Source organism: Protopterus annectens, chromosome 13.part0 (assembly GCF_019279795.1).
Source record: "Protopterus annectens isolate FY-2018-M chromosome 13.part0, PAN1.0, whole genome shotgun sequence".
NCBI lineage: Eukaryota > Metazoa > Chordata > Ceratodontiformes > Protopteridae > Protopterus > Protopterus annectens.
Genome location: NC_056747.1, coordinates 422,948,660 through 423,020,748, shown reverse-complemented (window position 1 = coordinate 423,020,748; position 72,089 = coordinate 422,948,660).

Sequence of the window (72,089 nt, the reverse complement as noted above, 5' to 3'; positions counted from 1 at the left end):
TTTGGAATCAGTTCTGCCAGTGGAGTATTTCACCATGCCATGAAACAAGTACTTTCTGGTTAACCGTGTGCTGTTATAGTAGATAACATTATTGTTGGAGGCAGTGGTGAAGAAGAACATGATAGAAATCTCAGGAAAGTTGTAGACCATGCATGTGAAGTAAATATCAAACTGAAACCTCAGAAATGTAAATTCAAACTGGAAGAAGTTGCTTATGTGGGACATTTGCTTACCAGTTCTGGCTTACAACCAGATGCATCTAAGCAAACAGCAATTGTGGAAATGCAGTTCCAGAGAATATCACATCTTTACATTTTCTAGGTATGGTCAAACATTTAGGAAAGTTCATCCAGAGTTGAGTGATCTTTCTGCACCATTACGCGAGTTGACATGCAAACATATAAACTGGAACACCACCAAAGAGCATTTGATATTCTGAAGAAGAAAATTGACAGTCCAACCACATTGAGATGTTATGATGTTCACAAGCCTGTAACTCTTTCTTGTGATGCTTCAAGGTACGGCCTTGGTGCAGCTTGTCTTCAAGAAGGCAAACCAGTTGCTCATGCATCAAGAATTTAACCCAAACAGACATGCATTATGCACAAGTAGAGAAAGAGCTTGGAAGTAGTGATCGCATGTTCAAAGTTCAGTGATTATATTCATGGCAGATCTATCCAAATTAAGACTGATCACCAACCACTAGTGACAATTTTGAAAAAGCCAATGCATACAGCCCCAGCTTGATTGGAACTTATAATGTTAAAAAATATAATTTCAATACTGATGACAAAAAGGGCAAAAACTTGTACCTTGCGGATGCCTTGTCACACACCCAGACAAATGACAGAACAGAATGAAAATGAAACAGCAGACTGTGAAATCATGGAAGTCAGACATTTTTCATCATCATGTCTTTATGAACTAAGAAATCACACAGCTTCAGACCCAGTTCTCCAGAAGCTGAAAAATGTTATCAGTCAAGGATGGCCAACATGGCAAACTAGTTTACCACTTGACATTCAGCAGTATTTTCCTTACAGACACGATCTCATCATGATGGAAGATAAAATCATCATGAAAGGTCCAAAAGCGGAAATACCTAAAACTTTACAACAGGGCAAGAGGCATTGTATTTTGGCCTTCTATGAACAAAGATATAGAGAAAGAAACTCTAGCATGTTCAGTTTACAACAGCACCAAACCGCATCAACAAAAAGAACCACTTCATCTATACCAAATTCCTGAATTACCATACTTGGTGGTTGCTACAGATATTCTCAAATGGAATGATCAACATTATTTGGTGTTACACTCTTACTCAAATTGTACTCAAATTGGTTTGAAATTTACCTACTTCCTAATTTGATATCCGTCACAGTCATTACAAAATTGAAGAAACATTTTACTGTCCATGGTATTCCTCAGAAAATCATGTCTGATAGTGGTGCACAGTTTGCTAGTCAGCAATTTGACATTTGCAGAGTCTTGGGACTTTGTTAACATTACCAGTAATCCTGAGTATCCACAAGCCAATTGTTTAGCTGAACATGCAGTTTGGAGTACAAAGCACTTGTTGGAGAAATCCAAAAGAGAAGGTACCGATGTTTTCTTAATTTATTCAATTTCAGAAACATTCCTCAAATCAACTTGCTTGGTTCACCTGCTTGAAGATTGATGTCCAGACAGACACGAACAACTCTTCCAATCAGCAAACAATTGTTAGTACCAAATGCATAGAACAATAGAGTGGTCAAGGTTCAACATTTGAGAAAACATCAGTCACAAAAGTTGTACTATGATAAAACCAGTAAATCCTTTCGACCATTGCTACAAGGAGAAATTGTGAGAATGCAAACATCCAAAGGACATGATCGTGTAAGAATCGTGAAGGACATTTGTGAGGAACCGAGATCTTACATCATACACACTGAAGGAATGGATTACAGAAGGAATCTTAGACATGTGTTACCTGTGTCAGAACCAGTACCACAGCAGATTACCTGTGTCAATGACTCTAATTTATAGAGTGACTCATCAACTGTTTGAATTCAAAGAGACAGTGTACTTTCTTCACACAACTTTGATGTAAACCTAGATGATCCAATATTGAATGAATCCCCAGAGACTGTCCCTGTTGCTAAACCCAGTCAAAATTTGTATGTAATTAGATTGGGCAGAATTTGCAAACCCAATCCTAAATACATAGCGACTTGAACTGGAAGTCAGTTATGTTTTGTTGAAATGTTGAAATAATGTCTAGCTCTTAAATATACCTTTGGTCTTCTATTTTGCAATGTCGAACAAAATTAAAGGAGGAGGATGTAGATCAGTGTGTATATTGAACCTAATCAGCCACTGTAGCTAGACAGCACCTGCATATATGTTACTGAGCACGTGTGAGATCAGTGCCATTTTGCGTAGTTAGTCAGTGTGAAAGTAAGCTTGAATGGAGATGCACATGCAAGTGTGTTAGAAGTAACAAGATAGTCAGTAAGCATATGAAGTATATGTACAAGTTACGGCTTCTGATGTGTGTATGCATAATAAATGACTTGAATGCATACCCAGCCTCAGTGTTTCATTTGAATACATAAGATATGCAATAGTTTTCCAAAATCATTTTTGTTTAATCATCTTTTTTCCCTCCACATACCAAATGATAGATAATGTATTTTCCATTTAGGTCAGCCTCTTAAGGACCCTGCAGACCATTACACCTAGGTATACCAACTGTACGGATCCTGCAGACCATTACACCTAGGTATACCGGCTGTATGGATCCTGCAGACCATTACACCTAGGTATACCAGCTGTACGGATCCTGCAGACCATTACACCTAGGTATACCAGCTGTATGGATCCTGCAGACCATTACACCTAGGTATGCCAGCTGTACGGATCCTGCAGACCATTACACCTAGGTATACCAGCTGTACAGATCCTGCAGACCATTACACCTAGGTATACCAGCTGTACGGACCCTGCAGACCATTACACCTAGGTATACCAGCTGTACGGATCCTGCAGACCATTACACCTAGGTATGCCAGCTGTACGGATCCTGCAGACCATTACACCTAGGTATACCAGCTGTACGGACCCTGCAGACCATTACACCTAGGTATACCAGCTGTACGGATCCTGCAGACCATTACACCTAGGTATGCCAGCTGTACGGATCCTGCAGACCATTACACCTAGGTATACCAGCTGTACGGATCCTGCAGACCATTACACCTAGGTATACCAGCTGTACGGACCCTGCAGACCATTACACCTAGGTATACCAGCTGTACGGACCCTGCAGACCATTACACCTAGGTATACCAGCTGTACGGATCCTGCAGACCATTACACCTAGGTATGCCAGCTGTACGGATCCTGCAGACCATTACACCTAGGTATACCAGCTGTACGGATCCTGCAGACCATTACACCTAGGTATGCCAGCTGTACGGATCCTGCAGACCATTACACCTAGGTATACCAGCTGCACGGATCCTGCAGACCATTACACCTAGGTATGCCAGCTGTACGGATCCTGCAGACCATTACACCTAGGTATGCCAGCTGTACTCATCTCTGTCTCCATCTCTCTCCCTCCTTTTCCTAGCAAACCCTATATAGTTTAACATGTTAACCTAATCCAGTGCTTCTGCTTTTGTTGTACAATTTTTTTCATTCGTTCTTTAAACTCCAAGCCATATTTTACATCCCAATGAAGTATTTTGTCCTTTATTTATTTACAGACTTTTTATCAGGAAATCAAACTGGGCAAAGATGCCCTTTTTCAGCAGAGACCCAGGAAGAAAAGTTCCAAGGCCTCATATTTAATGCAATCAGTATTTTCAATAACAATTTTTATAATGCAGTTTCAGTGAATAACACAGCACAATATAGTCAGTATAATAAAATGTGTGTTGATATTCAGAAACGTTAAATTTACCAGCCTTGTATTGAGACTTTACATACAGAAGACTGGTGTCTGAGATAGGTAGGAGTAATTTAAGAAATACAATAGAGTGAGGTACTACAGAAGATAAGTAAGTCTGAGTGTTAATAGAGAAGTAGTGATGGAATAGTAATTTGGTTGTGTGAATTAGAAGTTGGTATAGTAGTTTAAGAAGTACAATAAAGGGAGATATTAGAAGGGGATAATCAGGTTAAGTGATTTAGTGCTTTAAAGGAATGTATAAGAAGGTGATGAAGGATATTAAGAGAAGCTATGTCCCAGATGAGGAGCAGTGACAAAGCTAGTAGAAAGAGAGGTATTAAAAGATGAAGATTTGTGATAGACCTGATTGATATATGAATTTTATTACAAATTCTAACTACATTATTTGAGTAAAGGCTGCCCCAGCAGCCCTTTGTGGTTTTCAGATGGTAAGCAGTTGTTTAATATTTGACTGAAGGGGACAATTTGAAATGGAGAATTGGAGATGGGGTCTAATTTGCTGGGCATGCAGATGGGGTATGGATGAATTTATGTGTTAAGGTGCACTGTGTATAAAATACATACTTATAACTGTAAATTACTGTGTGTGCTACCAAAGCAGTCTGGGGACTGTGAAATGATCGCTTATTACTTATTATTTCCTTGGCTTGAAGAGGGTCATTGTGTACAGTTATAAGCATTTCTTTTACTAGAAAGTTTATTATTTGCTTTTCTGGAGGTGAAGGAGCAAATAAACTGAAACAAGTAAAGGACTGATAACACTTGAGTTCTAAACAGCATTTGTGAAAACATCACAATTTAACATAATTTGTGGCCATATGGGTGGAGGAGCAGCTGTTGCACACACCTGTAAAACTCTGCAATAAATGTATCAGTCAACTTATGGGCAATGACGGAATGTGGGATGGGCTTTGCAGACAGATCCCACTGCATCCTCTAGGAATAGAGCATCTTCACCCCTGGAAGGGCATAAAAATGGGCTATCTCTAAAATAGTTTTGTCTTATTTATTTTTTTTATTCGTATTTTTTTTTTTTTAAATATTTTGATGTAAATAGATACTCTTCATATTGATCACTACTGTGTTATTCTTAGCTGTATGGGTTATATCCTGCCAAGGATATAACAGTCGGCCAGCTTCCAAAGCTTCAGGGCACCTTCCATCTACCCAAACTGTCATGCAACTTAAGTTGAACTGACTAAAACACAAGTATGGGCTCAAAGCCCTTCAGAGCTTTACTTCTGCAGAACAGTACACTCCTGTGAGGCTTTTGAGGATTGGCAGACAGTTTATGCTTCCCTTTGTTGGGGAGATAAGTTCACTTTGGGGAAAAAACTTCCATTTTTTTTTATTTACTGATGTTTTACTACTTTCCTCTTCAGTAAAGTTATTTTAAAGCTAGAAATGTTGTGTTTTAATGGACTATCTTGGGACTGTAATTACTTTTAAGTGAAGCACTCTTTTTTTCTGTCAGGTTTTAAAGTAGTGCAGAGTAAATGGTAACATATTTTATGTAGACAAATTGTGTTTCATTTTCCATTGTGGGGCTGCAGTAGTGTTTGAAAGTGCTTTTTTCTGTCAAAAAAAGTGACTTCTGTGGACTGGTAGTTTACCAGCATTTGCTGCTTTTCTTCCCTGGGAAAGAGGCAGCATTTTTGGCTTGACCATGGAACAGGTTGTCAGTCCCACAGTTGGTCCTTCTCCCAGCCACAAAAAGAAAACATTAAGCAAATGCCACCACAGCAGGCAAGCAGTTTGCCTCAGCCGCAGGTGGGCGACTCTGCTGTGCCATTTGTTATACCTCAGACTACTCGTCTTTTACCCCGAATCCTTCTGGTGTAGCACCTGCCCACTATGGACTGGGAGTTAGCCACATCCTCTGTGGTTGTTGTACTCCCCTCAGTGGGCAGTGGAGAGACAATCTTGTCTATCCTGGCAGGGGGGCACAGGGAAGGTTTCCTTGTTATGTTAGAATGTTGTGCCCATTTCTAGGGACGCAGCGGCGGCTGTTAGTAACACTGTTTGCCCCATATTTCCTGTCAGAAAAAAAAAACAGAAAAGCAAGTATATATCTACTTCTCCTCAAATTTCTGTATTTTACTGGGACTGGCTCGGGATTTAATTCAGGCTATTGATCCTCCTTGTAGTGTATAGCCCAAACAAAGAACACAACTTCAGGGCAAGGTACCACCTCACAAAAAACTGTGTAAAAAATACCAAAGAAGAGAGGTAGATATGCCACGGCAGTCAAAGTAAGCCAGATAAAAGTCAAAGCATAAAAGAATAATTCCCAAGGTAGAGGTAAAAACAATCCTTTATTCGAATTAGTAAGCGCTTTCACGTCTCTCAGGACGCCTCATCAGACTTGAACTAAAACACCTAAATTCAAAACTGCTTAAATAGCAGTGTTACGCCTATTAAAAGCTACATTCCTAACACATGACAACTAAAAACAATATCATTGGTGCACAAACTAATTTAAAACGAAAAAACTATATATAGCAAATGATGAACCTCACCATGTTAAAAAACGTAGCTCAAGTATCAATATATAAAAAAACATATATTCATATTGCATAAAACATTTCCATATAAAATAGAACAGCTATTACATATATTTATTTCATAGAATTAGCTAACAAACACCATGCATATATAAATAAACAAATAGAACTAATGTCTAAATGGTCTATCTGCTAGAAAAGGCTTAAATGAAAACTTATCATTGAGACCATGTCCTTTATCCGCTGCTAACTTGATGATCCATTTAGCTTCTTCCTTTGCAGTACTATTGCTGATATTCCCTAGTCTCTCAGTGGTATACATATGTCCTAAAACCATAAATCTAAAAGCATGCATTGTGTCATGTTGCAGAACATGATTAGCTAAAGCATTGCCCTCATTCTCTCTATGAATGGCATAAATATGCTCCCTAATCCGTTCTCTCAGTGTTCTATTGGTCTTGCCAACATAAAAGCATTGGCATTTGTTACACAGAGCAAGGTAAACCACATTTCTAGATTTACAATTAGCATAGTGGTTAAACTCATATCTAGCACCAGTATCCGGATGTTCAAAGACATTCAAGTTCATAATAAAACTACACTGATTACAATTATGGCAAGCATAAGTTCCCTTCCTTTGGGTGGTAGTCCTATTCCTCCCTTTATTTTCATAGCAAAGCATCTTTTTAGTGACTTAGTGTTTCTATAACTGATACCAGGGTTAGTACCTACCAAGCCCTTAATGCTTTCATCTAACTGTAAAATTCCCCAATGCTTTTTAATGACACCTACCACTGTACTATTATTATTAGTATAGGGAATAACTATCCTTCTCCTTTCATATCTATTTCTAGTATGTTGATCATATACTGGATTACTCCATTTGATATAGGGTAGTCCTGCTTGATCACGTTCAACTTCATGTAATGTTACAAGGTCTTTCCTATGATAACCTCTATCCATAAACTCCTGTTCCATCCCTACAATAGCATCAGAAAACACAGAATCATCACTTATTAGGCAAGAGTGGCATATAGCCTGATTCTTGACAATGTTCTTATGTATATGCGGTGGATGCATGCTATCTCTATGTAGGAAGGCATTCCTCCTACAAGGTTTCCTATATACCTCTGTAATTAGAGTCTCATTACCCTTATGCAACTTAACATCCAAGAATTCAATCCTTGTCTGTGAACTCGTACTAGTTAATGTCAGAAACGTTGTTGTTCCATTTAACAAATTCTTCCAAACTTTCCAAATCTCCTCCCCAAATCAAAAAAACATAATCTACAAACCGTCTCTAGTATTTGATAAATTTAGAGTATGTCATATGTTCTAATATATATGTGACCTCCCAATATGCTAGTACTAAATTAGCATAAGAGTTGGCACATGAAGTGCCCATCGCTACACCTTTCATCTGAAGATAATAGCCAGTATTGAAAGTAAACACATTATTATTAAGAACGAATTCCAACAGCATGGTAGTCCTCATAATCTGGTTATTGTTCAGACCCTTACGTATCAAATATAACCTCAACAAATCTACACCTACATCAATGGGTTCTATTTTACACAGCTTCTTGTAGTGTAGTTTCTAGTAAAAGAAAGAAGGATGCCTCTTTCCTGAACAAATTAAAAATTCCAAATCTGAACAGGAAGATGCAGAGATGGATTCAGTGTTTTGTCCTCAGATTTCTGATTAAGACTCAGAGGAGAGTTCAGTTCTGATTCTTCCTGTGGGAGCTTCTCTCTCTTAGAGACTATTACTAGAATTTTCCAGTGCTTTCAATGGGAGAACACTGAGGTTTCTCAATCCCTTAGAAAATTATATGAGTTAAACCAGAAGGATGTTCCAAAACCTACACCTATTCAGGTCTTTATTAAATTCTCGAAAGCCAACAATGTCGAATCTGACATTGTCAGCACGAGAATAGTGAAACTGCAGAACATCGAACAACTAAACGTAAATCTCTGCAAGGGTTTACTTCAATGTAGTGCGGTCTCGGAGTTGGTATATTTAAGTAGCGGGGGGGTGTGGGGGCACAGGGGGGCTTGTCCCCCCCACCTACAGCATTTAGTTTTTTTTTTGCTGTTTTTATTTTTTTTCGTGAACATTCGATGTTTTAACAGTTCGATCACTAAAGGTCGACCTTTAGTGATTCAAACTGTTAAATATTCGATGTTTTAATATAGACCCCACCTATTCATCCTGTCCTGTCTGTTTTAGAGGATGTGCGTGTTACTACTTAAAGCTTTGTTGATAGTCAACCAGCTGTCCCTAAGAAGGCAGATAGGATATATAAAGTTCATCAGTTTTTTTTAATGTTTATACACTATTCCCAAACTTGCCCAGCAGCTATGGCCTTAGTTGATTCCACTGCTGCTAAGCACATAGTTAATTCCATTCCTACCCTTTCTAATATGGATGGGAAATTTATTGACAGGTATTGGGAAAAAAGTTTATACTTCTGCAACTTTGATTTTTAGAATTTTAAATTGCCAGGCTCATATGTTAAAGTTTGTTCTGACATGTTGTGAAAGTATGAGGAATGTTTTATCTACAGTTTCTTCATGTGAAGAAAAATTGCTTTAAATAACTTAAATTCTTCTATTGCACAGGTCACTACTCATTATTTAGAGTATGTATATGATTCTGTCGATACTTCTTCCAGGACTATGGCCACTTTGTTCTGATTTAAGGAGGTTTGCTTGGCTTCATTCTCAGATCCTCCCAGCTGACTTAAAAATGAGATTTTAAATTCTCCTTTGGATAGATATTTAGTGTTTGATCCCTCTGCTGCAGACGTGATCAAAAAGTATGAAGAAAGAGGCAAGCTGATCCAGGGACTCTCCCAAGATTTTTCACCCTTCTTTTTCAAATTGTCCAATGGATTTTCTTTCTCTTCATCCAATTTTGACATAAAACAGAATAAACAGTATCAACAGAATTCAGGTAAACAGACATTTAAGAAGTTGCAAGGGGGTTCAGAAAAGAAGTATCAGACCTTCCAAAACCAAGTACGATCCAACAAGTTTGAAAGACTCTTCAAGAAACTTGTGGCCCCCTCACACTCTGGCCCCTATTCTCTTCCAGAAAGTGTGAATCTCCATTTTTCTCTTTGGTAGCAGACTGTTTCAGACAAATGAGTTCTGAAAATCATTCAACAGGGTTAGAGATGGCAGGAGGAGGAAATTCCTCATCCTTGTAGGTCAGATGCTTTTGTTTCCTCTTGTTCTTTATTACATGCTGTCCCAAGGAGTGATAAAACTAGTTTCCTTCCCAGGTGGGGAAGATGTTTTATTCAAGGATATTCTTGGTGCCAAAGAAAGAAAAAAATGCTTGGAGACTAGTTCTGTATCTTTCTTTTCTAAACCTGCTTGTAATACTGCCCAGATTCAAAATTATATCACTTCACAACCTGTTACCTGTTTTTCCTCTTTCAAGCCTACACTAGACTTAAAAGATGCTTATCACCACATCCCTATTCATCCAGACTTCAGGCATTTCTTAAGGTTTTGTGTGTCTAGCCTATTTGTCCCTTATCCTGTTATAAGCAGCCATTTCTTGTTGTACCTAGTCCCTGTCTGTCCCAATATTTTCCTGCTGTCCTTGCTTTCCTTTGTAAGGACTGAAGCAAAGTATTCATTCAGTGCATCTGCATTTTATCATCCTGGCCAGTTGTGTCTTTTCCTTCCTTCCTTATTCTGTGCATATAGAAAATACTTTATTTTTCTTCCTAATGAATTTTGCTAACTTCTTTTCAACTTTAACTTTTACTGCCCTTACCACCTTTGTTTTGCTATCCTGCTTGTACTGTGTCTTCTCCATATCCCCATCCCATCTTTTCCATTTCTTCTAGGCTCTATCTTTTGTCCTAATTGATAGCTAATGTAACCATGCTAGCCTTCTTGTCTTTTTGCCTTGTTTCTAACACACATCCTTGTTGATGGCCCTGACAAAGTCCATCCCTGATCCATTCCTCTAGCTTGTTTACTCCCTTCATTTCCTCACAACATCTTAACTTATCCTACCATCTGTCTCAGCATAACATACTCTAGTCTTCTAAACTCTCACACCATTGTCTTTGCTTTTTATTTTTACCCGTCTACCCTATTCTACACTACACATGGATGTGATCATTGTTGAGTTATTCCTTAATATGGATATCTGTTACACCTTCTGCATTAATTAGTACCAAGTCCAAAATCTATCCTTTTTGATGCAGTCCTGCACCAGTTAGCCAAACCCTTCACGATCCGAGACTGCAGGAAATTCCTACACCCTCTGTGTGCCAGAACACAGAATCTCACAGTTTGTGCCTAGGAGATTGAGATCCTCCGTTAATATTGTGCTTTTCCTTCTACTCCACTATCTCATCCTCTTCTCTTGAGTCTGGTAGATGATACAATGTATTGACCTAATATCCCCCGTCTTCTACATTAACCATCAGGGCACTTATCTGGGTACCAACTGTCTTTGTACCATTGTCCTTTTCCTGGTTTGGTCTTCTTTAAATTCTCTGACATCACATCTGATGTCTTCCTTTATGTAGACTGCTGCTCCATTCCATAGTTTCCTTCTCTTTTCATTCCTGAACAACCTATATGTAGATCAGAGTGTGTGATGTACCTTTAAGAAGCATTCCAACCAGTGGGCATGTCCATATAAGTACTTAGCACATGCAAGAAATTTGCATGTTGCAACATACCAAGGGATTCAAAGTACTGAAGATCCTATTGTGTTGTAAATTGTCTTACAATTTTCTTGGTTTTAATTAAAAAGGGAGAATTGATAGAGATTGTATAAATTAAAATGTTTTCCCCAAAATTATACTGTGTGCAGTAAAAGAAAATATGGCTTGCTTTGCAAGAGCAGTTAAATGACCTTTTATTAAAAAAGATTTCTTGTAGATGTTCAGCTTAGATATTAATAACATATAGCTGTGGGCTTACTGTAAAAGGCATCCTGTCATAGAAAAAAGGAAGTTGACTTTCTGTGAGTTTTCAGATGCAGAAATAAATTAAATAAAATACAGACACTTCAAGTGACGCAAAGATGATGTGGAGAGACTTTTTGTGAAGTCTTCAGATACAGTAAGAAAGAAAATAACCAAAGAAGGACATAAGAAACTGTCCAGGCTAGAAATAACCATGGATTTTTCATGACTCAAACAGAAACCAGGAGAACAAGTCACAAGGACATTAAAAATAACATTGGTTGAAAAGAGTAAATAAACTGGACAGTATGTTTCACTCTTTAGTGATGTCTTTGGACTAAGTGTGCATTAGTCTGTCTAGCTGTGTTATAATAGAATTGAAATAACTCTGGCAGTATTAACTGTTTGGAAAGAATTTGTACTAATAAAAATCAATGTTAATGGATACAGTACTATGGTGTCAGCCTAGCTCATTGATAATATTTTACAGTGCTAATAATATTTTATAGTTGTTAATCTTCATTCATTCATGACTGATGGGTATTGGTTCCATCCTAGGAACCGAGTCAGCAGTTATAACAAGCACACATCAGCCAAAAAACTCTCAAGCTAAGCTTACCCATAGTGCTTGTCTCTCTATCACTTCAGATCTCGTTTGCCACGTAGAATATCAAGAAGCGTCAGGCCAGCTCTCAAGCTAAGTGGTTTAGATTTTATATTTCAATTTTAATAATTCTTTACCATTGAGATTTTTCCCCTTTAGTAGTAGTCATTGATAGTTTGCTCACCCTTCCTATCTGTTTGAGTTACTCTTTCCTGCTTCCTTACCAGAATTTTGGTATTTCTTTGTACCATTGGTTGTACAGGCCACCCTTACCTATGTGGTAATCTTTAATACCATTGCTGGTATTTACACCCTCCCTCTCTTTTTCCTTCCCTTTACCTATTGGGTATTATTTATTACCATTGTTGGTAACCAAAAAAAAAAATCAGTCTTTCCCTTCTTGACTGTGTGTGTGTGCCTCTGCTTCATCTACTGTTGTTTTGATAGGACCTTTCCCTCATTACTGTTGTGATTTGCTACTTGAATTATAGATCATTTGTCATAATGGCTGATAAGAAGGGGACAACAGGCTTTAAACAATGCGATACGTGTGGGAAGAAAATGCTGAATTCCGACAGACATTTATCGTACGTTTACTATCTTGGTGTTCTGCACTTGAAAGTTCAACCTCCATCTGACCTATGTAAGGGCTTTAGTGCCCGCACTTTGACTGAGAAAAAGAACAAATTGATACTGAAAGGTCTCTTTAAAATGCCTTTCTCGGAGGTTTTATCTGAGGTGGAGGGCTAAACCACTCCTAAAAAGGAACACAAGAAGAGAAGTCAGTCTGTACCTTCCTTTCCTCATACCAGTGAGCCTGAATCTGTTAAGTCCACCATGGAACCAAAACCAAAACATCCAAAATTTAATTCTGCAGTCTCGGCACCAGAGCCTCAAACTCCTTCTGTGGTGCCCTCCATTACGGAACCGACCATAACTTCAACACCTTTGGTACCAATCACTGCTATGGTACCAATGCCCCTCTTGGCACCAAAAATAGTCTCCCCAATTCTGGGTCACTACCCCCCCCCTTCAACACAACCTACTGGTCCTTTGACCACGGTGCCGAGGGGAGAAATCTTATCATGAACCCGATAGTCCCTGTTGGTAGATCCCTTTTTTGGACAATAATTGAGCCCATTTCTTGAATGGCTTGATTCTCCATCAGGGATGTCAACATGCTCCTCCAGGAACCTTTCGGAACTTGACATAGTGAGACTATTAGATCAGCTCCTGGTGGCCAGAGGAATTCTGACTCCTCCTAAATCCTCCCTCCCGCCCAGAGCCAAGGAATTTTCTCCACAGACTCCAACATATATTCCTCCTTCAACCTCCTAGCAGGTATTGGAGCCCTCAACGCTGACAACTATCCCAGTTCCAGGTTCCTCAGTTACATTGGTAGATCTTACCATGGCTGTGGAGCCTACCTTATGGTCCTCGATTCAGTAGGAGCTGACCCATCCTCAGGATTATGACTGGTTTGTTGGCACTGTGACCCCTAGTATGGTGCCTATTTTTTCTATGGTGCTTTCTACTATGGTTCCAGTTGTTCTGTTGGCACTGCATCCTCCCGTGGCTCCTTTCCTTGGTGTGGCCTCGTTGGAGAGGGGTGTGACTCTGGTCCCAAGGTTGTCTTTCTTGGTTCCGGGCTCCCATCCCTCTTTGGGCAGGCCTACTTTCCAGGTGATGGAGAGGGCACTTGCCTCAGCAGCCTTGCAGCTGGTTCCTTCAGCAACAGAGTGCCACATATACATGTCCTCTGAACCGCAGCTGACACAGTCCACTACTCAGGGACATTGAGCACGGGAACCTCAAGATACCCTACAACAGGGCACTCTCTCTCTTTGGAGTGCTCTTCAGATGTCCCTGCTGATGAAGCACCCCATAAGAGATTGTGCAAGAGGAAGCATGTGGAATCCCCTAAAGAATCCCTTACCAAAGATACAGACTATGATGAGGGTGAAGTGACCCACGGTCACCCCCTGAGGATATCTCCTTTGGGGACATATTAGAAATCTTACAGCAGTTGGGTGACTGGAAGCCCTCCAACTCTTCCTCTGAGGAGTTTGTATTCTTGCAGGCTTTTCATGATCGACTCTCTACTTCCCGGGTGACCCCGCCTGCAGATGAGCTAGTTCAGTTCATCGTACAGCTCGCCTAAAAGAGTCCTGACACCATTGAGCCTATCCCCCAGAGAAAATTCCCTCCCCCTCCAGAGGATCACCCCCATTGGTCCAAAGGCATAGCAGTAGATGCTATGGTGGTGGTGGTGGCCACTAGGAAAGAACTCGCCAAGGAGAGTCCTACTGTCCATCCTCCAAACAGGGAGTCTCAGACGATGGACAGATTAGGGAAGCGGGTGTATGCTTCATCAACCTTTGCCATTCTGTCCTTGAATTACTTGGCACATTTTACCCATCTCCAGAGAGACCTGATCATGGAACTCTTGGGAACCTAACAGGAGCAGTATCTGATGAGGTACATGACAAAGTTGCCTCACAGCTTGCCATCCTGGAATACATATCTAATTCATCCATGCAGTTGATTTCTTACACTACCGAAGGGGCGGCTAGAGCAGCGGGTGCAGGCATTGTCATGAGACGTCAAGCCTGGATGCGCCTATGTGATTTTGTGGACCCTTTTAAGTCTTCCTTTTTGGCCCAAAGGTAAAAGACACATTCCCCAATGATCCTATTGTAGGAATCAGAGGAGTGGAAAGATGTGGTACAGGAAAGCCCAGAGTCCTTTCCGCGACACATGTGGAGAGTCCACCCCCGGGGCAGAACGGGAAACTCATCAGGAAGATGCCCCTCCTGAAGTAGAGGGGGTCCACGTAATTAGGGATCTAGAGACTCTTTCTCTAGGCAGCCCTATCAGCACTCCTGAAGGGCGGCCTGATATCTTACCTCTGGAAGCAGTTGGGGACAATTTTCTCTGCACCACCTTGCCTGGCAATCCATAATAACAGATTCTTGGGTGCAGATGATAATTACCATAGGTTATCACATCCCTTTCGATTCTTTCTTGAAGCTACAAAGGCAAATTCCTGACATCCCACACAGTCAATGGGATGCAGCAGCTCAGGAAATACAAAAGCTGCTTCTAAAAAGAGTCATCCAAACAGTCCCACCAGACCATATAGAATACAGATTTCACTCAAGGTTCTTTTTAGTGCCAAAAAAGATAGGGGACTGGAGACCAATTTTGGACCTCAGCATCCTAAACAAGTTTGTCAGACATACAAAATTCCAGATGGTCACAGTTGAGACTATCCTTCCGTTCCTGGAGAAAGATGATTGGATGTGCTTAATAGATCTACAGGATGCGTATTATCACATAAAAATGGACAAATGCTCCAGGAGATTCCTCTACTTCTGGCTAAGAGCCAGTCACTACCAATTCCGAGTGCTGCCCTTTGGTCTCTCTACAGCCCCCGGAGTATTCACCAAATGCATGGCAGTGATAACAGCTTACTTGAGACTGCAAGGATTCCGGGTGTTTCCATATTTAGACGATTGACTCCTTACCACCCCTACCAAGCATCTGCTGCTTATAGCCTTACATTACACCCTAAAGCTAGCAAGATCCTTAGGGATCTCAGTAAATGAAGAAAAGTCCAAACTGACTCCTACTCAAAATCTGAAATTCATAGGAGCGACTTTCGACACTCAGTCTTGCCTAGTCATCCTCCCGCTTCACAGGCACCAAAGACTAAGGTCTCAACTCTGGGTGATACTCTCTTAGGACAAACCAAGTTCTATGCAGGTGGGGGATGCACAGCCCAAACCAAATATTCAGAAAAAAAGACAGGCCAGCAGAAAAAGCAGGAATGATGCAGAGTCAAAAATACAATAATATAGAGGTTTATTTGTAAACCCAAATAACCACATTTTCTGATACTCTCTTAGGACAAGGTTTCAGCTTGTGCAGTCCTTCAATGACTAGGATCAATAACAGCATTGATTACTACAGTTCCCCCAGCAAGACTACACATGGGACTCCTATAATGGCTCCTAGCATTACAGTGGTCCCCTTTAACTCATCCCTGTGTCCTTTCCGATCTGCATAACAAATCAATGCAAACAAGACTTAATTTGGTGGATGAAGCCAGAAAAAGACCTATGGAGTCATCTCTTCTCACCCTCTCAGCCCAAGGCCATAGTGACCACGGATGCTTCCCTGATGGGGTGGGGAGGCATTTCCAGGGAAGACAGTCCAAGGATCTTGGTCTCCCATGGAGGCCAACCTGCATATCAGTGTTCTAGAACTGAGGCAGTGCTTCTAGCATTGCAAGCATTCCAATCTGTCCTCCCATCAGGGACAATTGCTATCCAGTCAGACAACATGTCTGTAGTGTGGTATATCAACAAACGGGTGGACAAAATCCTAGCTGTTGTGTCAAGAAGCCATGAGAGTTTGGCAATGGGCAATATCTTTCAACTGCTTTCTGATAGCAACTCACATTCCTGGGGATTCCAATGTGATTGCAGAAAAGCTGAGCAGATGCATTCTCCTGCCTCAAGAATGGTTCCTCAAACCTGTCATAGTGGCAAAGATCTTCAGTCACTGGGGTCAGCCTTGCTGCCATCTATTTGCATACCCTGTAAACCACAAATGCAGTAGCTCCTTTACCCTAATCCCTCTTAAGGGCAAGTCTCCGAGAGATGCTGTAATGCACGATTGGTCCATGGGACTTCTTTATGGTTTTCCTCCTCTTCCTCTGATCCTGCAATTCCTAAAGAAAGCTCTTTGGTTGAGAAGCAGAGTAATCCTCATTGCACCCTATTGGCCCCAACAAGTTTGGTTCCCCTTCCTTTTGCCTCATCTAGTCCACCAACTGTGGATTCTGGATCCAACTCCAGAATTGCTGTTGCACCCACAAGGGTTGATCCATCCAAACATAATGAGTCTCAAGCTGACAGCTTGGTTCCTCCACTTCCAGTAATTACCAGGCAGAATAATCTATCCTCCGCTCTGCGAAACATTCTTCTGGCTTCCCACAAACCATCCACCAGGAAACTTTATCTGAGCAAATGGAAAATATTCATAATTTGGTCTTGAGAGGAAAAGACTCAACCCCTTTTTGGCTTTGGTAAGTTCTGTACTGGACTATTTATCAAATCTCCTCTATTCAGGAGTGGCAGCTTCCAGTATTCAAGTACACCTGGCGGCTATCTCAGACTTCCACAAAGGCTTCCAGGACTCCTGTTTGATATCTCACCATCTCTGTAAGACGTTCTTGAAAGGTATCACACATATTAGACCACCCTTCAAAGAACCAATCGGACCTTGGAATTTTACACTAGTCCTACAACCCTTGGCTCATCCTCCCTTTGAGCCTGCAGCCACTTGCGATATGAAATTTTTATCCTGGAAAATTCTATTCTTGGTAACAATTACCTCAGCAAGGCAAATATCTCAGCTGCAAGCTTTGTGCATACAATGCCCTTACATGATTTTCCATAAAGACAGAGTATCACTCCAGATAATCTCTCCTTCTTACCCAAAGTTATTTCGGATTTGACTATTAATCAAACAACTGACCTGCCAGTCTTCTTCCCCAGTTTTTCTAATATAGGAGAATATTGTCTGCACTTGCTGGATGTGCATAGGCAATTATGTTTCTACTTGGACAGGACTAAATCACTACAAAAATCTGACCAATTATTCATATCCTTCTCAGGACCAAAATTGGGAAAACCTGTTTCCTAAAGTAACGTTAGCTAAATGGCTAAGTGATTGTATTTCCTTTGCCTACCAACAAAACAAAGTCCTTCTATCAACTAAGGTCAAAGCGCATACAACCAGATCAGTTGCAACATCTGTTGCATTCCATTCAAGAGCTTCTATGGATGACATTTGTGTAGCAGCAACATGGGCTACTCCTCATACATTTATCACTCATTGCAAATTGGACTTGGTCTCCAGGGGGAGAGCATCCTTTGGCTCAGTGGTGCTCAGGAATATCCTTCCATAGGGCCTCCCAGGACATAAAGCAGCTAGGGACTCTGTCCCATCAGTTATGAATGAATGAAGATTAACAATATCAAATAAAGAAGTTCTGTTCTTACCATAACGTTCCATCTGTGTTGTTGATCTTCATTCATTCATGACATCCCACCCTCCTTCCTCCTCCAAAAGACTCTTGGAGGTTTGGATCTGGTCCTAGCTTCATGATAGGGAATTTGCTCAGACAAAGACTCCACTTTCTTTCTTATGGGCAAACTCAATCTGAGGTGATAGAGATAAGGGCACTATGGGTAAGCTTATCTTGAGAGTTTTTTTGGTTGGTGCAAGCTTGTTATAATGGCCAACTTGGTTCCGAATGAATTCTGAATGAATGAAGATCAACAACACAAATGAATGTTATGGTAAGAACATAATTTCTTTTTTGTTGGCATGGCAGAAGAATTTCGCAGACCAAATCCTTTTGTGTTTGATAACAATATTGCAAAAAATTGGAAAGTGTTTGAGCAAGAGTACTATATTTTCATACAGGCTGCTTTTTCTGACAAAGACGCATGTACAAAAGCATTTGTTCTGTTTAATTTAGCTGGTTCAGAAGCCATTGAAAGAGAGCGTTCATTTGTTTACGCACCCACTGTGTTTGCAGGGAAGGGGGAAGACCATAATATATTGTGGTACCGGTTGAAACGCAGGAAGACCCCGAGTGCTTAAAACATAAATTTAGAGAAATGTGCAACCCCCAAATGAATATTACAATGAAAAGACACTTACTTTATACAAGAGATCAAAACCCTGATGAAACATTTGCAGCATATACAACCGACTTGAGAAATAAGGCTAAAACATACAGATTTGGTGATCTAAGAGATGAGCTGATAAAAGACAGGCTTGTGTGTGTGTGGTGATCTAAGAGATGCGTTGATAAAAAACAGGCTTGTGAGTGATGTTAATAATGATGCTGTGAGAAAGATCTTGCTTTGAGACAGTGATTTAAATGTTAAACAAGGCTATTGAGATCTGTCATATATATAAGCTTACAGAAAAGCATGAAGATATGCTTACAAATGAGAATAGCACTGGAAGACGCTGCAAGTATGCAAATGTAGATTGTATGCAGCATGAGGTTAAAAGATACAGGCCTAAGGGCATGGCACCTTCATTAAAACTGAAGTATAAATCAAAAGGGTTCATGGTTGCCTCCAACTCCAATACCAACTATAAACCAACAAATTCAGCTGCAGTACCCAACTTCATTATTAATTGTCATAATTGTGGTGGAAACCACAAACCCAAATGAGAAAAGTGCTTAGCTTTTGGTCAGCATTGCCACAAATGCAAAAAGTGGTATCATTTCAAAAGACTTTGTAAATTAAGAGTCTCATTCTTCTGTTAAAAAGGGGCATTCAAAGAGCCAAGTTGATCAATTTGAAAGCTGTAACCCTACTTTGTATGTTGACGGTGTGTCTGTGCTTGGTGAAATGGTCAATGCAGTAGATTTATGAGCAAAAAAGTGAAATCTTTTGTACTGTTCGGATTAACGGGAAGCCCATAGAGTGAGCTCAAAGTAGATAGTGGTTCAAAGTGCAATGTTATGTCAGCAGTAACGTTTACTAGAGTAAAAGCTGTAGAACAACTTGATTTGGCAAAGTGTGAGAAGCTTGTTGCTTATGGTGGTGAAAAAATTCAGACCGAAGGCTCACTAGTGCGTTCATGTTATTCTGCTGGGAGCAGCTATGACTTGCAGTTTTATGCAGTTAAGAGACATGTGCAGTGATTATTAGGCCTTAAAGACAGTTTGAAAATGGGACTGGTTTCATTTAACAAAGAAGTCCACCATGTAAGCTTGAATGAGAAGAGCTCAAATTTTGCCCAAAGCATTTTTTCTGATTATACTGATATTTTTGAAGACAAACTAGGCAAATTCCCAGTCGTGTATTCCATGAAGTTAGACAACTAGGTCAGCCCAGTTATTAGACCAGCACAGAAAGTTCCAGTAGCTATGCAGAATAGAGTCAAAGCTGAGCTAGACAGAATGGTGCAGCTAGGAGTAATTTGTCCAGTAGAAGTGCCAACTGAATGGGTATCTTCCATGGTAGTAGCTTATAAGAAAAGCTCAGATGATATCAGAATATGTATCATTCCAAGAGATTTGAACAAAGCACTAAAAAGACCTCATCATCCTATGCACACAGTCAAGGAAGTTGCTGGCCTCATGCCAAATGCCACTGTCTTTTCTGTCTTAGATGCAAAAAGTTCATTTTGGCAAATTTTGCTTGATAGAAAGTCTTCCTTGCTATCCACATTCAGTACACCATTTGGAAGGTACAGATTTTTGAGAATGCTACTTGGGATAAATTCTGCCAGTGAAGTCTTTCAATGTGCCATGGAACAAGTTTTTTTCCTGGCTATCCATCTATTATAGTAGGTGATATTCTTGTAGGAGGCAATGGTGAAGTTGAACATGATAGAAACCTCAAGAAAGTTATGGAAAGAGCTTGTGATTGAATCTTAAGCTGAATTCTCAGAAATGTAAATTCAGACTAAGAAAAGTTACTTATGTGGGTCATTTGTTTACCACTTCAGCCTTATGACCAGATCCTTCCAAGCAAACAGCTATTTTTGAGATGCCAGCTCAAGAAAAGGTCCAAGCCTTACAACATTTTCTTGGCATGGTCAACTATTTAGGTAAGTTCATCCCAGATTTGAGTCAACTTTCAACAAACCTAAGAGAGCTGACATGCAAAGATGTAACCTGGTCCTGGTCAGAGCAATACCAAAGAGCATTTGATGTCCTGAAACAGAAAATTGCCAGTCCACCTACTTTAAGATGGTATGATGTTCACAAACCAATAACTCTTTCCTGTGATGCTTCTAAGTTTGGTCTTGGTGCAGTCATTCTTCAAGAGGGTAGACCAGTAGCCTGTGCATAGAGAACTCTTACCAAAACTGAGATGCAGTATGCCCAGATTGAGAAAGAACTCTTGGCAATTGTGTTTGCATGTTCGAAATTCCATGATTATATTTATGGCTGACCTATTTAAATAGAAACTGATTGACCTTTGGTCACTATTTTGAGAAAGCCAATGCACACAGCTCCTGCGAGATTGCAATGTCTAATGCTCAAATTGCAAAAGTATAATTTCAACCTTGTTTGCACAAAAGGAAAACTTCTTTATCTTGCTGATACTTTATTCTGGTCACCAAGAAAAAAACACTGAATAGCATGAGAATGAGAAATCTAATTTTGAAGACATGGAAGTGAAAAATGTTTCTTCCACATATCTTGATGAGCTTAGAACTCACACAGTTTCAGATCCAATTCTTCAGAAGCTCAAATACTTTATCAGTCGAGGATGGCCTTCAGAGCAATCTTGTTTACCAGTAAATGTGCAGCAGTATTTTCCTTACAGAGACAAGATTTTGTCAGACAATGGTATTATCATGAAAGGTCCAAAAGTGATTGTTCCAAAATCCTTGCAACAAGAGTATATTAAAGTTTTGCATCATGGCCAACCAGGAACTGATTCTACCAAAAGAAGGGTGAGAGAAATAGTATTTTGCCCTTCTATGTCAAAAGATATTGAGAAGGAAATGTCATCTTGTTCTGTTTGTAATACTACTAAACTGCATCAACCAAAAGAACCACTTTATTTAAGCCAGATTCCTGAACTATCTTGGTTGACAGTAGCCATAGATATCTTCAAATGGAACAGTCAGCATTACTTGGTGTTAGTAGACTGTTATTCAAATTGGTGTGAGATTGACCTACTTTCTAATGTAACATCCAATACTGTCGTTACTAAGTTGGAGACATTTTTCATTGTCCATGGTAGTCCACACAAAGTCTTTTCTGACAATGGTTTACAGTTTACAAGTTAGCAGTTCAAATGATTTGCTGAAACTTGGGACTTTGTTCATATTACGAGTAGTCCTGGGTACCCGCAATCAAATGACTTGGCTTAATGTGCAGTTCAAAGTGCAAACCAGCTGTTAGAGAAATGCAGACGTGAATGCCAACGGTTTTCTAAACTTTCTTAGTCTCAGAAACATTCCTCGTGGTAATTTACTTGGTTCACCTGCTCAGAGACTTATGTTGAGACAAACCAGAACCACATTACCAGACAGTAGCAATTTGTTGGTTCCATGTACTAAAAGCAACAAAGGCAGTAAAACCTCAACTCCTGAAAAAGTGTTTGTCCCAGAAGTCCTACTATGATAAGACCAGCTAACTTCTAAATCCATTAAAAGAAGGGGAGATAGTGAGGATGCAGACAACAAAAGGTTTTGGTCAGATTGGATTTGTGAAAGGTTTCTCAAGAACCGAGATCGCACATTGTGGAATCACAGGGAATGAAATTTAGTTGGAATCAGAAGCATTTACTAATGGTGTCTGAGTCAGTGTTACAGCATCTTGCCTGTCTGTAATGGAGAGACTAATTCTCAGAGTGACTTATCCAATGTTCCTGTTCTAGAGGACATTCCGTCAGCTATCCCTTTTCCTGAGAATACCCCTGAAAGTCCTGAAGTAGAACATTCCCCAGTACCTGTCCCTGTTGCTAAACCCAGTCCTAACTATTACATTACAAGATCAGGTCACATTTCTAGGCCTAGTTCTAGATGCACTTCAACCTGGACATGATTTTTGTTTTGTTTATTATTGTGGGTATAATTTTCATGCCTATTCAAATGTCATTGTCAATGTGAGACAGCTCAGTAAAGAGGGAGGATGTAGATCAGAGTGTATGATATACCTTTAAGAAGCATTCCAGCCAGTGGGCACATGCATATAAATACTCAGTACGTTCAAGTAAGAGTGCCATTTTGAGTGAGTAGCCAGTGTGAAAGCAAGTATGTGTGTAGTAGTCAGTTGTTTAGTTTAAGTTTAATGTTCCAGTCATCCATCTTGATGTATTTGTGTGTAATAAACTACTTAAACGAACACCCAAGCCTCATCATCTTATTGAGATGCACAAGATAAGTGACACTATATCCCAGTTCCTCCATGTCCCATGCTTCTTTGCTACCAGCAATTTGTATCTTCCCCTCCTGTAGTTCTTGCAGTTCCCAATCTTCCATTGCCATGTCAGAATATCCAGCCATGGTCCAAGATACTCTTATTTCTTCCACTAATATTTTCTGCATCTCTGTTTTCTGTCTACTGTGTAAACACATACCTACTGTTGTTTCTGTTGCCCTTCCTCTCCTTCCATGTTAGTTTAAAGGTATAGTCATTGAGATGTGCTTTTACAACCCAGCCCTGAGCGCATCTGCCTCTTTTGGACTAGAGCTGGTCTGTCTCTGGTTCTTTTTATTGTCTTATTGTTCCTAAGCGTTCCTTTCTTGTCCATGTCACAGCTAGTCACTGTACTCCCTAATCTTTCCTTTTCTGTGTATGCTGATGGCTGAGTACAGGTAGCACTTCACAGAATGCTACTTCTGACCACTTCTCCTGACACCTTTTCACCACCTCCCTAGCCCTGATTGCTGTCACGTCAGCTGCCTCCTTTGATAGGTCATTGGTGCCTCCATGTATCATAACTTACCCTTCTCTATTGTTGATCACTGCATCTGCTCTCATATAATCATAGGCAGTTACTAGGCTAATGGCCCTGAGGGCCTTACAAGCCTAGTCTTGATTGTTCCCTCTTTTAGTGGTGCTATTAGTAGACTTGATCCAACATCTGCTGCCTCTGTCCAGAAGGGATGCAGGTGAAACCCCTGGGGTGAATTTGCGATTTCCCATCCAATTATCCAGATTACACTTTAAGAGGGCCAGTAATGGGCTCTGTTATATTAGGACTGGAAGCTTGTTCCAAAGTATTGGTAGCCTATGGGAGATGAACCTGTCTGTCTAGCATATCCTGTTAATATCGCATCTCATGTTGAGATCGCTAGAGGGAGTACCATTTGTCTTGCTAATGTGTAGCATTTCTATCGGGACAGCATCTGCGGTTGCCATATAGGCCAGGCAGATCACCCCTGAGTAGTCTAAACTACAAAGATTATAGTGACAGGGATTTTAATCTATCAGCATAGGGCAGGTGTTGGACCCCTTGTATTTTATTTATGAGATACCTGTGAGGTCTCTCTAATTGTTGGTGGTGCTTGGCGAGGTACATATCAAAAGGTGCATTGTACTCTATAATTGGTCTAATAAGGAAGGTGTACAGCGTGTTATAACCTCCTTGTTTTTCTGGAGGCAACACCCTTATTGATGAAATGGGCAATGTAGATGGCTTTCTTTATCACTGTAGAAACATGATGATCAAAGGAAAGCTGCTGTCAACCTTAGTGCCCAGATTTCTTACCATGGATTGGGTACTTAAAGTATTGTTGTTATATGTGGTACTCTGCAGGGATGTCACCCTTGTCGAAGGGAATGATGATGCACTTTTTAACGTTTAACTTGAGCCCACGACTCTGGCACCAATCATTAGTATGAAGAAGACCTTCCTTGAGAATGTAATTGTCACTAGGGGATTCAATTATCACGCCCAGTTTGCAATCATCTGCAAACTTTGATAGCCACATGCCCTTTTTTTTTTTTGGCTTGTACTTCTGAAAAGTAAATTCCAAACAATAGGTGCCCCAGCACCGAGCCTTGTGGTACACCACCGGTTACTGGTCTGAAAGTGGATGAAGAGTCTCTGATTTTACCTATGTTTGTTCTGTTGGTGAGCCAGTTTGCAACCCACCTGACTATATACTGGTTAACGTTCAGTTGGGTAAGTTTATCAATGATACTTGAGTGGGGAATGGTGTCAAAGGCCTTCACTAGATCTAAATAGGTAGTATGCACAGTTTTCCCTTCATCCAGGGCTTTGGTGACTGTCTCAAAGAAGTTCACCAGGTTTAGTAGGCATGATCTCCCTTTGACAAAACCAAACTGGGATTGGTCTAGTGATTTAAGGTCTCCTAATCCCTTGTTGATAAGATCCATGATGATTCTCTTCATGGCCTTGCATATGAGACTGGTCAGACTTATGGGTCTGTAATTCCCGGGGTCAGCTGAGGAATCCCCTTTGTGGAGGGGGATGACAGTGGCAGTTTTCCAATCTACAGGAACATACTGAGTGCTTAGACTGTGGTTAAAGAGGGTACTCAGAGGTACTGCTAGCTCCTGCTTCAAGCAATTTAGGACGCAGCCAGGGATGTTGTCTGGTCCCATGGAGGCTGTGTTTTTAGCCTTGGAAAGGGTATTAAGGACCTGTTCCTTAGTGATTTCTGGGGCGGGTACTTGTACGAGGAGATGACCTGTGGTATACTGGGCATCGATGGGGGGGGGGGGAGTTCTCAATTAACCTGTCTGCCAGCAGGTTAGCAGTATCACCAGGATCAGTATATGTTTTGCCATTTACAACAAGTTCCGTTCAAATCTGGGATTTCCCGTTGAGGTTGCGGACATAGCCAAAGAATGCCTTATAGTTACCCTTGGCCAGGGTGGCCAATTTAGATTCATAGTTGGCTATGGATTTTTTTCACTAGATGGTCTTATTTGCCTTTTTAGGCCAAGGAGGGAGTTCTTTGAGATTGGTGACCATCTCCTACTGCTTTTAGACAGCAGTTTCTTTCTCTTGTTATACAGCCTGTTTATGGTGGATAACTACCAAGCAGGTTTGTTCTTACTTGAGGAACGTTCATCCTGTCGCGTACAGCTTAGTCAATGCAGCTGCAAAGGTGTTTATGTAAGACTTTGGTGTAAACCTCAGCATAGGTATCCTTGCCATCAGTAGGGGTAGGGGTTATGAAACTAGTAATATCATCTCGTAAGACATTATAGTTTGCTTTGGAGAAACTTTTTAATCTAGTTCCAGCTGGGGGAGGGTCAGATGCTATTGTTATTTCTAGTGTGACTGACCTGTGGTCAGATCTCACTAGTGATGACTGTACACTTGGGGGGGGGTCCAGTGATCACTCATGTTCGTAAATACTAAATCCAGAATGTTTGAACCAATGGTGGGGGTGTCCACAAACTGGTTCAGAGCATTAGAATTTACAAAGTTCAAGAATCTCTGGGTGTAGTTAGACCAATTTATTGATGGGTAGTTGAAGTCACCCAAAACCAGGGTATTTGCTGGTATATTAAGGGACTTCAGGAGGTCCAGGTCAGCATTGTGAGTATCCTGGTTCATGGAGGGGTCCTATAACTGGTGATAATTTGGACAGGAGTTTTTCCTACACAGAGAGGAGTATTTGTCTTTAATTAAAATTGATACTCCTCCTCCCTTAAATTTCCCGCTCACATTTGATGGTTTGAGCGAGTGGAAGGCATTGTATCCTGGTATGGCCAGTGTGCTTTCTGCAACCTTGAACCAGGTTTCTGTGACAGCATAGATGTTAGCATCCTCCAAGGTGAGGGCAGCTTCCAACCAGTGCAGTTTTAGGTTTAGACACCTAGCATTTAGCAGCATGACCCTGATGTTGGTTTTTGAGGAACAAATTACATTGGAAATTCTGTACTTGTGACAGTGCCTAAAAAAGGCACTGGGGGAGGCAAAAGCATTTGCCAGAAGCTGAAATCCTAGGGGTGACAAGTGAAGGCCATCTCTGGCAAAACATTGAGGTCTATCAACCATATCATCCCGGGCTGACAGGAACTGGATCCCCTTAGAATGACACCAGAAACTAAGTCAGTTGTTGAAGTCAATTGTCTTTTGCTTGTACTGTGGCATCATCCTAGGTGAGGGTAGTATGCTGCTTAAGGCTAGGGACATAGCTGCCTGGGACACATAATCAGAGAGCTCCATCATGTCTCTCTTCATATAGTCCAGAGAAGTACATATCAAGTTCACACTAACATGTACCATGACATATCAGTACTTGATGCTGAAAGACTTGAGTGCATGTGTGATGTTCCAGATCCTGGCACCAGAGAGCTAACCGTGACCTTCTCCACATCAGTGTGTGTCATGATAGAATCAGCGATGACTAGTACATTTGTTTTTGTATTACACCTTAATGGCTTACTTGGTGAGACACTGGTATGTGTGTTTTATGTGTACTGTGTTTATCTGCAAGTGAACTATGTGTGATGTGCTTGTATTTGGGTAGGTTTTTAGAGAGCACCTCTGTATATGTGGGGTAATGTATTGGTTGCGTGGTAGGTGAGGGTGGTGAGATGTGAGTGCTGACAACCTGCTAAGGTCAGGTATACTGACTGGTGAGCGAGGGAGCTTTGATTTTTATTTTTTATGTTGATGCACCTCTCACATGTTGTGTTGGAGTATTGTAAAAGAAGTGGGTTGTCAGTGCACATGAGGCAATTGCTACCTGGCCTCAGGAGGCCTAATTCAACCAGGTAGGCAGGAGGAATGTGGGATATTGTCTTTCCATAGTGCTAGGTAAAAGGTGTGGTCAGTAGCAAGGACTGAACAGAAGTGATCAGTTGGGGAACCTGTGTGCATATGCATATTCCTGGAGCTAAACTGATGCTAGGTATCCTATTCACTTGAAGATTTGGATTATTGCAGACTTGTTTGGGGACCCTTCACCGTATGACAACTGTTATGCTCTGCAGCTGGTAGACTTCTCTGAGTAAGATCTCCAGCTTACCCCTTCTGAGTTGTACTGACCACGTCTTAAAATGAAACTGCAGTTCAACAACCACTGTAATTTATCACATCACCATTCCATAGCAGCCTCCTGTATAACAGTTTTATAATTTTAGGTAAATGTGCTTTTAAAATAATTAGGTAAGTAGTCTGAGACTCCCCTGGAGCTTTACAGTCTACAAAACTCTGTTTCACAGCATACTGAGTTTATTAAGATGTCAAATGAAATGGAAGATGAGATTGCTGAACTTATTGATTTGTGATAGCAAGATAAAGTCATGTAATAATCATGATGTAATGTATGCAGTATACTTTTTAACAGAGGTCCTCCATCCAAGGAGCCAAAGCTTTAGGTTGAAGAGTAATTTCAGTAACTGCAGGTTTACATTAGGACTGAATCCATTTTTTACTGTTCCATTTATGCTGTGTCTAATGTCTAATGTCCAGTTGCAAATGGGATAGTCCTGTTGAGGTTTAATGCATCTCTGTGTTCACTGCACTTATCTGGCTTTTGGATCGTACTACACAGCTGGGAACAGTCTGTGAGCTGCTGAGAGGTTGAACCCATATCTTGTTCAAATTCAACATGGAAAGGAAAAGAAAACCATATGAGGTACCATGGAGTAGAATCACATCGCCTGAGGTTAAGAAATTTGTTAGAACACGAGAGTCATTCAGTCTCTTTTGTGATCTTCTCTAACTAGAGCAGTTGCTTGGGAAGAAGTAAATTAAAACAATATGAAAAGAACCATCTCCTCTTCCTTTTAATGCAGTGCAGTTAAATAAGAGCAACAGATGACAGCGCTGCTATGGGATTCATGTATACAAGTTTACTGATAAGCATAACCACCCCCCAGTGACTACAGTGCCTTCCAAACATATACAAATACTATCAAGATAGGTTCCACCATCTCACATTCTGTTTCCACAGATAACACTTTATCTTGTAGTTGCCCAGTGCTCTTGCCTTCATATTTGCCACCCTTTTAACTTATTTGCTCTGGAAGTTGTATCCCATCTTGTAGTTCACCACCTTCTATGCTACACTGTACCTCTTGTTTACTACTCTTTCTGTGAAGCACTTTTTCCATATATCCCTCCTAAATATTTCTCTACCATTCCTTTTTTTTTTTTTATTAATGATGGCTTATGGACTGATTCTGTATTGCATATAAAGCAGAAATAATCAGATGTATCTTTCAGAGTGTACTACATATACACCACCAGTATTTGTGACAGATTATGAACACATCAAGATAAATACAGTGGGTTATTGTACATGCTGAGATGTGAAGTTTCTGCACACATCAAAGGTCAAACCTTACCAGTGTGTTCATTTTGGGGAGTCTGTCATTCTGCCATGGTTTAAGAATGGGGTCCTCCTCATTAAACACTTGAACAAATGGAGACACACATTCATAAAAAAAATCAGTAATGCACTTTATAGCATCAGTCACTCAGTGATTACTGCATCCAGCATAGCTGGCCTTAGGAATAGGCCAACTAGGTGGCCGCCTAAGGCGCTCCTCTAGCAGGGGTGCTTTTTCAATAAACTGGATAGTGTAAATAGACCAGGATGGGGGAAAAAGGTGGTGTGGGGGGGGGGGCACTGTGGAACCCTTTTGCCTAGGGCACCACTTGACCTAAAGCCGACCCTGGCCTCCAGTGAGCATATTTGAGGCCAAGTTAATTGACATAAAAATGTCAAATGTATATATGTGTGTGTGTGTGCGATATCAAACTGAACATAATGCTCCAATGATTATGCTAACACCAGGGATTTATCTTTCATATGGCAGTTAACTTCTTAGCTGCTATGATTTAGGAATAGCACTTTGATTCTTACCATCAGAGTTAAGACTTGCTTATCCTAGAGTTACTGAGTTTGGACAAAATTATATATATATATGGTTCCCTATCAGAAGCCTGAAACACTATAAGCCTGAAAATCAAAATCCTGAAAACTATAGACTGAAAGTTCAAAATCCTGAAAGCCCAAAATCCTGAAACTCAAAATCCTGAAAACACAAATAATGCTAATATGTCACTATAAAGACACTAATATCTACCAACTGACCCTGACCCTAACCCTAAGGTCTGTCACTATCGCACACTCACCTGACCCGCGCCCTAACCCTAACTCACTTAAACCGCCCCTAACCCCAATATTTGTCACTATTGCATACATGCCTAACCTGCGCCCTAACCCTAACTCACTTAAACCGCCCCTAACCCTAACATAAAACCAACCGCACACTTACCTGAACCCAACGCATGACCCAACACCACAGGGCTAACAATAGCAAAGCCACAATGACGTCAGTATGCCCATTTTGTGTTTTCAGGATTTTGAGTTTCAGGATTTTGGGCTTTCAGGATTTTGAACTTTCAGTCTATAGTTTTCAGGATTTTGATTTTCAGGCTTATAGTGTTTCAGGCTTCTGATAGGGAACCATATATATATATATATATATATATACGGGTACAAACAATATTGAATAAACAAACTAATCCCATAGAAGTATTCATTGCCCCTAACTATATGGTTTATAGTATTCAAAGATCTTTTCTGAAAAATAAGAAAGTGATCCATTTTTGGATCCCCGCCATATGATTTTTAAAGGTCACTGCTACATTTTTAAAGCCTAGAGATAAACAGTGTTAAAAGGACACTGTGTGAGCAAAGTATTTGAGAGTGCTTTGTTAGCCAGTCCATCCATAGTGTGAAGTAACTGTACCGGTGTGCAGGAGGACCAGAATCGAAGAACATAACTTTGGCAATCTTTGTATGAACAGCTGTGTATTTGTGTATGTGTGTGTGTGTGTGTGTGTGTGTGTACGTGCATGTGTGTGTGTGAGGCTTTTCTGTTCTTCACAACAGCTAACAATATTGCTGTTTGCAGATGATAGTAGATGTAAGATGCATTTATCAATAAAATGAACTGGCTGGAAGATGTTAGCTTGTTCTGAGTTACTGCATGGGATGTTTTTATCAGATGGGTAGTATGTGGTATTAAATTCACGTTAGCTTGCGAGCGTGTGTGTGTATCTATCTATGTAATTTTTATATGTAGACAGAGAGAGAGAGAGAGAGAAAAGGACATGTCATATGTGAGACAGGAGCACAGACAAACTCATTTCTCTAAATAAAAACAAATGACTGAGTTGTGTGTAGAAAGAAGATACCCCGTGCAGAGATGGACCACTAGATGGGTAAGAAGAGAGAATGTAGATTGTTTTATAGATGTTCCATGCTGACATAGATGAACATTCAGTAGTCTGTCAAACATTTGAAGAAATGTATCCATTAGAGTCTGTTGACAGATAGCCATGATACACAGTGACTGAATGAACAGACAGCTTGATAAGTAAACAAAGTATGAAAGGACCAGTACTGCATGAGAGTAGATGTGGAATGCCAGATAAAAAGGCTGTTTTCTCATGCATATGTAAAGAGATAGATGCTAAACAGAGAGCTAGGTAAATATGCAAACAACGTAAACAGATATGAAGATATATGACAGATGGACAGTACTAATAATTCAGATGCAAGTGATGCATAAACTTAACATACTTTTTAAAGCAGTATATTTTTGCTTCTAAATGTCAGTATTACAAACAACTACACAAGCATTATGAAGGGAAATAGAATCCTGTTAGTTTTATCTGAGTTTCCAGGAAACACAAGGTTTTGATCCTTAACTTCCATACGTTGATATTGTTGAGAAGTTTGCTGAAATTCTGAACGTTAGTCACTGGTATGAGATGACAAGAGGAAAGGATTAAAATACTACAGTTTAAAATGTATCAGCCTTGACAGTTCACGGGAACCTAAGGAAAACAGTGCAGGCGGAATAACCTTTGGAAATTTTGGATAAACACATATTCTAAATAATTTTTTTTATTTAATATTTTGTTTAAAACAGGGGGTAATAAAACCCCAACAGGAAATCAACTTGATTTTGTAAAATTGTCAGAAATGCAAAGCAGTCATTTTTTGAACAAGGGGGATTATTGTCTGGCTGCATGCCTGCCTGCCAAATGAACAGCCTCATATGTTTTTCTTTTTTTTCCTTTGGTTGCAAAGAATTTGTGCTTTATGCAAGGGACCAGTGTTGCACCATAGAACATTTAAAAGAAACAGTATACTGAGTCATGTTGGTAGAGATTCAAAACAGGCAGGAAAATGAATTTAACAAAAAAAGCCCTTTTTGAGTGACAGAGAGCACAGTCTAATACTGTACTCTGGCCACAAGCTCCAAGTAAAACAGAAAGAGAGCAGGGAAAGGCGCCCGGCTGAAAAGAAAGAGTCCTTTATTGATGTCCGGGAGAGTGGAAAATAAAACTGGGGCCAGGTTGGTGGTATTTCTCAGATGTCGGGCATGTGGAGGTAACCTGCATAGGAAGAGAAAGGGACAAGTCTTGCTGAAGAGGATGGGTGTTGTGGGGAGTGTGGATAAGGCAGCTATTATAGCCTTTCTGCCAAAGATTTTAAGCTGAGAAATCCTGGCATGTATGTATTTTATTAGTGACAAAGTCAACTGGCCTTGTCCACTCTCCAGACCCAGCTTTAACTAAATGGGCAATGTTAGGCAACTGTATCCAGCAGCTGGAATGCATAAGCAGTAGTTACTGCCAGAGTTACTAAGAAACTGTGTAGCAGTGCAATCCTTTGATACATTTGATTCTTTAACAGTATGACTTGATGCAGCTTTCTTTTCCTCTTTTGTATTCTGAAGCTATATTTTTTTATTTAGCAGTGTCCCAGGCCTGACTGCAAGCCACCTTTGGATGCCAGTCATGTCTGGCCCTCTCCCCCATTTCTGTTTATGATTTACATTCTCATTCACACTAACACTGCATGGTGTCCTTATTCACTCTCTGGGATGCTATCTAGTTAGAGTCCGTCACAGTGCTGGCAACCTTTTCTTCATCTTTTTTTTCTTTTTGTAACGTATCATGCAAGACTGTTAAATTTGTCTCCATATACTTCCATAAATGTAACACAAGCAGCTAATTACATCCTTCCAAGTTAATATGAAAGACCTTGTGGATATTGGTCAGTGACCTCCCTCTTCCTATAAGAGGATAGAACATTCCTTGCCACAGTCCCTGGCATAGGTTTGTATCCAAAATCAGATTACTAGTATTACATAAGATGTGGTTTTAGCCCTCAGTATTAGGAGCGTGAGCCTGCACTTTGTAAAATAATTTAGTAAGTATAGCTAGTTTATGTAACTTATATGGATCCAAGCAGTGTTAAAATGTTCCACTCTGTACAGAAAGGTAATGCTTTCCTCACAGCACTGCTGTAGTTTGCTACTTCCCATTGAGATACACTTTCCCCTTGTATGTTGTTGGAGTGTGCCACTGTTCTTTGAGATAATAAGCTTTCCTTGATAACAAGGACAGATCACAACTAAGCAGATATCTGGCTGTATGTACTAAATCTAGAAGGGCTGTCAGGGTTCCCGAAGACATGCTAGCTTCAATAACAGGCAAACAGCCAATGTCCTGCATACATGATATTTAAAAAGAAAACAAAGACTGTGTGGTTGTGTGTAGGAAGAAGGGGTATCCTGTAGAGTAAAGCTTTTGTGATGCAGAGAAGATAATATAGTGCTTTAAAAGAGCTTCTGTGGAGAACATCTGATCTGAAGTCAAAAGCAAAGTCCAAAAGACCTCTCAGATAATGTTCCTTGATGCCTGAATGCAAGCTGTCAAGAGTGCATTCTCTGTTTATTTACCATTGTTTCACGTGTCAGCAAAGACACAAACAGTCACACGGTGAGAAGAATGGATGCTGTGCAGAATGCAGCACTCCAACATCGCAGTCCTTTCTTGCAGTACATCCACCAAGTTTGCTGCTTGATGGCAAAAATAACTAGTTGCACAAAATGGATGGATACTGTAGTGTTTTCATGTTCGTATATTCACTGGACAGTGAATTATGGTCACTGCATCTGTGTTACAAAACTGACTGTCTTGACCGCACCTTGGTTCAGTCTTGACCTAGGCAGAGATCCCTGACTTTAAGTTGCACCTAGTAAGGCCTGCATTACAGATTTGATCACCAAGACTGGACATGGATCATTTCAGCACAATTTAGCATTTCTTCAGTTGGAACAAATGTAAGATTACAGTTTCTTTTCTGTCAAAAAGTTTTAGGAGATAGATAAGTATTGCTATATATTAGCAAAAAGCTGTCCTTTGAGGAGCCAGCCATGATTACTTTATTTTGATTTATAAGCTATACTAAGACCACTGTATTCTAGTTTTTATTTGTGCTTCATCAAAAGTATTGAGATCACTGAACTTACAGTTCTTTCTTCTAAGAGTTAACCGCCATTATCTCAGTTCAGCAGACATTAGACATTACCTGGTCTTGTCTTTGATTCATTATTGAAATGGACTACATTTCCTCTCTGTTTACTTGGCAGTAGTGCAGAACACTACCCCCCTGGATAAGCAGAAGCAAATCATGCCCACAGTGTTAATTATGCAGATCCCTGTTGTTGCTGTTTTAAGTCTTTAGTATTTTTTATTTTTCTGCAGTACTGCTTGTGTCGCAGAACTAACACTGAATGAACATCATCTTGAGTCATACCTTAACATCAATGCTCAAGAATTCAGGGCAAAGGTAAAAACAGTATTGGGAGGGGGTAAAGTCCCAAAATCAGGGACAATATTTAAATGTTACACATAATTCACATAACAGGTTAACAGAACAACATATTTTGCTTCAACTTTCATTTTCTGAATAATAATAAGAATGAATACCTTAATGTCTGCATTATCTTTCTGTAATCCTCAGTAATTTACCAGAAAATCAAAACTTTTACAAGGGACAGGGCAAAAATATGAGGCAAAATCGGGGACAGTTAAGACACATGTCTGGGGCTATATATAACCTTTATTGCTTTGTCTGTAAAATTCTTTACTCACTGCAAAAAGAGAGAATTTTGATAACATCTGGAAGTTGTTAGGTACTGAACCCATGATAACATAACTTTGCAAAAGGAAATTCAAGGTAAACAAAGCCAACATTTCAGCTGAATTGGAGTCTTGTTAATGAATATCCATTAGCTAATGGTGCTAATGAATATTTATGAGCAACTACTTCACCCAGCTTGTGCAAATCCATTGCTTCAAGCAGGCAACCATTCAATCATGGTTACTTTTTGTGTGATGTAATGGACTTACATACATCAGTCATAGGGTTACCACCTGTCCCACTTTGTGAGGGGAAAGTCCCTCTTTGGGCAGTTGTGTCCTGGCAAAAAATTGTAAAAATGGCAAATGTCCTGAGATTTTAGGACAAAGTTATTTCCTATATTTTATATTTGTTTGTGTCTTTCGGCTTCTCCCGGTTAGGGGTCGCCACAGCGGAACTCCGGTCCACTAATGATTGGCAGTAGAGTTTTACATGCTGGCTTGCCGGGCCTAACACACAACCTTCAATGAAGGAATGCCCGTTCACGCATGTCGCCACAAACAAGACGCTCTAACTGAGAATCGAACAGGCAACGTCTAACTGTGAGGCGACAATGCTACCGCAGCATTTCCTATATTTTATGTAATAGTTGCATAAAACAGTTATTCTATAACTAAAATACCTAAATGTTATAAGAAACAGAATAAGCAACTAAAATGCTAAAAGAATAAGCTTTTATTTAAGCAAAAAGTTAAGTTCTATCCTTTGTAGTGACCGTGGGTATGTGTCAGCCTGTAAAATTTGATGTTTGTACCAAAAATGTCACACTTTGGCCATTTGAAAAGTTGGCAACCCTAGTCAGTCATGTTAGGAAAGCCTAAATCTGCATGAACTGAGAAGGGAAAGTGTTCTACCCTTATCCATTTACCCTAGATTGATGTTGTATTGAACACAGGTTATTCTTTCATATAACCCTCAGTTTGCTCTTTCTACAGTGAAGTCATAGGATAGTCGGCACTTAATGGCCCTTTTGTTCTAAAAGTCTTTATTTTATTTTATTTTTTATTTTACATTTGTTGACCGGACTAGTCTAGCTGGAGATATTTCCATTTTCAGTAGAGGCCCGGGGAGAAAAGCTCCACAGAGAATACATAAAGAAAAACATCATAGTGTTTGTAAGAAAGATAGTAAAAGACAAAAACTAACAACTCTACAATTAATATTATTACTAAATGAATTAATTACTACCACACACAGTTGCAGTCCAAAAAACCTAATACAAAGATAAAAAATACTTTGTATGATAAAGATACTAAATGAATTAATTACTACCACACACAGTTACAGTCCAAAAAACATTATACAAAGATAAAAAATACTTTGTATGATAAAGATACAGGATAGGAGGTAAGAGAAAAGAGAGCTAAGAATAAGGGAAGTTAGAAGGGATTAGTTATGGAAAAGAGAGCAAGTAAGACAGTCAACAAGCAAAGAAGTATTAGGAAGACAAGTGGGAGTAGAAGAAGAAAGCCAAGTGGAGGATAGAGTCAGCAAGAAGTAGGAGGTAGTTTTAAAGTAGAGTAGAAGTAGTGAAAAGTTAATCAGGTTTACTACAGGAACAAAGCCAGTGATTTTGGAAGTGCAGTTTAATGTTTTGTTTGAAAAGAGGCAATGATGTAATCTTTGTTATGTTGCTAGGTAATAAATTCCATTTTGTACCTACCGAATTGGTAAAAAGGGAGTCACCAGCAGCGTTATTTGATTTTATAGATCTAGTCAAGAGTTTACTAGAAGAGCGGAGAGAGTTAAGATTGTTATAGGGGATTATGAGTTGTGAGAGTATAGGGGTGTTCTTTGGTTGGTACAGTATTTTATGGGCAATAGTGAGTTGTTGGATTGCAAGACAGTTCTGAAACTCTAGCCAGCCTAGTGGTTTCAAGTTAAGACAGTAATGGGTTCTGTAGGGGTTACCTGTAGCGAAGCGGGCAATGTTATTGTAGCAGGTTGCCAATTTGGTAAGGTTGGTTTTCTTGAGGTTGGTAAAGATGGGAGAAGCATAAAGAAGAGTAGAAATAAGATGGGAGTGAGCAATCCTAGTTCTAGTTGAAGGCGTAAGAAATGGTCTAATTCGATATAAGGATCCTATTTTTCTATTGACAAGTTTTATGGAGTTGTTAATGTGTTGGTTGAAAGAGAGATTATTGTCAATTGTAATACCTAACAGTTTAGTGGTAGAGTCGGGTGAGATGACAGTGGCATTGTTGGAGGAGATGGTGAAGTTTAAGGGGGAGGTCCTAGAAGTGGGGGTGAAGAGGAGAAGTTTAGTTTTTTTAGCATTTAATAAGAGGAATCGACTGGAGAACCATGTTTCTATGGTATTAAAGATTTTTTGAGTATGAGAGATAAGTTCTGAGGTGGAAGATGCTGAGCAGATGAGTGTAGAATCATTGGCATATTGAATGCAGGTAGCTTGAGGGATTATAGTTTGAAGATCATTAATGAAGAGGGAAAAGAGAAGTGGGCCAAGAATAGAGCCTTGTGGAACTCCGATAGAAACAGGCAAAAGAGAAGAAATGTGGTTATTCCAAAGAACTGCTTGTTTTCTGTTTGTAAGATAAGAATTAAGCCATCTAATGGCTGGGATATCAAAAGATAGGGATTCAAGAGTATTAATTAATAAAGAGTGGTTAACCATATCGAATGCTTTGGAGAGGTCAATGAAGAGGGAAGAAGAGAGTAGGTTGTTGTTACGGTTCAGATTAATAGTGTCTACAAAGGAAAGCAGGGCGGTAGTAGTACTATGATGCGGTCTGAAGCCATGTTGACAGTTAGCTATAATGTTGTGAAGAGAGAGATATTGTACAAGTTGATGGATACATTTCTCCATAATTTTGGCCAAAGGAGAGAGGAGAGCAATAGGTTTATAGTTAGAGTAGTCTATGGAGTTTCCACCTTTATGGAGTGGGATAATATGAGAGACCTTCCAGATATCTGGGATGATTTCTTCTTTGATTGTCCTATTTATGAGAATAGAAATAAGATATGCGATAACCTTGGCAGCCTTTTGAAGAAAAAGTGAAGGGAGCTTGTCAGCAGAGGGGGTACAAGGTTTTAGTTTGAGAAGGAGTCTGTATGTGTAAGATGTAGAGATAGGATGTAGAGAGAATTTAAAAGAAGAGTTTGTTAGGTTACTTGGTGGGTAGAAGTTGTTTAGCAAGAGCTTGTATAGTTTCAGTGAAGAAAGAGTTGAAAGCATCTGCAGTTTGTTGAGGGGTATCAGGATCAGCATTAAGTGGGGAAGGTGTTTTCGAACTTCCTGGGGAGAGGAGTCTATTGACTGAAGACCAGAAAAGTTTAGAATTATTAAGATGAGTTTGTTGTAATTCAAAGTATAATTTTTTTTTGTCAGCTATTATTGCCTTTTTAGTTAGATTTCTAAGCTGGCGGAAGTGTAGAAGATCAGGGTTATTTCTGTGGGATCTCCATGTGGCCCAGACTTTATTTCTAGTGAGAATAAGTTTTTTTGTTTCATGGGAGAGCCAAGGGGCTGTATTAGATTTAATACTAATGATACGTTCAGGAGCATGTATGTCAAGAATGGATAAAAAAGTTGAGTTAAAGTATAGTACTGCATTTTCAAGAGGAAGTGTTTTTAAGGGGTTCCAGTTACATGCACTAAGTTCAGACTGAAACAGTTCTGGATTAAAATGTTTGATGGTGCGTATATTTCTTATAGTGCAGGGGTTTACACAATCAGCCTTTTCCCTTGTTATGAATGTTAGGGAGTGATCACTAACATCATCTGGCAAGGTTCCTACTTTGTAACTATCTTGGACTTTGTTTATGAGTATCCAGTCTAAAATGCTTTCTCTAGTACTATGTTTGTTGAGCCTAGTAGTTGAGGTAATGGTTTGGGTAAAACCATGGAGGTTGATATGAGAAGAAGGATTATCAGCATTAATGCTATTCCAGTCTATGTTCAGGTCGCCTAGTATAATGGTTTCTTGGGGATACGTAGCAGATACCCAACTAAGATAATTTTCTAGGATTGGTATATTGTTACCAGGTGGTAGGTACATACAGATAATATAAAGGGATTTTTTGGAATTTAATTGGAGTTTTGCAATGATTGCTTCTACCTTGCTATCTTGAGTTGGAGAGGCAGGAAGGGTAGTGATATTCAGATGATTTTTAAAAAGAATTGCAACTCCACCACCTTTGTGGTTGGGATGGTCGAGTCTTACTATAATGTAGCCTTGGGGAGTAATTTCAGTGTCTTTAGTGAAAGACTTTAGCCAGGTCTCTGAGAGGCAGAGAATATCAAATGAATGTATGTGAAGGAGGGAATGCAGGTAGGGTACTTTGTTGTTTATGCTTTGGGTATTAAGATGTCCTATTAGGAAGGTGTTATTGAGTTTGGGTATGGATACTAGGGGAGAAGGGAGAGTAGGACCAGGGTTAGGGTGGATATCTCCAGCTTGAAGGGTAGGATTAATAGGTTTCATAGTGAGGTTACATTTTAGAAAGGTTAGTAATTTAGTTTTGTTATCAGAAGGCAAGACATAGTTGAGATGTGAGAGTCGGTGGAATTTAGGTAGTTGATAGTTAGGGGTAGAAGAAGTATATGGATATGAATTAAGTGGATTGAGAAATGTTGTAGTGTGTTTGTGTGGATGGAAAGGTTGGACATAAAGTGATTTCTCATAGAAGGATAGGAGGTAAACTGACCATAGGGTGGAAAAAAGTAGACTTGAGAGTAAAAGCTGGGTAGGCAGGTATGGAGCCATAGTAAGAGTAAGAGTATTAGAGAAGGATGAGAAAAGTATGAGAGGAGGAAGTAGAAAGGGGTATTCTACTGTTAAGTAAAAGTATAGAACAATTAAGGATAAGAAAAGAGGAGATAGGAGTAAAACAGAGAAAGGAGTAAAATTTAAGAGGTAGTTATAGTGGGAGGGGTAAGTGGAAGAAACTAGAAGGAGAAATAGGTAGAATAAGTGGGAGTGTATGGTGGTGAATGGGGTATGAGTGGGGGTGGGAGGAAGTTAGAGCGGGAAGGAGAAGGATTGGAAGGTCAGAATAGGGGGTGTGTCGAGGGAGCTATAAGGTTAGGACCCCTGGGGGTGGGTGAGAATTGGGGGTAGGGAGGGGAGCAGAGTGAGCCCGCAGGGTGAATGGAGCGGGTAGAAACCACAGAGGAGAGAAGGAGAGGAAACAATCAGCGAGAAAAGGTGAAAAAAGTTAGGAGAAATAGATATGTAGAGTAGAGGGATAGTATCAAAGTAAAAAGCAGGCAGGTTTTGTAATGTAGAGCAGATAACATTTGATGAACATTTGATGAACACATGAATTTACCATTTATAAGCATTTTAGTCACCATTCTTTAGAAACATTTTGTTGATATTTTTGAAATAAAATTTCACAACAGCACACTTTTTACTCACTTTTGCTACCACATTTCATGCAGTTTCACGATGTACCATGTACGTTGGTCATGCACTTCATCCCTCATCTTGTAAATCCTTGATTGAGTATATATGTATATCATCTAGCCTTCATCTACAAGCAAAGATAAGAATAAAAAACATCTGCAGATCCATTAGTAAAAGAAAAGTATACAGTGGCTAGGACTGAGATTTATCAAGTAAGGGGCAGGGTTGCTTTACAGATGCTTCTTATGAGATGATGCCCTTACCTGACAATGGACTGTTTGACCAGATGGATAGTGCAAATTGTTAGATTATTAGCAACCCTCTAAAAAAAACTGCATTTACTCCAGTTTGAGAAGAAAATGTATATCTGTAGAAGAAAATTGTTACTGAGAAGATATCAGAATTGGAATCCGAAGGGAGGAATGCTGGGTGTGAAGTATCTATAGAGGATATGATTGGGTCACCAGTTGTACCAAGTATAGTATGTGTTTGAGATGCCAAGAAAGTGACCTTGAGTGTGAAGCTCAAAAGGTGAATCTTGGTATCCATGTCGAAAACTCATAATTCTTCATTACGATTGGTGATATGATCATAATTCTTCATTACGATTGGTGATATGATCATAATTCTTCATTACGATTGGTGATATGATCATAATTCTTCATTACGATTGGTGATATGATCATAATTCTTCATTACTAAATAGCAGCAGTTGCTGGTATACACTCGGCACAAAAACAGTTATTACTGAGTCAATGTTTATCAAAGTGAATGCTCACCACGTTCAACGTTAAGACAAAGTACTTCAAGGCCACATGTAGCTCAAAGTCAAAAGTAGCAATTGCTGATGTACATACGGCACAAACACAGCTCTATCCAATATCTCTGTTCTCCACGATAAAAAATTACCACGTGCATCAATAATAAGAGAGTAAAATCCTTTTAATCGACAGTAAGCGCTTTCGCCTTTCGGCTTCTTCAGACTGTAAAACACTAAAACACAACTGAAACATTCATTTAAATATCCTAACATGATTTCTTATTGGTTAAAACCCACAAAAAACTTTAAAAACAATGCGAGTCTAACCGGAAATGACTTCCGGTAAACTCATATGTAAACATAATCACATACTTAGCATAAGTTCTTCAAAGCATCAAGAACAGAAAAGAATACATAAAACATTCATTTCCTGACTGCATTAACTTCCATTCCTTATATAATGAATTAGTCTGATATCTGCTAAAACTCATTCAACGCTAAACAGTTGGAAGACGATGTAAATATAGTGTAACATTACTATGCTCTTCATTATTATATAGAAGAGTAGTTAAATATATCGCCAATGTATCAACAAACATAAAATTCAAATGAATCTTCATTACCTGACGTTATTTGCCTTCATTAAATCTCCATGATCTGATATTCAACTTGTGGATGTAACTTAAATGAAGGCAACCAACTTTAATACTTCAACGCATAACAATGATGTCACCGCGTCAGGTTAAAAGATAAAAATAAACATCCCAAATGCTTCTACTTTTTTTAAAAACATCATTATAAGCATAATAATATCAAAGCATTTATTACATGCATATAAACCTAGAATGCATGTTCTCGCATAACTAAGTATGCGTACCATTTAAAACAAAAGCTCATAACCAATGCATATAACCTGTCTCTCCTATCACATCTATAAAATCCTTTCAAGAAATAAACGAACCTCATCAAACAGTACTGTGTTAAGAATAGCAAAGAAGCGCAGTTGGTGAAAATATCCTTATAAAGCGCTGCAGTAATGGTGGCATCCGTCCGCTTAGCGGACTCAGCCGTAAATATGAGAAACTTCAAACTACGTTTATTACAGGCATGATTCAAGACTTATACTGGAGAACTAAAGGAAACATCCTATCGTCTCATATACTGTAACAATCCTATTTCAGTGGAAAATTTGAAATCCTACATGATGTCTGCACACCAATACAAATATAATACACATTATTATAGAACTTATTGTCAAAAATTTTTTGTAAATATACATAATACCCTCAGTTGTAGCCTCAAGGTAACCGAGAGGAAAGTTCTTATGTACAAAACATAATGACCACGAGAGTATAAGCATAGAGGTGCAATTAAACATAATCAGGATCCTGAAATAGCCCTAATTTTTACAAATAAATTGTTAATGATCATTCTGAGAATATAAATACATGTTAATCCAAAATGGAAAGGTTGGAGTACTTACTGATGTGTGGAAAATATATCTTTAACCATATCCAAATAACAAGAGCAAGCTAAAGGTATGAGTAAAGCACATATCTTGGTGAAAAATATATAAATATATGTGCAATGGCATATGGAGGTGGGGGGAAAAAAGTGAAAGTACTGACCAATATTACATCAGCTTCTTTCATTAGAAGTCTCTAGGAAAAAATCAGTATTAAAGATAAAATATCTAATATTATTAATAATAAATATTGAAAGTGGAATCATTCTTGGTGTTTCGGCGCCCGTAATTTCCTTTTCCTAAGTAGGGGTTTAATTTGGACCTTGTCATTAAGGCCAGGGTGATGGTCAGCTCTGAATCTGATGATCCACTTCATCTCATTCTCAAGAGTATAATTAATAATATCTCCACCTCTCATACCAGGTATAATCTTTTGAATAACAAAGAACTTAAAATTATGACTAGTACCTGATTCCATGTTGTGTTTGGCTAAAGCATTAAACATGGAGCCTACCCTGATATGATATATATGTTCTCTAATGCGTTCCTTCAATGCCCTATTGGTCTTTCCAACATAGAACGCTGGGCATATCTCACAGGTAGCAATGTAAATTATGAGCACACTATTACAGGTGGTATTCGTCTGAAAATGATATATATGTTTAGTGGTAGGGTGGGTAAAAACTGTGGTTTCATTAATATATATGCACTGGTTGCATTTACCACACGGTGTCGTATTTATCATGTGGTTGTCCTGTTTATGTGTGCTATGTTGGTTCCTAGGTTTGCATAAAAGTCTCCTCAAATTGGGTTGGTTCTTATACACAACGTTCAGTTAGGTCCTACTATGTCCTTAATGTCCTTGTCTAGTAGCAATATGTCCCAATGTTTTTCCATAATCTGTCTAACATTCATGGAATCTCTCGTAAATAACATCGATGCTCTACTGGTATTCATTGGCTTCGGTGCTTCGCCCATCGCCATATTAAGCGAGGGTTCAGAAAAATAAGGTTTAGCTTTATTCTCCCTGATTGCTTGGACCTCTGAAATAGTACGTTCATAATCTATAATGTCATAGCCTCTTTTCATAAACTTCTTCTTTAATTCAGCCAATTCTATAGCATAGCCTTCCTCTGTTGGGTTTAGTCTCGACGCCCTGATGACCTGTCCTTTCATGACATTGTTGAAAACATATCTGGGGTGCATACTGTCTTTGTGTAATATGGTGTTCCTATGGCATAATTTCCTATGTGTTGAGGTGTTTAACAACCCATTCCTTGGTCTATTAATATTCACATCTAAATAAGAGATCTGATTGTGTGAGTAGGTTATAGTAAACCTCAAAAAATTAGTGGAATTATTCATGGCAGTTGTAAACCTCAATAAAGTGTCTTTATCACCCCTCCAAATGAAAAAGAGGTCGTCCACAAATCTACGATAGATGCCTACATATTCCTTAAATAATTGAGATTCAAAAAGAAAGATCTCCTCCCATTGAGCCATGACCAGGTTGGCGTAGCTATTCGCACAGGACGTGCCCATAGCTACGCCATCCTTTTGCAGAAATAGGATTGTTACAGTATATGAGACGATAGGATGTTTCCTTTAGTTCTCCAGTATAAGTCTTGAATCACGCCTGTAATAAACGTAGTTTGAAGTTTCTCATATTTACGGCTGAGTCCGCTAAGCGGACGGATGCCATCATTACTGCAGCGCTTTATAAGGATATTTTCACCAACTGCGCTTCTTTGCTATTCTTAACACAGTACTGTTTGATGAGGTTCGTTTATTTCTTGAAAGGATTTTATAGATGTGATAGGAGAGACAGGTTATATGCATTGGTTATGAGCTTTTGTTTTAAATGGTACGCATACTTAGTTATGCGAGAACATGCATTCTAGGTTTATATGCATGTAATAAATGCTTTGATATTATTATGCTTATAATGATGTTTTTAAAAAAAAGCAGTTGCATTTGGGATGTTTATTTTATTTTTTAACCTGACGGTGACATCATTGTTATGCGTTGAAGTATTAAAGTTGGTTGCCTTCATTTAAGTTACATCCACAAGTTGAATATCAGATCATGGAGATTTAATGAAGGCAAATAACGTCAGGTAATGAAGATTCATTTGAATTTTATGTTTGTTGATACATTGGCGATATATTTAACTACTCTTCTATATAATAATGAAGAGCGTAGTAATGTTACACTATATTTACATCGTCTTCCAACTGTTTAGCGTTGAATGAGTTTTAGCAGATATCAGACTAATTCATTATATAAGGAATGGAAGTTAATGCAGTCAGGAAATGAATGTTTTATGTATTCTTTTCTGTTCTTGATGCTTTGAAGAACTTATGCTAAGTATGTGATTATGTTTACATATGAGTTTACCGGAAGTCATTTCCGGTTAGACTCGCATTGTTTTTAAAGTTTTTTGTGGGTTTTAACCAATAAGAAATCATGTTAGGATATTTAAATGAATGTTTCAGTTGTGTTTTAGTGTTTTACAGTCTGAAGAAGCCGAAAGCGCTTACTGTCGATTAAAAGGATTTTACTCTCTTATTATTGATGCACGTGGTAATTTTTTATCGTGGAGAACAGAGATATTGGATAGAGCTGTGTTTGTGCCGTATGTACATCAGCAATTGCTACTTTTGACTTTGAGCTACATGTGGCCTTGAAGTACTTTGTCTTAACGTTGAACGTGGTGAGCATTCACTTTGATAAACATTGACTCAGTAATAACTGTTTTTGTGCCGAGTGTATACCAGCAACTGCTGCTATTTATTTTTGACTTATTTGCTTCCGCTGGTATAACACCCCTATTCTTGGAACCATTTGACTACAGTTATACCTTCTTGTTATATTCCAAGTAAGAGGGGATGGCCGACAATGAAATTCAAAATATTGAACTACCTTATGTGCCACAGAGACAAAATTTCCACATAGGAACCGAAAGATTCCAGGCTTGTGTGACTGGCAATGAAAATTTACTACTAGCATATGAGCCGGTTTTAGGCTCAGTAGAAGGCACCAACAATGTTGAGGAGTCAGTGACTATGCAAGAAGAATTGTTTATTTTGGAAAATGAAACAATAAAACTAAAGAAGTTACAAATCCAACGGCATTATTTTGAGGCCTGCTTGGAAAAACATATCATACCACGTGGTTTACGTATCTTGAAGATGCCGACATCAGGTGATAGTTTACCGGACTTACTGTATCAATGGCAACAGCTCAACATGGAGCTTAGCTATAATTATATGAAATTGCTTATTAACTTTCACAAACCTGAAGAGGACAGTCTTAGATTGAAAGTGAATAACTCGTTTGATGCAATTATGAAAAAATATTCCAATACTAATATTGATATAAAACTAGAAAGGTTGATAGATAATGTAATGGTATTTGAGAGAAGACTGATAGAACAGAAGAAGAATAAGATCCTAAGGGACATGAGGGATTTTAAAAATTCTCATGTATTTACTTGGCCCAGAGAACGGTTTAATGTCAATGATAATAATACTAACAATAGACAGGACCATAGAAATGTTATTAGAGATGGTACAACCGGTACAACTCCGGGTGTGTATGCACCTTGTAATACACACCACACCACTGAACCATCTGCTACTAGTAACGTTGTTAATAAAGTTATGCAAACGAGTAATAGGAATAACAACAATAGGAATGTCTCGTACACTGAAATAGCTTTTCAGGAAGAAGAAGGGAGGAATACAGATAACTCGAGTGTTGAGAATACTAACACAGGAGGGTCACATGGAATGAACGGTCCTACTACGACTGCTCTCCTTGATATGAATGTACAAGAGGAAGTAGTCGTTAGGAGGAAAACTCCACAGAATGGCATTCCACTTTCTGACCCATTAACTAACACCAGGACTAATACTCCTTTCCCCATAGCACACAAACCACATATAGGGAGAACGAGATCAATGAGCAGGGGAAGGCAAAAAAGGAAGGGATCGGGAGGAGAACAACAAGGACCAACATTGAAAAGAATGTGGGAGAAGTCGATACGTTAGTTGTAAATCTTTCTAGTAGGACACTAAGTATATATGAAGAGGAAGTGTTGAACAAGGGGTTGAACTTCATACCCACTAAGAGAGGAAATATTGTTGACTATATAGTTGACTCCAAGATGTTTATAAGAAATGTTCAATTAAAATTAGAATTTGGTAATACGAGTGAGAGACAAATCACTGAAAAATTCAAACCCAATAGTGTGTATATCCCCCAGCTACACCCCCTTCTCGAAGTCTATTCAAGAATGATAGAAAATGGTATACATAAGCACTTTGAAGAGACACAGGATGCGAGATTTAAGTATAACTTGAGTTATAAGCAGAGGCAGGCACTTAATGATTTAAGAAATGACAATAATTTGGTGATCAGGCCTGCAGATAAAGGAGGGCCGATAGTATTAATGGACGTCACGGACTACGATAGGAGAATGTGCCTCCTTTTGGGGGACTCGTCATCTTATTTAAAAATAAACATAGAATTAGTTAAGGAGAAAGTTATGCAGATATCTTATACACTAGATGAACTACTAGCATCGAATAATATCAATAAGGAAGTGTATAATTATTTTAGGGTATATAATCCTCTTATCCCTATTATACAAGGCCTCCCCAAGGTTCATAAATCCCATACAGAACCCCCCATGAGACCGATTGTTTCAGGACAAGGTTGGGTGACTGAACCACTGTCGATCTTCATTGAATATCACCTGAGACCATTAGTGAATAAAAACAATGTAATTCTCAGGGATAGTAAACAATTTTTATTGGACTTGTACTCTTACATGAAGTGTTTAGATGATGATGCACCATACTTATTGGTGACGTTAGATGTAGTGAGTCTTTTCACTGTCATCCCTAATGACATAGGAATACAATACGTCCAAGATTATTTAAAGACACACTCTGACTTTACCCCTGAGAAGATAGACTTCCTTACATTACTATTAGAAATTGTTCTAACTAATAACATTTTCATGTTTGGTGAGGAGCTCTTTCTGCAAAAGGATGGCGTAGCTATGGGCACGTCCTGTGCGAATAGCTACGCCAACCTGGTCATGGCTCAATGGGAGGAGATCTTTCTTTTTGAATCTCAATTATTTAAGGAATATGTAGGCATCTATCGTAGATTTGTGGACGACCTCTTTTTCATTTGGAGGGGTGATAAAGACACTTTATTGAGGTTTACAACTGCCATGAATAATTCCACTAATTTTTTGAGGTTTACTATAACCTACTCACACAATCAGATCTCTTATTTAGATGTGAATATTAATAGACTAAGGAATGGGTTGTTAAACACCTCAACACATAGGAAATTATGCCATAGGAACACCATATTACACAAAGACAGTATGCACCCCAGATATGTTTTCAACAATGTCATGAAAGGACAAGTCATCAGGGCGTCGAGACTAAACCCAACAGAGGAAGGCTATGCTATAGAATTGGCTGAATTAAAGAAGAAGTTTATGAAAAGAGGCTATGACATTATAGATTATGAACGCATTACTATTTCAGAGGTCCAAGCAATCAGGGAGAATAAAGCTAAACCTTATTTTTCTGAACCCTCGCTTAATATGGCGATGGGCGAAGCACCGAAGCCAATGAATACCAGTAGAGCATCGATGTTATTTACGAGAGATTCCATGAATGTTAGACAGATTATGGAAAAACATTGGGACATATTGCTACTAGACAAGGACATTAAGGACATAGTAGGACCTAACTTGAACGTTGTGTATAAGAACCAACCCAATTTGAGGAGACTTTTATGCAAACCTAGGAACCAACATAGCACACATAAACAGGACAACCACATGATAAATACGACACCGTGTGGTAAATGCAACCAGTGCATATATATTAATGAAACCACAGTTTTTACCCACCCTACCACTAAACATATATATCATTTTCAGACGAATACCACCTGTAATAGTGTGCACATAATTTACATTGCTACCTGTGAGATATGCCCAGCGTTCTATGTTGGAAAGACCAATAGGGCATTGAAGGAACGCATTAGAGAACATATATATCATATCAGGGTAGGCTCCATGTTTAATGCTTTAGCCAAACACAACATGGAATCAGGTACTAGTCATAATTTTAAGTTCTTTGTTATTCAAAAGATTATACCTGGTATGAGAGGTGGAGATATTATTAATTATACTCTTGAGAATGAGATGAAGTGGATCATCAGATTCAGAGCTGACCATCACCCTGGCCTTAATGACAAGGTCCAAATTAAACCCCTACTTAGGAAAAGGAAATTACGGGCGCCGAAACACCAAGAATGATTCCACTTTCAATATTTATTATTAATAATATTAGATATTTTATCTTTAATATTGATTTTTTCCTAGAGACTTCTAATGAAAGAAGCTGATGTAATATTGGTCAGTACTTTCACTTTTTTCCCCCCACCTCCATATGCCATTGCACATATATTTATATATTTTTCACCAAGATATGTGCTTTACTCATACCTTTAGCTTGCTCTTGTTATTTGGATATGGTTAAAGATATATTTTCCACACATCAGTAAGTACTCCAACCTTTCCATTTTGGATTAACATGTATTTATATTCTCAGAATGATCATTAACAATTTATTTGTAAAAATTAGGGCTATTTCAGGATCCTGATTATGTTTAATTGCACCTCTATGCTTATACTCTCGTGGTCATTATGTTTTGTACATAAGAACTTTCCTCTCGGTTACCTTGAGGCTACAACTGAGGGTATTATGTATATTTACAAAAAATTTTTGACAATAAGTTCTATAATATTGTGTATTATATTTGTATTGGTGTGTAGACATCATGTAGGATTTCAAATTTTCCACTGAAATAGGATTGTTACAGTATATGAGACGATAGGATGTTTCCTTCAGTTCTCCAGTATAAGTCTTGAATCACGCCTGTAATAAACGTAGTTTGAAGTTTCTCATATTTACGGCTGAGTCCGCTAAGCGGACGGATGCCATCATTACTGCAGCGCTTTATAAGGATATTTTCACCAACTGCGCTTCTTTGCTATTCTTAACACAGTACTGTTTGATGAGGTTCGTTTATTTCTTGAAAGGATTTTATAGATGTGATAGGAGAGACAGGTTATATGCATTGGTTATGAGCTTTTGTTTTAAATGGTGCGATACTTAGTTATGCAAGAACATGCATTCTAGGTTTATATGCACGTAATAAATGCTTTGATATTATTATGCTAATAATGATGTTTTTAAAAAGTAGAAGCATTTGGGATGTTTATTTTTATCTTTTAACCTGACGCGGTGACATCATTGTTATGCGTTGAAGTATTAAAGTTGGTTGCCTTCATTTAAGTTACATCCACAAGTTGAATATCAGATCATGGAGATTTAATGAAGGCAAATAACGTCAGGTAATGAAGATTCATTTGAATTTTATGTTTGTTGATACATTGGCGATATATTTAACTACTCTTCTATATAATAATGAAGAGCGTAGTAATGTTACACTATATTTACATCGTCTTCCAACTGTTTAGCGTTGAATGAGTTTTAGCAGATATCAGACTAATTCATTATATAAGGAATGGAAGTTAATGCAGTCAGGAAATGAATGTTTTATGTATTCTTTTCTGTTCTTGATGCTTTGAAGAACTTATGCTAAGTATGTGATTATGTTTACATATGAGTTTACCGGAAGTCATTTCCGGTTAGACTCGCATTGTTTTTAAAGTTTTTTGTGGGTTTTAACCAATAAGAAATCATGTTAGGATATTTAAATGAATGTTTCAGTTGTGTTTTAGTGTTTTACAGTCTGAAGAAGCCGAAAGGCGAAAGCGCTTACTGTCGATTAAAAGGATTTTACTCTCTTATTATTGATGCACGTGGTAATTTTTTATCGTGGAGAACAGAGATATTGGATAGAGCTGTGTTTGTGCCGTATGTACATCAGCAATTGCTACTTTTGACTTTGAGCTACATGTGGCCTTGAAGTACTTTGTCTTAACGTTGAACGTGGTGAGCATTCACTTTGATAAACATTGACTCAGTAATAACTGTTTTTGTGCCGAGTGTATACCAGCAACTGCTGCTATTTATTTTTGACTTATTTGCTTCCGCTGGTATAACACCCCTATTCTTGGAACCATTTGACTACAGTTATAATTCTTCATTACGATTGGTGATATGATCATAATTCTTCATTACGATTGGTGATATGATCATAATTCTTCATTACGATTGGTGATATGATCATAATTCTTTATAGTGCGATGTGTTGTGCCAGCTTTGACAGATAGTAAAGCAGTGAGGAAGTGGCTGATGTCAGCAACATGGTGTACTTAGCAGACAGCTCGAGCTGTAGCAGCACTGAACCAGGATATAATTTAACTATATAGACTTATTTTATAGCTCAAAATGTTCTATTTTGCTTTCCCAAACTACTTCTGATTTCTGTCTAAATTGTATTTTAATTGCACCTCCCACTAAGAGAGACAGGCACTCCCTAGCCTGACTGAAAACCCTACAGGTTATTTGTTCTCTGACTGGCAGGCCTGATCAGCTCATTTGTTACCCAGGAGAGGTGAGAGCCATTTGATAAGGAGCAGGCTAGGTGGCTGGACCTGGTGAACTATCATCCCCTTCCCTTAAAGCTCTTAAGCCCCAATGATGCTTATGGCTTGCTGCTGTAAGACTGAAGCTTAAGCAAGTCAAGATCATAAGAATGGAACTAAAATCCTGAAATCTACAAAACACAGACTCAAAATCATGAAATAATATTCAAGGTGTACATAAAAATAAATATGAAACATGAGCATAACTCAAGAAATTAAACTAAATAAACAATATTTTTTGCGGGGGACAAGCTCTCTGTGGCACACCCTCTGTGTGGGTTGTGCTCCTACCCACCATTCTAATGATATTTTTTAAATCCAAGGTTACATGGTCCTGTTCTGTCACAGTGAGAAAATGGCACAGATTCAAGACAGAATTCCTTGTCTCTAGTGTTATGTAACCTTGGATGTAGAATATGAATTTGGGCAGTACATCCCCCAAATGGTGGAACAGGGAGCTTGCCTCAGCTTTGCATTTTTTTTTTTATTTTCATTTGGTTTGTTATAGTCATATTTTTCATTCACTTTCCTGTATTCATTAAGTATTGTTTTAAAATACTGAGTTTCAGTATTTGCTGATTTCAAGATTTTGGTTTTAGTTTCATGATCTTTAGTCATTTAAGTATAAGTCTTATGACAGGGAGTCAATGATGGCTGTACATTAGTATGAGTATATGTCAATGATGGCTGTACATTGGTCTGAGTATGTTTCAGTGATGGCTGTACATTAGTACGAGTACATGTCAATGATGGTTGTACGTTAGTATAAGGATTTGTCATTGATGGCTGCACATTAGTATGAGTATATGTCAATGATGGCTGTACGTTAGTATATGTCAATGATGGCTGTACATTAGTATGGGTATATGTCAATGATGGCTGTACATTAGTATAAGGATATGTCAATGATGGCTGTACATTAGTATGAGGATATGTCAATGATGGCTGTACGTTAGTATGAGTATATGTCAATGATGGCTGTACATTAGTATAAGGATATGTCAATGATGGCTGTACGTTAGTATGAGTATATGTCAATGATGGCTGCACGTTAGTATGAGTATATGTCAGTGATGGCTGTACGTTAGTATGAGTATATGTCAATGATGGCTGTACATTAGTATGAGTATATGTCAATGATGGCTGTACATTAGTATGAGTATATGTCCCTGTTTGGTCCAGGTGATGCCTTTGCTCTAGGGTATGAATGACCTTGTTGTTGGTATCTTCTAACAAGTCAGAGATGGAAAGACTTACACATGCAGTGTAACTATATCTTGTGACCCTTGTAGTGGCACAAAAGCCATACATTTATATTCATATTCCCCTCCCCATGTACAGTTGACATATTACTCATGTTTAATCTCAACTCTCTCTCCCCCTTCTATAGTTACTAATATGACCACTAACCAGGATTATGTGCCCATTGTCCAGGATCACCTCCTCACACCTTCAATCTTCTGTATTTTTTAGTGCACTTGCTGTCTAAAGTATCCCCCTCTCTTTGCCTCCTGATCTTACAAGTAGATGACATGCTGTTTAAGACTGGTGTCTTCCATTAGCTTATCCTTAGAATAAGTACCGTGTTCATTGCTTATGGCCCCTCCCATTAGTTGAATAAAATCATGCACGTCTATCAGCCCCACATGTGTTATGATAATATAAAATCTGATTACTTAGGATTCTCCCCTTCCATCCTTTATAATGCAGTAAGCATAGTCCCGTTACCTAGAATTGTTCCCCCAGCAGATTTAGTTAATAATGTGCTCTTTGTTAGGGCATCTTCCTCTCCTGTCACCTGCCCCTTACTCTAGTAAGTTCATTGCTTATGTGTGTCTCATGCCATCCCACCTTCTGAATCTTACAGTAATAAATGTGCTGTTTAGCTGGAGTATCTTTTTTCATGACTAGGTCCTCATGGCATATATATGTGCAGATGCAGCAGTGGCAAGATAACTTATGCCTAACCTCTGGGCAGGATGCAGTATACTTGCACGTGTGCAGGCTCCCTTTATTGCAGTATGATGATACAAGCAAGGAACATCTAAATTCACTGTTAACAGGCTTCATTGCTAGATATATCTCCTGTACTGTAGCACTCATAGTACAAGGAGATGTGGCATTTATCATAGCATCTTTTCTGAGAACCCTGTTTACATCCTCAATCTACCAAGACAATTATTTTCCAAATCATCAGCTGACATTACAACTCTTTTATGGAATTAGCAAATACAGAGGTTTCATCTAAGGCATCTTCCTCCTGCACTTTCTGGGTCACCTCATCACATTCTGCAGCATTACCCACTCTTCAACTCATCATATTCTGTAGCATTAGCCACTGTTCACCTCATCACATTCTGTGGCATTACCTGCTGTTCACCTCATCATATTCTGTGGCATTACCCACTGTTCACCTCATCACATTCTGCAACATTACCCACTGTTCTCCTAATCACATTTTGTAGCATTACCCACTGTTCTCCTAATAACATTTTGCAGCATTACCCACTGTTCTCCTAATCACATTTTGCAGCATTACCCACTGTTCTCCTAATCAAATTTTTCAGCATCAGCCACTGTTCACCTAGTCACATTCTGCAGCAAAACCCACTATTTACCTCTCATTCTGTGACATTGCCAAGTTGGCATGCTACATTGCATTGTGACTTACTAATGGAAAACCATTATCTAACAAGAATATGGAATTTTCCCAGTGTTCTAGCCAAGTATCTCCCAACATTGTTAACACCATCCTGGGTCATGACTAAAAAAAAAAAAAAAAAACTTCCAGAATGGATCAGTACATTTTCTTGTTTACTAGATAAATAATGATTGCTGAGTACTGTGTTACAGTTGACACTTGGGACAGCATGATGGCATCCTTTTTCCAGAGGGACTCTTATTCATATATCTTTCTATAGTGAGTTGATCTGCAGCACACAGCTGCTTTATATGTTCAGCTGGCTGTTTCCAGAAAAGTTTTGGTTTTCATACCCTTATTTACTGTTTTATTGAATTAATAATGCCCATGGAGCTAGAGTGTGGAGGTTCATGAACTAAACTTTTGTGAATCAGTTAAGACATAAATCCATTGCACTTCACTGTACTGTGTTAACATGAGCAAAAGGTGAGGGTCTAGTTCACAGAATTCCCTCCCTACAGGTTTTGACATGGTACAATAAGGCATAAACATTTACAGTTTCTAGCCGCATAAAACACAGCAAGACACAGGTAGGTGCTAATGCACACTCTGTCATACCATTTTGTAGATAACCCCTGATTCACCTGAGAACAGGTGAAGTGTCAGAAATGGCTGTGGGACACAGCATTATCATTTGGCCCCAGGTACTACTACTTTCCTATCCATATTAAGGCATAGCACCCTTCTTGTTTACAGCAACTTTCTGTATTTTGGGGGTGACATGTGGCCTAGTGGTGTTCTGTTACTTTTTTGATGAATTAGATGGATGAAATAAAACATTTTGTGCTGTTTGGTTAAAAAATGAACAGCCTGTACAAGAATTTAAATCCTATGTTTTGATGTGATGGGTACTCATTTGAAATGTAGAAAGGCAGAGTCATGCTTGGCATAACAAGCAGAATTGTGCAATGTCTTCTAAACAGCTTCTTTTTTAATGCATAGTAGCAACAAAATGCGTTTGTTAAATCTTGAAGATGGCAGAAGGGTGCACAAGTTTAATCTGAAATGTGTACTTTGTGAGGAATATGGGTCTATAAGTATGATGGACAAACATTGATGAGCATTCTATGCAGGATGTTTTTAATGGGTCTTTGGAAACAGTAAGAAAAAAGTGTTAGGCAAGGAAGTTAAACATATGGAATTCATTAAAAAAGCTCAGAAGTAAATTATGAATAACTTGCTCAAAAAGAAAATTAAAGCATTTTTCAGCCAGTGAGGAAAAGTTCAACATAATTTCTTGGCCATCCAGAAAAACAATGAAAGTTACTATTTTTGAGAGCTGAGAGTTGTTTCCACAGAAAGAATTCTGAGAACATATAAAAAATGTAGATCCTATGGCTCTGAAAACCTGTAACAGTTTTTTCAGCTTTAAATCATAAAATGTGTAAAGTGGTAAGGATCTTACATTCATAAATTCGTAAGCTATCATTTCCAGTGATGTGCTCTTAAGCCATTAACTCTCTAACTCCAAAAATTTAGATCAAACGTTAGTGGTTGAGTTTAGTCTATAAGAGCAACAAAGCTAATGAAAAATGAATTGTTTAGAAACGGTAACACTCAAAGAAAAATGTGTTCAAAGGAAGAGAGGGCATAGAATAAAAAGGGTAAAAGATTGATTATATTTTTACCCAGAATATGAAGCACTACAATTGTTTGGGAAGGAGGCATACTGTTTTACAGCTTACTTGAGTTATTGAAATGTGATGTTTTTGTCTCAAAAGGCATAAGAATAAGTGAAATTAAGTCTAAAGAACTGAGGATGGAGTGTTGAGAACTTTGGGTAGGAAATGGCGGCCATCTCAAAGTTTAACAGGCATCTTTGGTACATTACACAATCATAATGAGGGATACAGTAATCACTGGGATTTGAAGTGTAACTCAGAAATGGAGTACTGCCATAAAATCTCTCTTCACATCAAACTGTTACTCAACCCACAAACCTCTTTCACAGTGAGTTTCAAAGTACTAGACTAGCTTATCACTAATAGTTCATAAAACATTTTCAAACTCTTAGTTACACTTCCATTATTCAGTTATCAGTGCTCTGTAACAGCTACCTTCTCAACTTAAAGAGGAACTAAATGCAGATTACTTTAGCAAAACTTCTCTATCTGCTGAGCTTGTAGAAGATCACTTTTTCTCTGTCCCATCTTGAAAACACCAAAACTTTTCTCTAAAATATATTCTGAACATTTCACCTGCCCCTTCGGGAAAGTTGTAATCTGAAATTCACAAAGAAGACCAGAGGGAGCTCTTTAGATTGCTACTTGGATACGAATGGCCAATGGGGAGAGGAAAAAAGCCTGGACCACTTTTAAAGCCTTGAATACCAGCTCATAACATGTCTATGCCTGCTGAAAAAGATTTAAGTCCTTTCTCAAATGAGCCAAGGCTTACTTATTCAAACAAAGGTGGTCAGCAGTATTGACAAGCCCAAATTCCAGTGAAGTGACACTAAAGGTAGTCAGCCTGCATCTCCATTAGCAGTAGCCAAAGAATGTGCCACTGATTTTGCATATCTGATAGCCACATCTGCAGATGAAGCTAGTCCTCACACAGACTACTGTGTTGACACAGTCTTTGGTTTCATTTCCTTTTACTCATTCAAGAGCCAGACTACAGATTTGTACAGTGATATGCAAACTGATTAACTCTGACCAGTGTAGATTTTTGCAAAGACTACTGAATCTAAAGCTATACCATTTAGGTTCAGTATGGTTAAAGCAAGAAACTTCAAAATGCCTCATCAGTCATGGCACGGCTTTTCCAGAGCATTCAGGGAACTCAAAAATGGAATTCCTTTAAAACAAGATAAAATGCATAGCCATCCAAACTCCATTTTAAAGTATTACATAAATAAAGAGGAAACTAATGCTTTTGGACTAAACAAAAAAAAAATAGATTTCTATTTAATGGGTTTTGATGGTGCATTTGTTTATCTGAAGAACACATTTCATGAAAGCACTCCCGAGTTTTATTTATTATTAGATAAACATATTTTCTTTGTTTCAGAGACAGTGGTTTCATATTTATTTAAACAGTAGTTGGTTTCTACAGCTGATCTTAGTATTTTTATGTACTTATTTCATTTTAAAATAGACTTAAAACAGTTCTGATAATTGTGTGATTATTGTAAATGCTCAGGCAAAATTACTTAATGTAATAATGAAAGACGGTGCTACTCAGATGAGTATGTTGTAATGATAGTGCCAGTCTGCTGGTATTAATAGATAGTTTGACAGTGGTATTAGGCTGTTGAAGTTTGTTTAATATGAACATAAGTTTGTATGTTGTATTGTTTTTTTCTGTGTTTTCTTATTTTTAACATACCACATTTAGGGTGTAACTGAAAAAAAGCTTTTGTGGCCCAGGTTACCTTCCTTTAAAATAAATAATGATGGATTGCAATGATTATGTTTTCAGTAAAGCACATCTTGTTAACACTTGGTTATGCCAAGATTGCACAATTTATAACATTGATATGAGAATTTCTGATTACCTTAAGCCTTTTTAAGAAAATCATCAAAGGACAGAAGGATTGGTAGGAGATTTAATTATTCTTTAAACTGCTACTTATGGAATGCCCAGAGTCTAGAAAACAAAGGCAATAAGTCGAAGCTGGTATTATCCCAAGAATCTTTTAAAATTGTTGCGATTGTTGAAAACTTGAAAAACATCAAACATATGTTTTCCTAGGTATAATAAATCTGTATATCTTAGATCAGAATCTAGAGGAGGGCGGGTGTTATTATTAGTTCATGACACTGCTCCCTCAGTCAAAGAATAGCTATCCCTTCTAGCTCCCCTGGGTCACTCCCTGATCTGTCACCCACCCAGCTTTGAGACTCAAAAAAAAAAAAGCTACTCTGAAAACCATGGACTCCAATACGAGATTCAGTATCGATTCTGGAAAAGGCACAACACCAAAACATCAGCCATTTCCATCTTAAATACCATTTACAGACAAAAGAGAGGCAATTGACTGGCATGATCTTTATTATTTTGAATAAGGCCTTTGAATGTATCTTGCATCAGAAACCCACAAATGTACATATATAACTTGAACTAAAATGAGCAAAACATTTTCATCTGCTGATTATATAATATAACTTTTAGGATCCAAGTAGGTCAGATAAGATTGCAGACTATTTCACTGATATGAATTGTCTCAAAAGGTCAGCCTTAGTTCCAGCCTGATACTAATGTTGTTATATGCAGGTAACCTGGCAGTCTGATTGTTTGCCATTCACGTACTCCCTTCAGTCAAGCATTAATTTCAACTTGATAGATATTGTCGATTCTTTCAGTCATCTGGGTTTAAACGTGAACTTTAAAAAGACCGGGGCTGTGCTATTTGACATCCCCAAAAAGTCTGAACATGGCACTGGCAAATTAATTCATAAATGAGGTCCTTAACATTTTCAAAGAATGCAGTATCTTGGAGGCTTGCTGCACACTTAATATATGTTTGGGATCATGCCATTCATTTGATTAAAATTTCATTGAAGACATTGCATGCTTACAAATAAATCAAATGGCAATTTAAATTATTTTTTTTAGTTAAAAACTATCATTCATTTTGTTCGTTGGCCAGTTTATTGGGTGGTTTGGTGTTAGACATGTAGTTGGTAAAGTATTTTTCAATTGTTTGAACTGTAGCTTTATTTTCTCTTTAGTTTGGATCACACTTTTACAGATAGGGAGAGGGATGAATTTTTATTTATGTAGTTTATGCCTTCTTTCTGTTGTGGTGTAACTGTGAAATTGCTGTATGCAATTCAGAGGGTATAGAGGTCTACTTTGATTTGGAGATGTTTTGATGTATTCTAATTTTCTGATCACAGTGTCCTTTTCAGTTTATGTATATTATGCCACTGTAGTGGCTTAGGTTTTGATGATATGTATGTTGATCCTATGACATGGATTCATTATTTTTTTACAGAACATATACACAAAGCCCATAGTAAATTCCAACAGCTGCTAGGTGCATGCCACAAATTGGCAATCTCTTAAAAGTGAAAGCTTGGGTTAAAGTTGTAGAAATCATATGCATTCTGTTATTGGCATAAGCCCTTTATGCCATTATTGCATGCTCACATAAAGACTGTCAGAAGCAACAAATTGGTTTAACCAAAATATTCAAATTTATAGTGGGCTTACATGAAGAGGATTATACCTGTTTGACTCTCAACAAAGCTAGATTACTTCCCATCACTGTAAGAGCTGTATTACTACCAAGTAACCTGTTTTTTTTCAAATAATATTTTACTGAAATTTTCAAACTGAGTCACAAGATAAAATAAATTAGTAACATGCTTAAATAGAATTATAAACTATTTACAATATGTAGATATACAAAAGCTGTACATTTAGTAAGTCAAAATCAGTTCAGTTCCCCAAATAAGCTTCATGTTCAACAATTTCTAGGAACAAAATGCAAAAAAAAAAAAAAAATATCTGATATGTAGTAATTAGCCTTACTTTGACAATTCCGTGAAATTTAATAGAAGCAAAAAGAAAAGAAGAAAAAGGGGTAACGCATAAGGAATAAAAAACAAATGGCTAAAATATAAATGTTCAATATCATCATTTACAACATTTTTCTTGTGTTCCAGTTTTGTGGGGGGGGGGTCCCTTGTTTCATGTGTGATGTAATATTACAGGTTTTTATATCGTTAATATCAATTTTCTTGAAGCTATCCCATTTTAATAACTTAAGGTCAAGGCAGTGTTTTTTACTGTAAAAGTTCAAGAGCATGAAAACAAATTATTAGGGTCCTGAAATCTTTAGAATTGAATTTCGTGGGAGGAATGTGAAGGATGACAAGTTTCCAGGATATAATATCTTCTTGATAACTCTGAAGTTTGATTTATTAGCTGACAATTCCCCACAGCTGACTCAGCAATTTACAGTTACATGCTGCTTATTATTTTAAGTAAGACCACTCAAAAAAGCTGATTATTTTCCAGTACGTCCTTCGTCATGTACTGGATGATGCTGATGTTTAAACCTCTAAATCTAGGGTATTACTCATCATTGGCAAGAGCATTAAAAATGAAACCCTTCAACAGGAACCTTCATTCTGCCTCCATATAGCCTTCCTTATCCTACAACATTCCCTTCAATGCAGCAGTAAAGACTCCTGTTTGTTCAGTGTAAGTAAACCAATTTCAGAGCCTCTTCAGAGACACTTCAGGAGTTTGTACTCAATTAGTAATGGATCATATATCTTCTTACCATTATCAACACTGGTTTTTAAAAGACCCCAGGTTATACCACCTTCCATACACTTAAGGGGCAGCATAATTCGCAGCCTTCCTGTTCAGCTATGAAAAGTTTTCCACGCAGAATCTTGGTGATTGGGACAGTGACATGCTCCTGATTGTTTGTAGTGCCTGGGGAATAATTTTAAAATTCAGTACCCATTGTAGCTGCCATGTTTGCATTTGTATATTAAAATTAAATCCCCATCAGAACAAATCTATAGTTAATCAAAAAAGATGTAACTACTCAAACCTGGATTTATAATTCAAGGACTTAATTTAAAAAATCTGTTTGGTAAAGAATTTCTGAACTTTTTCCAGAATATCAATTCAAGTATAGCTGCATGCTACAACACAGTATTCTCGAGAAGGTCTGATGATAGCTTTAAACATGATTTTAAGGACCTTTCATCCCTACTTAGTAGTTTGTGCAAAATGTCTCCAATGGTTGAGTTGCAGCTACTAATAACTGATGATATGCTTGTTTCAAACTTAAAAGGTTTATCAGTGATTACTACAAGATTCCTAACAGAGTATGCTTCAGTCAGGAGGACATTATTAGGAACATGGGGATAACAGAGATTATTTCTCCCCAAATGAATGTTTTTTGTTGCATTAACAGTACTCAAAGGTGAAGGATGCTCAGGTACTTCTGCAGCCATACCTGATCAGATAGTTTAGTTACAATTGTTCCCACCTTTGTGTCATTAGCAAACTTACTGATCTACATATATTTAGAAACAGGAAAGTCTAGCAAAAGATTGAAGAAAACAAAGACCCCCCAGACCTGAAACCTGTGACATCCCCAGTAACACTGGTTTGGTTTATCTTGAAAGTAGCTTCCGCTGTTTTAACCCTTAAAGATCTCTCATACAACCAGTTCATTATCTACCTTGTTATATTATCTATTTACCCCCTCCTTTGCAGTCTCTTGACTATCTGAACATATGGCATCAAGGTGAAGACGTTTGCCAGGTCCAGGTAGAAAACATCCACTGGTTATGAAAGGGGTTTCTTTCTGAGTATCATTACTCAGCACATAGGGAAAACAAGGATGGTCAACCCCAAACAATTCAGGCTGTTTCGATATTAAAGCATTAAATAGATTTCTACCTGGACTAAGGACAAACCAATCTACTCCTGGTGCATTAAGGTCACCAGCAATCAAATTCTATCCTTTTCAGAAGCAATCCTCTAACGCAGCAACAAACAATCTCTTTTCAATGTACGTTTCATTTGGTGAACCTATAAAATAACTCTGTATTCTATTTTGCCTTACTTTTAGAAATGGTAGCTACAATTATTTCTGAGTCTTTACTAACAAAGTTATATATGACTGAAATTATAACTTGGCATATGTTTCCAGGAAGCCATAGTTTCAGTAACAAAGATGAGATCATAATCTTCAACTCCTAATCTATTTTCTTAATCCTTAATGTTTTTGTTTTTGCCCTAGAAAAGCAAGCACTACTTTGGATACCTTATTCAACAAAGAATATATTTTATATATATATATATATATATATATATATATATATATATATATTTATTTCATGGCTAAAATGCAGTACGTCTGCCAGTAGGACTGGAACCTACTGCTGTTATCAGCAGACTGTCTTCTACCTTTAGAAATTTTAATATTTTGTTAAGATCATATCTGCAAAACAAAGCTACCTGCAGTTGTTATACATATATTACACAGTGGACTTCTCATGTTTCTTTCTTTTCATTGTCTGCAAATTATATTTTTAATGTCTTATGGTAAAACAACTCCTCAGTGAAGTGATGCTTTATAATGTGAAAATACTGTCTGCATATGTCTCTTATATCAGTGGGATGTCTCTGTTTAGTAATACTGCATATGTAAAATTTTATTTTTATGCTGTAACATTTCATGACTAATGATAATGGGTCCCTGAGGTCCTACCTACATATTTCAAATTAAATGTAAAACGTATATGAAATGAGGTAAGAGCTAGCAGTAGTTTGATAAAGTAAACATGTTTGAGATTATTTTAAGAATCCTGAGAGAAGAGTGTAAGGTACTGAATGTTTGAGAAGTAGGAAAAAGGAAACCTATAATAATAAATATAACAAAGTCGAAAGAAATGTTGTAGCAAGAGTAAAGGGTTTCTACATGTTCTAAAGAAAAAAAAGTTAGATTTTTATGGATGACCATAGAAAATTATCTGCGTATCAGGAAGCCCACTATTTGAGCTCAGAGTATGGTTTCACTTGTGAAAGAAGAAAGAAAAGGGGAAAAGAGAATATAGATAAGAAGTAAAAGAAAGAAAAAAACAATGAGAATGATGGGCAATTGGCTTAAATGAAAATGGGGAGGCTATGACAGTTGTACGTCACATATTTGTTAAAGACTGGTGGGTAAGGAAAGGGTGGGCAGAAACAAATGGAGTATCTGATCGTAATAGTTTTAAATCTGGTAAGCTGAAAAAAGGAAATTAAAAATGGAAGGCTTCCTTGGAGGTGTAATGTTAAGTTTGCTGGTTATCAGTAAACTGGAAGAAACATATTAAGGGTTTTTTTTTTTTTTTTTTTTTTAAGGAAGGCTAACAATTGGTGAACAGTTTGAATTTAAAATCATGAATTTTATGATGGAATGTTTTGAGGAGGAACTCAGTAAAGTTATAAGCTCAAACCCTGCTCTAATGCACCTGACAACGTATCCCCCACTATTCTAAAGATTGCTGGTGAAGCCATAGCCTTTCCCATTAGCATCCTAATTACAGATCCATTCAAGAATCTTATGTTCCCAAATTATGGAAGAAAGTCTTCACAAAGTCAGCAAAAACATTGATATCTCCACCTTTCATCCCATTGCCATCCTCTCCCCAATCTCTAAAATTCTGGAAAAGTGCATTCAGCTGATGCCCTTTCTCCTCCAAAACAACCTCCTGTCCCCTACTTAGCATGGCTTTAGACCTGGACACAGCACTACAACAGCCCTTATATCTTTTCTAGACACTATTAATAGAGCTCCTGATTCAGGGAAATTAGTACCTACCATATTCTTAGATCTATCAAAGGCCTTCAATACTGTTTCCCACCCTTTACTTCTATCACAGCTCAAAAATTTTAACCCCCCCCCACTCTAAACTGTCTCTCTATAGGCAACAGTCTGTCAAATGTCAAAACTCAATCTCTTCCTATCTCAACACCCCAAATGGAGTTCCTCAAGGCTCCATACTCGGTCCTCTCTTGTTCAATATCTTCATTAATAACTTTCACAAGTCTGTCACCAATGGTACTCTCACAGTATGCAGACAATTCAGCCATCATCTGTTCAGCTGACTTGCTTTCAGAACTACAGCTCAAAACTCAAACAGCCTTCTCCACCACTGAATCCTCGATGTTTAATAATCATTTGGACCTGAACCCACCCAACTCTAAAATCATGCTGTTCATCATCAACAAATCAACCCAAATGGACAAATCCATGTTCAACATTTATTCCCAAAATAAAGCACAAATAGAAACTGTCAGCTACACAAAACCTCTAGGAGTATCTATAGATGAACATCTAAAATTTGATATCCACCTGCAACAAAACATTAAAAAAACACATCAGAAACTTGGTATGCGCTATAGGCACCACCAGTACCTCAACACCTCTGCCAGACAAACCCTTGCCTTCACCTACCTACTCCCTTCTCTAATGTATGACACCCCCATAATTACCAACCTTCAAGCCACCCTTAAAGCCAAGTTGAAACTTGCTATAATAAGATCGCAAAATTCGCAACAAATTCCAAAAACTGCATCCATCACTGTACCTCTCTTCACTCCCTAAAATGGCTAGAACTTCCAAACTACCTCATCTACCTACAAATTACTACTGCTCAAAAACTTACCTTCAAACCCACCAATTGCCCTGCCCTAAGTTCTCTCTTTTTCTTCTACCTCCCAACTGGTCCCTTAGATCTGAGAACCAGCAACTACTGCTAGTACATAAGCCAAATCGTCCTTCAGGTCACTTTCTCTTCTCTTACTCCATAGCCAACGCTTGGAATGCTCTACCACTAGCTATCACAACTACACTAAATCCTGCCAACTTCAAATTCTCTCTTCACACATACCTTCCCTCCCTCTGGAATTTCTCTTGCACTCAACCTCCTTGAGAACCTCTCTCAAATGTTACATCCTCTCCTTACCATGTTCCCTAACATTCCTCCAGTATGTCTAAATATTCTGGAAATCTTTTCACATCCATTGATCTGACAACTGAATTAGTAACCTTGTTTCTAATTTATTATCTTATTGTGTCTATTAGTGGTATTATATTATGGAAATCTGCCTCTGTAATTTGTCTGACTACTATGTTGCTACTGTGTTGTTAACTATGTTTCATGATTGTAATCAAATTTGTCTGATTTTGTTGTTGACTGTACTGTGGAGCTTTTCTCCTCCACTGAAAATGGGCTCAGTAAGGCCCAGTGGACTTCCCCGGTTAACAAACTGCAAATCAGTAAATAAATAAATAATAAGGAATATAACCAGAAACAGTCGAGGAGATTGTAAAATATTTTGTAATGCAAAACCAGACTACATTTATGATTGGACAAAGGAAAGTGCAAAGAGTGGGTAAACAAGATGAAGGTCAGATTCTTGGTTTAAAAAACATTTAAAAAGAAAGTGTTTACATTTGAAGAGACAAAAGAAATGGGGGAATAGTGACAAAATGCAAGATGTTTACCCCTTTGGAAAGATTAGTAAGAAAAACAGAAACAGGTGTTTAAAAGAATAAGGAGGAAAAACAGGTAGCAAGACTATTGTTCTAATGCTGTATTTTATGCTATACAATGACGTATTGAATATTCTATATCTGTGTGGAGCTTTTCTGCCTAGGCTTTTGCTGAAAAGGAGTTCATGCTCAGTTGAACTTTCCCAGTAAACAAATGCCAGTAAGTAAATAATAAATAAAGATAGAAAGATGGAAATATGCAGAAGAATCTACAAGCAAAAGAAGACTGACAGTTTGTGTCAGGAGTAATGAGACTTAAAGAGGCAGACGTAGAGAATGTGATTAGGGAGGCAGAACGAGGGGAACCTCCTGGTGCTGATGAATTGTCATATTAAATATGTAAGCTGTTATTGAAGATGAGGAAGAAAGTAGAAAGTGACCTACCCTGGGATTCAGAAACATCTGTTATGTGTCTGCATAATAACTAATTAGTCAGACTGAAGTAGTATGGTACAGCCCAGTGATGAATAACAATGAAGTAGGAGACATTTAGCCTGATGAAGATTAACTAATTAAGAAATACACTGGCAACAAAATGCACAAATCATGTAAAGGGATTCCCGGTAGGAATGGATTTGTATCAGGGTTCATCTCTGAGCCCACGGCTGTTCTTACTTTTGATTGACTACATTAGTAAACAGGCCGGTGGGGACAGATCAACAAAGCTGCTGTATGTAGACTGTAGCATTGCATGCAGGCTCTGAAAAAGAACTTCAGCAGGTGATAGGTGAGTGGAATGCAAATCTGAAGGCACATGGGATGGAAATGAGTACAGATAAGGCATTTGTAATGGCAGCAAATGGGGGAAATCAGAAGAAGCTGAGAACTGAGATAATATGGGAAAAAGTGGAACAGGTTAGCACCTTCAAGTATCTGGGTGGGATGGCTGAGGAGAAGGGAAGCCTGAACAAGGAGGTCAAATATGACAGAAGAATACCAACGAAGCTGAAAAGTCCAGTGCACAAAACAGTGGTGCTGCCAGTACTATTGTATGGTACAGAAACCTGGGAAGTAAAGGCAGAGCAGCTGACAAAGCTAGAAGTGATAGGAAGTGTTTGAGATGGGTAGATGGGTGGCAGGATGCACACTGTTTGACAGATGAGGCAATGAGGATATCAGAGCAGAAGCCCAAGTTGCTCCAATTGCAGAGAAGATCAAAGAGAGCAGATTACAGTGGTTCAGGTACATGTGTAGGAAAGCAGAAGACAATCTGGTGAAGAAAATTTGGGACAGAAGGAAGAAGGCAAGAGGAACCGAGGCCATCCGGCAAAGAGATGGATGGATTGCATTGGAGAAGACCTGTGACACTCAGGCATGACTGTTGAAGAAGGGATGAGAATGGCACTGAAATGGGAGAGATGGTGACAGTTGACACAATACCCTGACCCCACGTAGAAAAATGTGAATATGGTGTTGATGATGATGTGCTCAGGAAAGAGGGCATTGGGATGGTAGCAAGACAGACAGACACAGAACACAATCATATACCAACAGGGGGTTGATGACACAGAAGCAGGGTAACAAAGGAGAGAAGCAGCAGGAGGAGGACAGATGGTGACAGGAAGGACTGGGCTGCAAACTGGAGAGGGAAGTGAAACACAAGGAAGGGGAACAGCATGATGGGGGATAGGGTGAGGTGAACACTAACTTTTGTGCTACCCAGAGCTGCACCCATCCAGACGTCAGTCACCTCTGTGACTGCCATCTCCAGCAAACCCAGCTGGTGCTGGCTGATGGGCAGGACCAAACAGGTGTGTGACTCTTTCAGTTTCAGTTTCACAAGGATTTTTCAGGTGGCCCATGTTGGTATGAAGCCACTGATCCACCAGCAACATCACCACATCCTCCAACTCCTGCTGAATAACATTTTTTGACCTACCAACAGTATCCACAGAGGAAGAGACAACACCTCCCCAGTGATGCACCACTGGAGGCCACCACTGTTCCCTCCAGGTCACCTTCTACTAGATGATCTTCCCCACTCTGCAGGGAGGCAGGCCAGGAGGCAACTGGATATCCAACAGGGGATGGCAGAGGAGGTTGATACTGAGTTTTCTGCTTCCATATCACATTCACAGCTGTGGCTGACATTATGTAAAATAGTACTATAAATGGAGAGAAATAAACCAAGTAAATATGAGACAAGGATAACAATAACGAGAGATTTACAAAAAGAGAAAAACATTAACAGGACTTTGCAATACTATCAGGTCTAAAAGAACCTGAGGAAGTAAACTGTTCGGTATCTAGTGACAGTGTTGAATGTAAAAATGGCCGTACTGGACAGATATGCAGACATTCTGTCACATGGTTATAAGGACATGAATCCTAGAAAATCCCCTTGTGTATATGTATATACATATATATATATATATATATATATATATATATATATATATATATATATATAAGGAGAACAATGCATTTGGTGCAATGTGTGACTGCAGGGACCATGGAAGGTGGACTGCAATGCCTCCAGTGCAGTGTATGTCTGGCACATGCAAGGAGTTTGCAGACATGGCCTACTGTACAGATGCTTACAGGGCTATGTGGTCCATGCCAGTGGGACAAAGCCACAGTTATTAAAACAGCAAAGTAAATGCGGGCATCATGCGACATTTGTCAGTCGTGTAGTATTACGTATGCTAGCTGGCAGTACAAGACAGAGAGTGTGCTAATGTGAAGCACACACAGGATAGAAGTTGCATTGCCATGGGACTTTGAAGGGGCAATACATGCAGCAGGCCGGGCACTTGGACTGGTGCACCATGTAGGGTTAGCAAGACTATAGCAATGGACAAAGCAATATGGGGGAGTGGGGCAAAGCCACAGGTGTGAATTAGAGTATGGCACACAGCATGCTGAAGAGACAACCTGAAGAAGGTGTATTATCTGTACACTGGCATAAGCACCTTACACAGGTTGGATGTGTGGGACAGCATAACAACCTACATAGAAAGTGCATGTCAGGAGGTGTGTATTGCTGTTAGGATGTATTTCCACTACTAGCAGCAGTGTAATAATGCACACTTCTGCTGGTCTGAAAACTATTTGCAGCTGTACTATCACTGGTATTTACTTACACCTGCATCAGAAGAGTCATTCCATAAACCTTCAAAAGGCCACCCTGTGTTCCTCTATCTCTGCAGGAACTGAAAACCCAAAAAGAAAAGGGGAATGTTCATGAATCAAATGCCTTGTATTTGGCTGCATAGTTAAATGGTACACTACAGTAAAATGGACTTGCCATGAGTACTTACTGCAGAATTCATGGGCATTTTTCCTAATCTCCTCTTCCCATTGACGGAAAAGGTCTAGGTGGTGCCTGCACTGAGGACCCTCATAGGAGGTTACCAGCAGGTGCTCCTAGTGTCCTGTGTACATGCATGAATTCCAGTGTCCTTGAAACCTACCACAGAAGATCATGGATGTCACTTCCTTTCACTGGTATGCAAAGCACTCTGCTCTTGGAGGTGAATTTTCATTTTGAACAGACTAAAGGGATCAGTTAGCTTCTACACTGATACTTCACTCATTCAAGGATTTTCTACCAAATTATATGCTGATTCTGATGTTTTCTGAGGTGCATCTGACAGGTGAGCCACTTGTGCATGGCAGAGGTCTTAACTTCCGACAGCAGTGCAAGTTTTAACAATGCTGGCTAGTGCGGCCAAAATTTAATAATTTTCTCTCATATTTTGGAGCAGTGAAAGCACCCCTGCAAGTGCAGAATGTTTATGCCTAACACTCCTTAAGACCCAGTGCTAAATTGGATATTGTAGCTAGTGGGATTGTATTTGTGTTCCTAAAACTACATTTCACTTGCTGACTCTTAACAAAGGTCAGTGACCTAAAACTTCTCCACATTCTTCTTATGATAAATAAAACCCAGTACCACATAGCAGACAATTAATGTACCTGCTTTATGACACCAGGAGACAATGAGGTACCATAAAACCAAACACTATCCTCCTGAGTGGCTTCAGATATTCCTCCATTAACTGGGAAAAATATACCACCACAAACAAATATGCTCATGGATTCCTGTAGTAACTCATTGGACCAGCTAGTTCAAATCCCAAATAGGCTGAAAAATTATTAAAGCTGGTCCTCACTAATATATCCCTACTATGGCCAGTCTATTGTTACCAAATCACTGGTCAAATTTGACCATTATGCAATAACATTTACTCTAGGTGTGGGACATGAGCCATCTCAAAATCCCTCTATTTTTAGTGACTACTCCCAAGCAAATATACTCTGACTGATGAACTAATGAAATTCAAACATACTTCTCACCTAGATAACCCTGCTTTATATGCTGCAGTTTTCATGGATATTTTCTATGGCTACCTTTAAGCTAGCACTGAGGCCTTGGTCCCCATAAGACATAAATAAAGTGCTAGGTTTAAGAACAAATCCATTTGGTGGAACCCCAGTATCAACAAACTATACAATAAGTGGAAGAAAGTACTATCCCTTAAAAGCAAATTTAATAACCCATCAGCTAGAGAAGAGCTCAAAATAACCAAAAAAGAACTTAGAAAGAAAATCAAATCCTCCAAAAGCAAGTATGAATTGCGAATCACCAGCCATGCTAAAGATAACTATAAATCCTTCTTCAGCTATGACAGGCACCTAATAAAAAAAGAAACAGCAATGCACGGAGTTAATATAAAACAACATTCATGTATTCAATACTTGAGGACATTGTCAACATATTAGTAGATAAATTCAGCTCAGACTTTACCTGCTAATGCCCACAAACTACTCAAAGCGTCTAGGCATGCCTATGCCACCCCCAGTTATCTCTGAGCAAGTCCTAAGTGCTCTCTCCAAGACTAAAACACTAGCTCCATGGGCCCTGACAATGTGCCAGGTTGTGTTGTTGTCCGAACCTACACTGCCTGAATGACTTCTTATCACATCTGTTCAGTCTTAGCCTCTCCACTGGATATGTGCCAGAAATATGTTGAACTACTGCACTGTTACAACCTTATCAGCTGCTTTTTTTACCAGGTATTCCCAAACAAAGGCAATATTAATGTCCCAGGAAACCTGGCAAAAAAGGTCAAGGAGGTACTTGTTCAAGGTACCAGTCCACAAATGGGGACCCACAACTGATCCAGGTGACTATAGACCTAGTGGCCGCTCTAGCCTTGACCTGTAAGGCAATGAAGTACATCATTATGGGCCTCATAAATAAGGATATTGGCAGTCTTCAAACCCTAGACCCTAACCAATTTGGGTTTTTAAAGGCAGATTCTGCCTCCTAAACCTGGTAGACTTTTTTTGAACAAGTCACTAAGGCATTAGGTACAGGTAAATTACTCCACGTAGCATACCTGGACTTGGCTAAAGGCTTTGAAACAATTCCATACTCAGGAATCATTGATCAATCCAATCAAATTAAAATATTATGTTACCCACTGGATAGCAAACAGACTCAACAACAGAAGCTAGTTTGTTAGTGCTTTAGACACAATCTGAATTTAAAGTAATTACCAGCAGTGTCACTCTGGGACAGTACTGGTACCACTGTTATTTGGTATCGACTTCTGTAATGTTAAAGCAGATAGCAATGGCCTGTGGCTGATGAAATATGCCAATGGCTGCAAATCTGGAGCTATCATAAATACTCCAGATGACCTACATATTCTTCAGGAGGGTATAATGCATGATAACAAGGGTGCTTGGAATTCAGACTCAAACTAACTGCCAAAAAATGCTGCACTGTGTTTTTTGTTGAACATGGGCACCCATGTTCTTATCCTATAGGTTACACCCCCCCCCCCCCCCCCCAGAAAAAAATGACTTTGTCATTGCTGAATTGGCACCTTCATTGACAATGAACTGTCCTTTGACCACATATGATTACTGTTAGGAACTCCTTTAGTATAGCCAGACTAATAACCATGGGCATATCTTCCAGATCCAAGGAAGCTATTGCCACTGCCTCTTCTACTCCGTCCTTATCAGACCAATAATAGAATTTAATTCCCCCCTTTGGTATGTAAAAGCAGAATAACCAGTAAAATGAACATTAAAACTGACCAAACAGAATCACTGTGGTAAAGAAGACACATCAGACACCAAGAATAGAATCTATTCTTAGTCTCTGACATGTCTTCCTTTGGTATTTACTTTTCAAGGCATATTACTTAGTTGGAGAGACCACAATATTTCCTTACCAAAAACAGTCAGGGCCATATCCTCTTTAAGTTACCAATACCACCTTAGAGCTCTCTCACAGTTGTTGGTTTCCTAATGGCTAAAGAGAAGAGATCTCTGCTTTTTGTACAGAGCCTCAAAAGATCCAGTCCTATGTAACCTACACATTCACAAAACTAATAATACACTAAACACACACTTGAGACCTAAATTACCACCAAAACATTAATAGGACCTGTTGGATGGATAGATAGAATACCTTTTTATGGAATAGATTCTCCTTAGAGGTAAAGCAGAGTAGCTCCATGACCCTTAAACATAACTTGGATGACTGGATAGGCAATTGTAAGTACATCCCTGGTCTGGCCCTTCTAGCCCTATGCAAAGGGACCAGAACTAAATCAGAGTGTGGTATGAATTCATGCCTTGGTAAATTGGTGGGATCATTGGCTAGCATAAAAATGATTTGTGGATCAGTAGCATAGTACGAACCGATTTTTGTAACATATGATGCAGCTGATTTTGTCATGTGCAGGTCTCAAATGGAAAAAGTCATGGTCACAGAAAACCCACAAGTTGTTTTCTGTACAGACTTTAGTTTTCTGCCACAGTTTATCTTTGACTCTCTTCCTTCAGGAAGTCTGTGGAAAATGTACCAGTCCAGACCAAGGTAGAGATTACTCTAGGACACCAGGGACAAAGACTCTATGTTGTCTCATTGTTGATGGAGTTCTCAGGTTGGTCAGTTCACTGTACTAAATGGTGCTTAACAAAAGCTAATCAATCAGACACCACCACCTTCTTTGGAAATCTTGAAAAATTGAATCTGATGTTGTCATTTTTATTCCCTTTCAACTTAGGTTTGGATCCAATCTTCACATCCAACTAAGCTACATATTCCAGACATTGAATCCAACTCTTGAGCTCCTCCCTCTATCCACAATGCACTATTATATCCCCGTTACCTCAGATCTTGTTTGCTGCCATCGTAAACAGATGCATGTCCCTCTCTCAAGCTTTAAAAATGATATTTTGTGAGTTTGACTTTTTTCTTTTACTTTTCTTGAAAGATATTTCTTCTCTTGTTTATCTTTAGTATCCTCCCTCTTAGTTTTTGACAGTTGTTAGGCGGTTCTAGATTCTTTTACTGTCCATACTATTGTATATAGTATCTCTCCATCCCATTGTTGGTATTTTTCTCTAATATTTACCCTTGTTTATTAATAGGGTATTTCTGTAGTCTACTATTGTTGGTAGTTAAAACTCTTTACTGTTTTTCCTTTTCTCACTCCTTTCAAAAAAAAAAGAAGAGAACTTTCTTTGTCTTAATACTTTGCTATATTTAAACATGTTGGATAAGCCAACCGGTTTTAAAAATGCACTTCTTCTGGGCGTAAGTCCCCATTTCAGATGCCCACAAGGAGTGCAT